This window comes from Stegostoma tigrinum, chromosome 11 (genome assembly GCF_030684315.1).
Source record: "Stegostoma tigrinum isolate sSteTig4 chromosome 11, sSteTig4.hap1, whole genome shotgun sequence".
In the NCBI taxonomy this organism is placed as follows: Eukaryota; Metazoa; Chordata; class Chondrichthyes; order Orectolobiformes; family Stegostomatidae; genus Stegostoma; species Stegostoma tigrinum.
The window spans coordinates 40,283,622-40,355,710 of NC_081364.1; positions in this window are offsets into that span (position 1 = coordinate 40,283,622).

Genomic DNA, 72,089 nt, shown 5'->3' on the forward strand with positions numbered 1-72,089 from the left:
AAATTTTCTGCTGCAGTCGTCACTGGGATGATTTTTGTCGATAAGATTGCATCTAATCTCTTATTTCTTGTTGGGAGGTCGAAGAAAGTGACTAAGTAGGTACTCGAAGAGAGAAGTGTTAAAGTATGAAGGAAAATAAATTTAATCCCACATAGTTGATTTGGAGCAGCTTTGAATAGTTTTAATTAATTATGAATCCTACAGTGAGAAAGATGCAATAATTATTGCCATTGTAGATTTCAAAATTCTGAAAACTAAATAAATAAATTGTGAAAAATCACTTATTTGATGGGGGGCTTCCAGTAAATAAAAATTTAGCCTTCAACTTGTCTATCATCTTTCATACTTTGATATAACAACCACTGTTTTCGTTAGAACAAGACTGACGGGCTCAGGAGGCCACTTTGCAGAGCATCTGCTCTCAGTTTGTGACAAACGACAACACCTTCCAGTCGCGAACCATTTCAACTCCCCCTCCCATTCCCTGGACGACATGTCCATCCTGGGCCTCCTCCAGTGTCACAACAATGCCAACTGGAAACTGGAGGAGCAGCACCTCATATTCCATCTTGGGAGCCTACAACCCAATGGTCTCAATGAGGGCTTTACTAGTTTCAAAATCTCCCCACCCCTGGCCTCATCCCATGACCAACCCTCCCTCTCATCCCCGCGTCCTTGACCTGCCTGTCTTCTTTCCCACCTATCTGCTCCTCCCACCTTACCGACCAATCCCCACATTGCCTACCTGCACTCACCTATCACCAACTCACTTACCTTCCCCAGTCTGACCCCACCTCTCTCTATTTATTTCAGAGCTCCCTTCCCCATTCTCCATTTCTGAAGAAGGGTTCTGATCCAAAATGTCAGCTTTCCTGCTCCTCTGATGCTGCCTGGCCTGCCGTGTTCCTCCAGCTCCATTCTGTGTTATCTCCGACCTCAGCATCAGCAGTTCTTACTATCTCTGAAGGGACACTTACAGCTTCCGTCATGGAACCCACAGTGGAGTTGATTGTTTCAGCATTTTGTGGGTTTAGAGGAATGTTTTAGAGGCAGGAGAAGACTTTTCAAAGCTATTTGTTTAGCTTTTCTAGTTTGGCCTGTATAATTATTTTCATCACATAGACATACCTGTCTTTATGTTTGCCTTTTCTTAGATTTGCATAAGTAAACTGTTGAGATATTTTTCAAACTAAAAATATCAGACAAGATTGTTATGCTTCACAAGTGCAAATATATAAGGGAGAACAGTCAATTGGTGTTTCTTAATTTATTAACTGTTATTGTATTAAGATGTAAATCTCGGAATGGGTGGAGGTGGGGAGGAACGTGAGAATGTGACACTTATTGTTTGGAAACTGAAGAATTGCAAGATAATTAAACATGAATTTACTGTTGACCAGGAAGCCTGTATAGTCACCCTAGCTGTGACCCTCATTTCTATTCTTTAGGAAAACAATAAAAATGAATCACAATCACAATCCCTCACATAGAACTGAAAGGAAATGAGTCCAACAACTCTGAAATTGACACCAGTTTCAGCTGAAATCTTGTCAAATTGTCTCATCTCAATTATGTCTTTAAGCAATGTGTGAGTAGGAATCAGTTACTGATAACGCAGGCCCACTTACTCTTTGGAGTTCAAAAGATTATGTCTTTGAGATGAAAAGAGCAAAAACTGGTTCTTTATGCTCTTTGAATATTACTGTGTGAAATTATTGTATATATCATTTTTGGACTTGTGTATAAATCCAAACTACCCACTGTCCTGTATCAAGTTGATAGTTTACTGAGGACCAAGGAGTCCATTCTTTTTGTTTCACAGAGTTAACTTTTCTCAACTGGGCTCATTACACAATATTGGTTTCAGTGGTCTTAGGCTAGGAAAGAAAAGAAAAATCACCTGGAGTTTCCTTTCCTGTGTTTGAGTTTTGCCTAGTTATCTCTGGTGACAAGTATATACTTGTGAGCATTAGCTAAGGATAGGATCAACTTGGGCTTGATCACTATTTCAATTTTCAGTCGTTAGTTATTTTGTTCATGCCTTATGTTTATTTGGATATATCCTCACTTCTTCCTTGGAAACCATTACATGAACATCTGAATTAAGAGCAGAAGTCAACCATTTCACCCCTTGAGCTTGCCCTACCATTTCATAAGATCATTGGCCAATTAGATTGTAACCTCTACTTTGTGGTCTATTCCGTTACCCTATAATTCCCTTGTCAATAGAGAATCTATCTAACTCAGCCTTAAAATATTCAGTGGCCCGGCCTCCACTCTTCTGTAGCAAAGACAATTGCACAGGCTAACAACTGTCTGAGCAGAAAGAATTCTCCTAATCGTCATCTTAAATGAGAGAGCTCTTTATTTTTAAATAGTGTCGGCTAATCCTAGTTTCTCCCAAAAAGTGAACTTCCTTTCAGCATGCAGCCTACTGAGTTTATCCTGAACTTGTATTTTTCAATAAGATCATGTCTCATTCTTTGAATTTCCAATTGATGCAGACTCAACTTGTCCAACCCTTCCTCGTAAACTGCTTCATCTCAGAAATCAGTCGAGTGAATCTTCTGTGCACTGTTTTCAATGCAATTACATCCTTCCTTTAATAAAGAGGTCAAAACTTCATATTCAGTTCCTCTTGCAATAAAACATTGACATTCTACATGCAGACTCAACAAGTGTTGAGGAAGGCATGCTAAGGGATTGTGATTCATGTACCAGAATATCCAGATCCATCTTTATTGCAGAGGTCTGCAATCTCTCTCTATTTAAATAATAAACTGTGTTTTTATTCTTTCTACCAATGTGGATAAGTTCACAATTTCCCACATTATACTAAATTTGTCACTTTTTTTTACTCATTGACAACTTTCCTGTATCCCTTCCGGTATCCTAATGGCCTGTTTATACCTTACTCTCCTACCTATCTTTATTTCATGAGCAAATTGAGCAACTATTCACCTGGTTCCTTCATCTAAGTTATTGGTATAGATTGCAAATTGTTGAATTCATGGCACTGGTCCCTTTGGTAGTCGGGTCAATTCTATGTTGTCCCTTCATCTATAATCTTTATTCCTTGTCAGCTAACCAACGTCTATCCATGCTATTACATTATCTTTTTCAATATGAGCTCTTATTTTGCATGGTAACTTTTTGATGCGCTACTTCGTCAAAATGCCTTTTTTGAAACCTAGGTCCACCACGTCTGCCAGATTCCCTTCTTTATTACTACTTCAAAGATTTTAACAGTCTGGTCAAACACAATCTCCCTTTCACAAACCATGTTTATTCTGCCTGATTATATGAACATTTTTGTAACACTCTGCTATCAGCTCTTTAATAATGGATCTCGAATTTTGCTGAAGACAAACATTAAGCCAATCAACCTATAGTTTCCTACTAATTGGCTCCACCCCTTCCCAAATAAAAGAATATCATTCATTATTTTTCAACCTGATGTAGCCTTTCCAGAGTCTAAGGCATTTTGGAAAATTAAAACCAATACATCTAATATCCCAGTAACCCTCTCTTTAAAGGCCCTGGTGATTGTAAATATTGTAAATCTCTCCCACCCTTTTAACTCTTGATGCACACGTTTATGTCAGGGCTGTTATTTGTGTCTTCTACAGTGAAGGTAGAGACTAAGGGTAAACTTTTCCCTTTCCTCTTGTGACGTGAGTAATGATAAGAAAAATGAAAACATAGGGAGAGAATGAAAATGTCTGATTTTCAATATTGAGAAAATGTTTCCTGATATCGCCCTCAAGCCTTAAATGGTGACTTCAGAATCTCACCATTAAATAGCAATTGCCCTATTTCTAACTATTTGCATATTATTAATCCAACAACTGTCCTTATTTCTATTCAACTTTCAATTCTCCTCTTCTCCACTGAGAAACTGGATGATACTATTATGAACCACTAGTACAGTACATTGTAAATAAAACCCTGCTACTCCTAGAGTTGTACCAAATGTTAATTTTTTTTAAAGCATACACAGTACCTCAATTTATCTGATGTTCAGCCCAAGGTTGATGAAAAGCACAAATCAGGATTCCGTATTAACTAAGAGTTCTTATTTTGCAAATAATTAGACTATAGCTACAAAGTAGAAAAACAGAAATTGCTGGAGAAACACAGCAGGTCAGGCAGCATCTTTGAGGAGAAAGCAGAGTTAATGTTTTGAGTCAGGTGGAGATGGAGCCCAAAGAGAGAGAGAGAGCTATGAAAGGGCTAGGCAGACAAAGGGCTCATTGATCATAAGCGAGGATAGAAGAGAAGCTGAATAAGTGATAATGATGGCAAAGAATAGGAGAGAATGGGTAGGCGGTGCTGGAAGCAACCTACACTTTGTGATAACAGGACTAAGGATGGGTGAGAATGGGTGAGACTGTCCTGAAATCACCCAAAATCTTGACAGTACCAAACTGGGGGTGGGTAAAAAATTGAAAGGATAAAATCAGTCTCTAAAGTTATTGAATTTGATGTTGAGTCTTAGAGGCGTCAGGATCCCCAAGTGAAAGGTGAGATGCTATTCCTTAGAGATCACCTTCCAAACCTAGGACAAGTACCTTCTCGAACCTTAGTTTCCAACACAGGGATTGCTATTGATTTGTCGATTGCACAGTGTGACAGTGCGTTGTCTTACAGTGCACATCAACCACCATGCTGCTGCAAAGTCTTCCATTTCCAGAAGCTGCGCAGCTAGAGAAAAGTGTATGCTCCGAACAAGATTTCCCAGTTTGCGGTATCATATTTTGATTGGTCTGGATGGACTATCATTGCAGGGTAAACTCAGTAAGGGGACGGATGTGTGAAGCCACTTTATGGCACTAAACACACAAGAGGCTATTCAGCCTTCCATGTCTAAACAGGTTCTCTGCGAGAGCAGCTCAGCTTGACCTATTCCTCTGTTCTCTGTACATGTGCAGTTTTTTTTGTCAGCTGATTATCTAATAGGTTTATGCAAGATAACGGAAAATTATGGGGAATGCTGCCAGAGCCCACATCCTATATTCAAGAAATCCAAGCCAAGCATCAGCTCTGGAAACTAATCACAGGCACGGAAGTGACCTCCTATACTTCTCAGTTGAAAGCAACCAGCAACGTTCTGGATGTTGCAGAGATGCAGATTCAGATGCCTACCTACATCATGACCCATAGCAGAGAAATGTCACAAAGTACAAGTTGAAGCAGTAATGATGAGCGATGAACCTGCACCATCTAAAAAGAAACCAGAAATGTAGAACTTCCACACTGAATGGGAAAATGTACTTCTGTCACAACTGTAAAAGATAAGAGCATTTGGCTCATATGTCATCAAAGTATATTGATCAGGAAAAAGGGAAACTGGAATGACGCTACAATAAATGCGAAATAAATTCCAGGCTAAGCTTTCTCTCGAACAGCATACGACTGGCAGAGAACATTGACAAGCTGAAGGCCATTTCGAAAGCTCAACAGTACTTTTATTGTCTTCTAAACCAGCAATGAAAGGTAAAGCCTGCATTGAAGCATCAATTCACATCTGCCACCTTTTGGCAAAATACAAGAAATAATTCACAGACGGCAAAGCCATCAGTGAAGTGATTATTGTGGCCATTGCCTCTTTATGTAAAACTTTAAGAATAAAGAAGTAATAATGGCAATCAACAGCCTGTCATTTGGTGCTTCCACTGTAGCAATACAAGTGGAACCATTGTCCAAAGAAGTCTTCCCACAACTACGGCTACACCTGAAGAACTGTGAATGCTTCGTCTCTGCATTTCAATGAATGCAGAGACATGACTGACATGGTCCAACTAATTGTTTATATCTACATGGTTTTAAAAGACATAACAACTGAGGAGGATCTTTTTACCTTGTAAAGGGACACAGTGGATGAGAAGGGACTTCAGAGAGTTGATGTGGGAGAGAGATTCACTGAGGTTTTTCCAGAGGGACGAACGGGTCGAGGTCTGAAATGTCAGCCTTCCTGCTCCTCTGATGCTGCTTGGCCTCCTGTGTTAATCCAGCTCGACACCTTGTTATCACAGTGGATGAGAATGTTTGCAAACACTTCAAAAATTACATGCTTGAAGAAAACATTATAATCAATTAACTGGTTTTGATCACAACTGTTGATGCAACAGCTATACTTGGCATAAATACAGGCTTTGTTGCGTTTTGTAAAAATAACCTTGATTTTTCCTTTTTTGTTAAATACCACTATATAGTCCACCAGCAAGTGTTCACAAATAAGGTTATGGCTTTTTTAAATGTTAGGAATGTTGCTATTAAGATTGTAAACTCAATTTGAGCAAAAGGCCCTTTAGTACCGATTATTAATATCATTACTTGATGAATGCTGCCTACAAGGAACCATCCTCCATGCTGATGTGAGGTAGTTAAGGCAAGGGAAGACCCTGCAAAGATTTTTAGATCTAATTCCTGTAATCATCGTTTTTCTTAAATCAAAGAATGAAGTTTGTAGTGGTCAGTGCATGGTCACTCAACTTTGGGTACTTATTAGGCTGAATGGTATTATTGTTAGACTATTAATCCAGGCACTAAGTAAGGTTCTGGGGACCCATGCCCAATTCCTGACATGGCTGATGGTGGAATTTCAATTCAATACAAACCTATATTTTAGAGTCTAAGGATGACCGTGAATCTAATGTCGATTGTCAGGAAAAACCCGTCTGGTTCACTAACGTCCTTTAGAGAAGTCCATCCTTAGTAGCTGCATGGGAAGTTTCACTAATGAATGTCTGTCTATCGAATGTTTGCCTGATAGGCATGTAAATCTGCAATGTATCGCTGTAACAATATATGCTCAGTGTTAACAGCAGGGCGAAAAGTGACAAGGATTTTGACCTCATTCTAGGAACCCCTTTCTCTCAGGGAGTTAGGGTGCAACTGAGCATGTACCTGGTCTCTGGTACTGCTCTGAATGTTGGGGACTGGGGTGTTTCTTCCTGAGCCAGCAATGTAGATTAGTCAGCGATGTGCTCACTGAATGATGCTTTTGAGTTTAAGTTAGAAAACGTATCCCCCGAGGTGAAAGACTGAGAGCCTTTACCAGGTACAAGCAAACACTTGTTAGTATTTCCTTGAGTGTTCATTGGCTTCCTCCTCAGATGTGGAGCTGAGGGTTACTGGCACTGCTCTCTTTGTAGAGGTTTCGATGGTTGCCATTTGTGTCTGTGTAGGAGAAAGAAGAAATTTGTTGGAGGAGATATTTAAAAACTTTTGCCAATTAGAAATGAGTTAGTGTTGATTATTATGAGACAGCAGTACAACACAGCACTTTGAAGCCCTCTGAGTTGGTTGCCCATTGAGTTATTTCAATTTCAACATGAGCAGTCATGTTCTTCTCTAGTCAGTTCCACTATTTCCTCCCTATAGAGAGTGAAGAGCCAAATATGACCATCAACAGTTTTGGCCCGGTTAGGACCAACTTTTTCTGCAAAGAGACAAAGTGATAGATTGAGTATGATAGAAGCAGATGAAAGAACAGTTAGTGGCCTTGCAGGAGCAGGAGAGGCCCTAGGCAAGTAACACAGACTTCTAGACTTGCTTTCTGAGCTGCAAAGAACTTTGTCTATCTCCTTGGCTGTACTGTCTTGCCCTACTGACTGGCCTCATGCCCACAGTTGACTCAACTACACTGCAGCCCTCACTCTCAAGCATACAAGCTGCAAGAATCTCAAGCCTGTTGGAAAATTGAAAGGTTTGAGACTCCTCCATGTCACCCGTCTTGATCTCCATACCTGCCTTACATACAGCCTCACCTAATCTGAAGACCTTACCTTTAAGATGTTTGATTGCTTCCTAAAAAAAATTGTCCAGGTACCTTTCCTCTACCCTAATGCAGCACAGTGCTGAAGGCCAGATCCCAGTTCATTAGCTCTGAGCTAAAGTTCCATAAACTGCAGTCTTGCATGTTTGCTATGGATTACACTGAAAACCAGAAATTCCCACATAACTCAACTGAAACAAATCACCTGCCTGCCACCTTTATTTTTACCAATTACACTTTCTTTTTATTAATGCCTTGGGTCTTGCTTGTGTTTGCATTCTTGTTATTTCAATCAATGTTCCGTTTATCCAAATTGAAATTGAGTTTAGATGAGAGGAAAAGAGAGCAAATATTCAGAAGCTAATTGTCTACCTGCTTCCCTGAGGTGGCATATATTGAAATTTTTTCGTTGGCTATGACTGGCTTCTGGCTACAGCGATGTTACTGAGCCCAATTCTGTCTTGCATTATACCCAAACTCCCTTATGCAGTTTTGTCAATTAGTTGGCCAACTTAACATTTAACTGTGTATATTCTATTTCAGGTAGATATCCCATCATTTATTCTTTCCTACTTTTTCATTGGCATAAATGAAACAGACAGAGTTTTCTGCTGTTTGCCTTTTGACTGAATGGCTTAATAGGCTACATCAGAGGGCAGTTAGGGTGTCAACTATATTGCAATGTTTTCTACATTTTTAAAACCAGACCAGGACGGTGAAATTCCTTCCTTAAAAGACATTAATGCAACATTTTTTTTCAATTACAACTGATGATAGTTTCATGCTCACCATTTGTGGGAATAACTTTCAGTTCCAGATTTACCAGCCAAATTTAAATTCTGTGAACTGCCATGGTGGAATTTGAACCCATGTCTCAGGACATTAGCCTGAGTCCCTGGTCTATTAGTCCAGCGAGGTTATGACTGCAACATCAATGCAATGTCAAAGCTCTAAGTTTAAAAAAAATTCTAATAGTTATAATTGTACTTCTTAACAAAGTTATGCTTGACAGGAATTCATAAGAGCAGGATTAAAGACATAAAGCAATCATTTACACCATTACAGCCTGAAACAGATTCTTTATAATCAGTGAAGTTAATTGCTTTGTGTATTCTCACAATACGGAATTAATGTGCGCTCTGTTTATATATTCTCTTCATTTAAATGGCTGGCAGGATTGAGAAGACAAGACAATTTAACTAAACCATGTGGTTTGGTTCCAAGCAGGACATATTCAAATCCTTTCATGTCACTTGTCTCAGGGCCAATCGCAACCCTGTATTCCACCTCAACTCAGGATTCTGGTTCATTATTCAATTCAAGTCCATATCCATTTGGACATCAAATGTATTTACCAGGAAAGTAATTGTCACTAACTGTGAAGATTTATATTTTCTCATCCCTTTCTTTTTTTCATATGTTCCCTTTTGTATTCATTCTATGGATATTAGGCTACACTTTTCAGTTTGCAGTACAGTCACAGTGCTGCAGTGTCGCTCTGCAGTGAGTGACGAACAGGGGATGCACAGATAATCAACTGTAAACACCGTCACATCACTGCAGCTTGTTTAATCCAATGCTGCTCCAGAGGGAGGCTGCAGTGCTGCTGGTGAATGGTGTACAGCTGACAATTTGAGTTTGCACGCAATTACAGTGGACAGTACTGGATCCTCTTGAACTGAAGTGGGCCCTAAGAAGTTCACTTTTTTTAACTGCATATTTTATTGCATCTTAATTCAACTCCAAAAAACAAAATTGATTGGCATATAATAGGCTCTGTGAAAATCACACAATTGATTTGGTGAATGTTTCTCTGTTGATAGGGCAATCAGATTCCTTAAATGTGAGGCACTGGAGTCTGTGCCTTGATTCTAGAAAAAAATAATTACTTGTGCACTGAATGTTTCACCATAAAAAATATTTAATTTGCTCAAGGCATTTTTCTCTAACTGAGATAGTAAGAACTGTCGATGTTGGATTCAGAGATAACACAGTGTGGAGCTGGAGGAACACAACAGGCCAGGCAGCATCAGAGGAGCAGGAATGCCGATGTTTCGGGTCAGGACCCTTCTTCAGCTTTCCTGCTCCTCTGATGCTGCCTGGCCTGCTGAGTTCCTTCAACTCCACACTGTTATCTTTCTCAGATCTTTGTTTGCTACTTAACTGTATAGTGTAGAAAATCCTTTGATAGTGGAATTGTCATTCATAAGCAGGTATTTGAGAGATAATTTTCTTCATTAACAATAACCAGCATAAGATAACAAACAAAAGCTGTTTTGTTACAACTGTTCCACTCTGTAATTCATCAGACGTTAAGAGAATTCATGTTCTGTGCATCACACTGTCTTATGCTACATTTACACTATACACATTTATGTGAGTGTGAAGAAGTCAAAACTGTTTCACACCGATACTAAAAATAAATACAAATCAGGTGTGGGGCAAGGATTATCAACCCTGCCAGACATATTATTAGCTCTATCATATGCACACCTCTATTCATTGATCCAGCACACAACCTTGTCATATTTGCCTGAGATGTCTATCTTGATGGAGCTCGGAATAGCTGTACCATTGAATAGACGCATTATTTGTCAATTTGATAATATGTAACTATCAGTCATAGAGTCATACTGATGTACAGCACTGAAACGGCTTCAGTCTAACGTGTCCATGCTAACCAGATATCCGCAATGAATCTAGTCCCATTTGTGAGCATTTGGCCCTTGTCCCTTTAAACCCTTTCTATTCATGTACTCATCTTTTAACTCAACTTTTAAATGTTGTCGTTGTACCAGCCTCCGCCATTTCATCTGGCAGCTCATTGCATACACACATCACCCTCCTGCGTGAAAAGGTAACTCCTTTTTCTCTCACCTTAAATCTATGCCCTCTAGTTATGGACTCCTGTGTCCTGAGAAAAAGATCTTGGCTATTTACCCTATCCATACCCCTCATGATTTTATAAACCTCTATAAGGTCACCTCTCAGCCTCCAGTGGTCCATGGAAAATAGCCTCAAGCCTACTCAGCCTCTCCTCATAGCTCAAATCCTTCAACCTGGCAACATTCTCTTAAATCTTTTCTGAACCCTTTCAGTTTTCTCCCACGTCCACCAGTTTTATACTTAGATGGTAGACGTTCTTGTGGCACAGTGGTCGTGTCCAAATTCTTCAGCTTTGAGGCCTGGGTTCATTTCCTACTTGTTCTAGAGGTGTGTCATAACAAGTTGAGTTAGGAAAACATCTACAGCTAATCAGTAAGAATATTAAAGTTAATATTTGGAATGCCTATTTTATTAGTGCTGTGATTTTCCTCCTGGGTTGTTTAAAACAACGTAAAATCATAATGACTTCAGATCAATGCCAAAGAATTTGTAACAAACTCGCCCGTGAAGCAAAGGTAAGTGCTACATTGAAGTCAGGCCCACACCTACAGAATAAGTGCTGTGTGGGTGTGAAGTGAAAGTCTGTCGCACTTACGCTTCAGTTACATTGAATGTGAATTTTAAATGTCACACTGAGTATTGAGCAGGCGAGATGCTGTCTCATAGGCAACACTCCAGTGCACTTTAAAAAAATTTCACTATAATCGGGAGAATTATAGTGCACAATCAAACACTCGGTCCCTGGATCTGAAGCAGTATTCCTCTGATACTGCTTTGGTGGGAAGAGCCTTTGGGGTCAACTCCATAAGTAACAGATTTAAACAGAAACCGTATTGATTATCCTGTGCAGCCCTGACTTCGAAATATCCAGCCTATGATTTGAACAGGCAGCTAAAATCGACAAAGACTGACTGCTGATTATACTCCATGACTCATGCATGAACAAAAACACTTTCTCCCTCAAAAATGCAAAGATATTCAAAGTCTGCAACTTATGGAAAAACTGAGCTACTGGGATCATCTTCCACAAATAATGATGATGTTTTGACTGATCTATATTGGCTTCTTTTTCCGATTCTGTGCCGGAGCACATAGGTTGAATCTAGATTTGAGCAATATCACACGGATTCAAAGAGGCAGTCATGAAAACCAAGTGAGATTCAAACAGATGGTCAGTATGTTCTACTGCTGGCCCTAACATTTGAATAGACAGCAATGGATTTCAAACAGAGAGACCTATTGATCTGAGCAACAGGTGGCTAGTGATTTGAACAGCAGCCTGAAGTTTAACCAGGGAATTTATGGATTACACTACACAGCTCTGACATTTAAACAGGCAGCCTAGGGATTCAAAGAGGTAGCCCTGGGATTCAAAAAGGCTACCAGTGGATCATATTAAGCAGCCTTGAGCAACTCCTAGGATTCAAGCATGCGTTCCTCTCATTTGAACAGGCAACTGATGAAATGCATTAGGCAGCTTACACATTTTAATAGGTAGCCCTGAGATTTGAACATGTCGCTTCAGAAGTACATTTACACAGCGATGGTAACTGGCATAATCAAAATGCAGGACACTGGTCATGGTGCGCATCATTGGTAGCAAGTAAGTCTCACTTGCCAGGTTTAATATTAAACAGATACTTTCTGGGTTACTGAGGGTAAGGCTGAGATTTGACACTAAGATATAAACTGTTTTTCCACTAAATTAAAACAGTTAACCAATGGATCAAATCCTTTAGTCCCTGTACTTTGGAAAGGATAGAGAGTGGAGTCAAATGCAAATGGTCCATGTGGTTTAAAGATCATGAGGGAGTTGTTAGGTGTAATATTAGTGATAACATAATTTATAATGATTTGAAGGAACAAGATGGATTGGAAGCAGATTTTAGATGAAGGATCTACATTTATTTTATTAAAAAGACATAGATTAAAGTAAATCATTTTTTAAAAACAAATGAGTGGCTAGGGAGACTCAGCAATTGTCCTCTCCAAGTGAATGGCTTCTGCTAAGTCTGGAACAGACAGCAATGTGACTGGACAGCTTGCAGATTATAATGTACTACTTAGGGATATGATCACACGGCCCTCAGATTCAGAGAGAACAGCCTCAGACTTTGATCAGACAGCCCGAGATTTCAAGCTGCCTCCCTGGGATTCAAACAGCCTCTGGATTAGACATGACTGTCTTTACAAATAAATCTTCTTTCGAAAAAAGTGATGCTTTGGCTTCTGTTAAGTTGATGGTTTTCACTGTGTTATATTTCCCAGTGAGAAACTCACATATATGGTTATTCTTTCTACAGGATCACAGACAATGAGAGCATTTGATTATTTCAGGGAATTATGTGAGTCTAATTAACATCCTCACAGGTACTTTCCAACAATAGCACTGAACATCAGTTGGGAGTAAGAGCCAACTGTATCAGCACTAAGCAAATTGAAATTAATTAAATGAGTATAAATCATGATGTAGGACTATTGTAGCACTGCAAAATTGTCTCTACCTCTGAGCCAGAAGGTCTAGTTTCAAGTTCCACCTGCCATGGAAATGTGTCATAAGCCAGTATTTAAATGTAAGCTTGTGTTGAATGGGTGGAGGAAGCAGATTTATCAGTTGCTTTTGAAAAGGAATTAATTATCAGGTTGACAAGGAAATAATTGCAAAGCAAGGGGACAGATTGGGTGCCTTGAATGAATTCAATGTCTTTCAAAGATAAAGGTAAAGTGGGCTGAATGGCCTTCAGTGTGGCGAATGATCCTACGATTCCAACTTGAAGAAATTAAACCATCCTCATCTGGAGCAGGCTCCTTTGGAATTTAAACATATGGTTCATGAATCCAATACTGTTACTTATGAATTAGTCACCTTTTTATGGACTCATAAATCAAATATTTTATATTATAGGATAGCCTCTAAAAAGTTCTGAACAGCTCATTTGACAAGGCTAAGACAATTAATATTACCATGAATAGATATATTGTGCCAGATTTTTATTTTGGTGGTGAAAGCGTAATGCTTACCATTTACCAATCTAACGGTTGTTCAGAGATTAATTGTGATCTCATCATAAGAGATTCCCTTCAATTTAGCATATTTTCTATTCCTCCTCAGGGGAGTTTGTAACATCTCTCAACAGACAAGCAACGAGGTTCTTCAAGAAATCAGATTACAGTAAGCTCAGTGAGATGCATAATGTCCAAACTGAGAATTTAAAGCAGGGAATACAAATTAATTTCAACCAAAGTATAGAAACTGTAAATAAAATTGAAATTTTTAAATAGAATTAAGGAAAAACATAAAATGAAGAGTCTGCATTTAAAAATAAGGTGTATATTGTTTAGATCTCCAAAATTAATTTTCTTAAAATTAATTTTGCCCATGTAAAATTGTTTTTCAGGGCCAGAGAGTTTGTTCAACTATAACTGTCATGTAAAATTCACTTACTTCTGAGTGTACCTGTCTTGTTTATTTAAATAGTTTGTGTGCTGCTACTAGTGTGGAGGTATATCAGGTTCATACCATTGCAGACATTAGGCAGCTTACACATTTTAATGGGTAGCCCTGAGATTTGAACATGTCGCCTCAGAAGTACATTTACACAGCGACGATTCTGACCCTATCATTAAGAACTACGGAAAGAATATACCCAATGGAACAGAAGGATATCTGCGGGAGAAACTCCCAGATTTCTGCCTCTGGCTGACCGTGAATTCACTCTAAAGCCGTCTGCCAGACAATTTTTCTATCATAATGGAGAACACTGAGAGTCTTATCATTCTCCTCATCTTGTTATGCAGCTGATGGTTTAAAAGTTAAAATGTGTGTGCTGCAAAAACATCAGCTTTGCCAAAAGATCTGCACATGGCCAGGAATCAACATCATTAATATCAAAAATTACCCACTGATTATTATAGCTAACACATTAGCAATAAGTGTTGAATTTTGCCCAATTTCCTGACAATGTAACCAGTAAATTCTGTCAATCGGAATTGTTTAACTCACAGAGTAAAGCACTGGAAAAAGAAAATCAGATACAACATCTTTCATGCAGTAACCAAATAAATGTTCAGGGGTAGCTAGGGACGTTAAGAGGATCGCTTTGGAATAGTTTTAAATTTGTGTCCAACACAATTATTTCAGGAGTGATGGAAGAGAGGGAAGCAGTGAGAAAGAAAGAAGCCAAAATCTTACATTGTCTGCGCAAGCCTATGCATTGAACTGTCAGAACTTAGTCATTAACATGGCATGGTGGCTCAGTGATTAGCACTGCTGCCTCACAGTGCCAGGGACCTGGGTTCAATTCTATCCTTGGGTGACTGTGTGATGTTTGCACATTCTACTCTCTGGTTTCCTTTCACAGTCCAAAGATGTGCAGGATTAGGCGGATTGGTGACATTAAATTGCCCATAGTGTGCAGGGTAGGATGGGTTAGTCATAGGAAATGCAAGATTACAGGGATGAGTCTGGGTGGGATGCTATTTGGAGGGTCAATGTAGATTCGATGGGCCAAATGGTCTGCTTCCACACAGTAAGGATTCTACAATTAGAACAGCACTTGTCGTAGCATACAGTTTATTTCTTATTTATCTATAATTGATTCGGTCAGAGATAAAGTTCATAGAATTATGTTCAGAGTTTATTCCTAACTCATACACAGATAGGAATAATCTACACATATAGGAGACTGATTGATTAGTTGCATTCAAGCATAACAGTTAAATTTCCACATAATTCACTTCATTTTCTTCCTTGAAGATATAAGGATATAGGCAACAGTCACTGAATTAATCGAATTAGCCTCCTCCTTTTACTTCCAATGGTTCAATCATTCACAATTAGGTGCATGAAGTAAAAGATCATTCAAGTATGGTTAATAGCTTTTTAAAAAGAATAGCTCAACTAAACTCACTGCTTGATTAGTTCATTATAACGTGTGTTATGTGTAATAATATTTGACAATTTTTAATCTGTATCTGTATGAGAATATTTTGAAACATTTCAGTCCAAATGCCAATGCCTTATCCTGAAACTAGGCTCCCTAATTCTAACTCCCCAAACAAGGAAAAAACAACTAAATAAATAGATGACAACCATTCTTGGATCATCTCTCTGTGTAAAATAACTTAACCAATCATTGCCAACTCTTATGAATTTCCTCTCAAACATATAAATGTTGGTTCACATTTACTTTGGTATTTCTTGCAAATTGTCAACATGTTGATACGTTTATATGTAAGAAGTATGTGAAACTAATGGCACTCTCAGCTCATGGAAACTGTTGTAATAGCTGTCATGCAAATATTTACAATAGTTTTCAGGAAAACTATCTGTCTGTCTATGCATTTAAATCATCTACCTTTCAAATATTTGAAAAAAAAAGTCACCAGTCCAAAAAGGGAATCATCTTGCTATTTCACTACTTTTGTTGACAGAAACCTTACAGCTATCTGAGGAGTAGCGCTGTGTAACTTCACAATATTCATTACCACTTGGGAATCTATCAGGTCACAGTTGGATTGACAGCTCCAAGTGTTTATACACTCATTGAAGTCAGGCCATGAATACAAATGCTCATTTTTACAAGGGTTAAAAGGAGTTCAATGGGGTGGCAGTTGTTTGTACTGCTACCTCACATCACCAGAAACCCAGGTTCAATTCCACCCTCGGGCAACTGTGTGGAGTTTGCACGTTCTCCCCGTGACTATGTAGGTTTCCTTTGGGTACTCTGGTTTCTTACCACAGTCCAGAGATATGCAGGTTAGGTGGATTAGCCGTGGGAATTGCAGGGCTTATAGGGATAGGGAAGGGGGGGTTGCTCTTCGAAGGATCAGGGTGACTTGATGGGCTGAATGGCCTGTTTCCACACTGGTGATTGTTTGATTCAATGAAATGTTATGAATGAACTATTATCAATGAGAGTGTTTTAAATGACAAATTGTTTGATATTTACTTGAGAGATTTATTTACACTCAGGATGGGTACCCTCAAAGTGGATCTTCTCATTTTGGATACTGTGTGAGTTGGCATTTTAGTGGCAAGAGTGAAGCATGGTAACTGAGAGGGCATGGGTTGTCACTAAGTTAGCATAAGGGTTATAAAGGAGTGAGGGTGGGTGTGTGTTAAACATAGGTTTGCACAGAAGGTTTGAAGGAACATAAGGAGCAGGTAGATATGCATTAGTTGAGGCAGAGTGTATGAAGGGCTATGGGTTGAGTGGGGAAATGAGGTGGCATAAGGTGGTGCAGAAAGTGAACGGGATATGGGGTGGGATATATGTGGCATGGTGATTGTGTGGGGGTTGCTGAGGGAGCATGAAAGGTGAAATGTAGCTGAAGGGCTGTATTCTGGACTTTTTCATATCTTTGACAAAGTGAGGATGTGTTTCTCCCAGCTCGCCTCTGTCTCTGAATTTTTTCAGGGGTTGACCTTTGCAACTACAAAAAACCCTTGCACCCCCACCCCCACTCAAAATGCCACCAACTCCAATTTAAAGTCTGAATTTCCAGGTACTGTCTCCTGGGTCATGTTTGCAGAGCTGGGAATTGTCCCAATTCTGCAAGCTTGAACCAGGATTGAAAGCTCATGCCCTCATGTCCTCCTTGGCACTTACAGTGTCATTTATGTTTTCATCATCAACAATCCTGGATACCTTTGTGTTAGATGTTATTATGTATTGTAAATAGCTGAAGCCCCAACGCTGATCCTTGTAGTATTCTACAGCCGATCAATCTAAAAATGACCTGCATATCCCTACTTTCTGTTTCTATCATTCAACCCCAATACTCTATTCAAAGATTACCAAACTCTTTGAACACCAATGAATAATTACCCTGCTTTAATTATCACTAAACTCTGTTGACACGGCAACAATTGTGCATTTGAAAACCATGCATTTTTGACACATTTTGACAAGGTAATACATCAATGCAAGTCAAGTCTGCGAGTCGAACTTGTATTCGAACGTTAGGAGTGAGCTTCCAGCAGTTTAACCTTGACACAGCCTATGGATATTTAGTGAAACTCTCCCTTAATCTGTTTTGGCTTTCCCCAAAGTGACAGCTGCTGAGCGAGGTACCAGCTTTCTTTATAGTCAGGACATTATGGTGGAGGCAACATCTCCAATGTTGACACTGAATGTATTTTTTGACAATAGCTTAGTATTTTTCTGTGCACAGCTGACCTTTTCTGGTTGAAGTATTTTCAAAATTAGATAGAGTTAATCTGTCTTAAGTCTCACAGAAAAGAAGCTAATCGACTTAGGAGCTAGTTTCCAGGTGGCAGGTGGCAAGTCTTTTTCTGGAGATTATGGATCAGTTTTGAGGGGAAAAGAATATCTAGCATCCTCCACTGAATCCAGAGCTTAGCAGCATAACATTTCCACCTGAATATCTAATCAGTATTCCATTGTGGTCACTAGCAATTCTAACACTAATTGCTTGAAACTCTCATTGCAACAGATTAGAACTTCAAAGTACTAAGACATTTTTATACGTGTAGTTCCAAAATGTATTTTCTAAAAGAATTCTTTTACAGGCATAAAAAGGCTATGGCTGTATACTCAATCACTGTCTGCCACAATCCTGTATGGGATCCATGGAATGGTGCACATGTAAAATGTTAGGGAAACGTCATTCAGAGTATGAGTCATAATAGGAAGGAGATAGCAAGGGGCTGACTACCCTCCCACTGTCAGCAGGAATCCTCCTGTTACAGTCATATGTTTGTGTTTTGCCCTTCCAGGAATATACGAAAAATAGGTTTAAGAACTTACTGCAGCTTGTTGTGTGTATGCTAATGGGAGAAAGTGGGCTATTAGAACGAGGTGTGCCTGCGAACAGAGACACGTGTGTGCCAGCCTGGATTTGTGCCCTAGTGCTGGAACAGTCATAGTCAAAGAAGCAAAAACCAGTGACCCCTGTATAGCAGGGCTAAAAGGATGGTCTCGCCCTTGAGTGCTAAAATCAGCTTGCTGACAAGCCAATCAAAAAGAAACCGGACAAAACCGGTGATCCTGAAATGTTTGTTCAACAATCAACATCCCTCTATTTACTCTTTGAAAATGACCCAGCGAAACTAATCTGTATATCTTTAACCTGTATTTGTTTTTGGATACACTTCTTATTCCTAATCTGAGTATGTGCGTGTATGTATATGGGTTACACTATAAATTTTTTATCCCATTTTGGAACTGATTAACTCACATTCTTGTTAACTCAAGAAAACTTGTCCACATATAAAAAAAAGTGCAGAGGCACTGGAAATAGGACAAAAAAGAAGCTTTACCGGAATGATCCAGAATTGAGAGAATATACCACATGGAAAAAGTTGAACAGGTTGCATGAGAAAAAAAAGACAAGACTGAGAGGTGACCTGTTATTCAAGGTTATGAATGAATTTGATAGGTGAGGTGTAGAGGAGATGTTTTCATTTATAGGCAAGAGCAGAAATCGGGGGCTGCCAGTATAAGACTTTTCACTATAGTGAATTCGGGAGAAATGTCTTTGTCCAGCAAATGGTTAGAATGTGAAACTCACCGTTATATTGTGCAGTTGGGACAAATCACATGATGCTAGATAATCATATAAGAGAGAAAGGAATAGAAGATTACAATGATGAACCTCCATTAAGATGGGGGGGGGATAAATAGCTGTGTATTGTACAAATACTGTCATTGATCTTTTGGGGTGAATTGCCAGTTTCAGAATTTTAAATAGTTTGTAATATTTCACAAGTCACATCCTTAGTTATTATTGTTGAACATTGTTTAAAATGCACGGCAAAAGTATAGATGGAATTCCTCTTTAACTGTATATAAGTTGTTCATAATCAAATACAGAAGAGTTGTTGCCAATTTGTGGATGATCAAAATTCTTGCAACATCCTATTACTAATACTTTGTGAGTTTATCATCAGCACTTCTTCATTTAATAAAGAAGTTCCTAGGTTCTCCATGCCATTATCAAGCACAATTTCCACACTGGGCTCCATTCTTTCCCAACATATACTCACTTCTCCGACAGCTTATATTTGAATACCATCAGTCCAATTTCAGTCTATTTACAATAGTCTGACAAAATGTAACCAATACTATCTTCTTTATCTGTCGTGATGCTTTATTTCTGCTTGAACATCGTTATCTTTCAGCAACATTTTACACTGTTGATCACGTCACTGTCTTCTGCCATTTCTTCTCAATGGTCTGCTTCATTCAAATAGTTCTGTTGCATTTCTACTTTGATTTAACTTGATACAGTCAGTAAAATCCAGCATTTGCTTTTGTTGTAGTTCAAGTACAAGCACCTTTAGACTTCGTCAATGATCCGTTCCTGGTTTATCCTCTTCTGTACAAAAACAGCTTTTCCAGCAAAGTATGTTTTTGTTTCTGATTTACAGCATCTACATTTCTTTCAGTTTTTATCCTCTTCTTTACCTGGTCTATTCCATGGTGACATCATCTGTAGGTGGTTATCTGTTAACAATTCCTTGGACACTGAAATCGAACATCTAACTTCGAGCTTCATATCTGTATCTACATTTGCCTCATCATAGCTTAATTGTTGAAATGCACATTTAAACCTTTAATGCGTCCAGTCTTAGGTTCTCATGGCTTAGTCTCTGGCCTTTTTAATGAAAGAAACTTTTGTTTCTTATTTCAGTTTATGGCCTGTTAACAAGACTGTGGGAATACACATAAAACTGTTTGACTAGTGCTCTTTCTGAGAATGTACGTAATAAAAATAAGCTGTAGCCAATCGTGACACAGAATTCAGAGTGGACATTCCCAAATATTACAGGGAAGGTGTAATTAATTTGACTGTATATCTTGAAAGGTAATGTTGCTACAATCATACCAGACCATAAGGACTACTCTCTCATTACAGAGGGATGACAGGGGTGGTAAGTTTAACTGAGGGCCACTATACTTCAGGTAAGGGGAAAGGTTGAGAAGGAGAGCTTTTCATGGCCACCTCAGTGATGGAGGAATTGAACCCACGGTGTTAATAGCATTTTATATTTCAAATCAACTGTCAGGCCAACTGAGTTAAACTGATGCCCCAAACATTGGTAACATATAACATGAAATATTAGGTGAACCTTGTGGACTATCCAAGAAACGTTCAACAAACTCAAGAGAAACATAAAAGCAAAACTTCCATATTTAGTTTTGACTTTTCACGCAGATATTTGTCCTTTATTGGATTACAGAATGTTCAGTGGTGGCAATCATACCAGAATTCACTGCCTTTAAAATAGATTCCTTAAGTGCTAATTGAAAGTAGCAGATCAGAATATATTTGTAATTCTGATTAGTTTGAATTTGTAGACCAGTCAAAGGTGACCATGAAAGAAGGATTCGGAGAATTCATCAATAATGATAGCTGTGAATGATGGATGTATAAGGGTCTGGTCAGGCCACATCTGGAATATTGTGAACAGTTTTGGGCCCTGTATCTAAGGAAGGATGTGCTGACCTTGGAGAGAGTCCAAAGAAGGTTGAGAAGAATGATCCTAGGAATGAAGGGCTTGTCATGTGTGGCACTTGTTAATTGAGGACCCTGGGCCTGTACTCTATGGAGTTAAGATAGATTAGAATAGATCTGATTGAAACTTAACTGTTGAAAGACCTGGATAGAGTGAATGTGGAAAAGATATTCTATAATAAGAGGGATTAGGATCTGCAGGCATTGTCTCAGAGTGAAAGGATGACCAGAGGAATTTCTTCAGCCTGAAGGTGGTTAATCTGTGGAACTCACTGCTGCAGAAGGCTATGGAGGCCAAGTCATTGAGTGTATGTAAGACAGAGATAGATAGGTTCTTGATTAGTAAGAGGATCAAATGTTACATAGAGAAGGGAGGTGGATGGTGTTGAGATACATATCAGCCATATTCGAATGGCAGAGCAGACTTGATGGGCTGAATGGCCTAATTCTGTTCTGATTGCCCTCAATGTGCAACATAATTCTACTGGATCTTTGTAAAATTTAGGTAATTGGAAGATATAAAAAACGTGAGGTGACAATCTCTTTCATATGAACAACTTCCTCCACCTGAGAAACATTAGTTGTTTTATATGGTAGGGATGGTCTGGAAGACATTGAGATTAGAGACTGAAAAGGTGCTTGGTACATGTTATATTCATCATAAATTCTGTTTTGTGCAATATGCTACATCTATTTACACGATGCACTATGTCAGAGCAATAGATAAGTGCACTTTTGAACTCATAGGACACCATCTGTTTCCTTTTAAGAAGCAGGGGATCATAGTGATTGATCATAAGCTACTGAAGAATGCTGCATGTGAGCACCAGCTTGACTTGCAATAGCTTTCAACAAAAATGCAAATATGGTAGAAAAATGAATGATAGAACACGGTTAGACATCAAGCACCACTGAAGAAGAAAGGCCTGTTACAGTGCATGAATGATGGCAGTTTAATTCAAAGTAGAGATTCAATATGCCAAATTGCATGGCAATATAGAACATAGCGGGCCTATTATTCGAACACGGGATTCGAATCAAACAATCGGTTGCTCCGTGATGCTGGAAGTTGTGTGGTTAAATCGGACTAACTCATGTCCTTACCATGCAAGAGGCAATACCACTGATAGCTGTAATTGAGATCAATGTCATGCAGGCATGAGTACTGTACACACTTTTCCCATGAATGTTATAGTGCCTTTGGGATTCAGCTTCAGTTTGTGGTTACAGCTGACTTGCATTTGCTTGCAAAACAGGTACTGGTAATTGATGAGGCAAAATTTGTAAGATACATTGTGAGGCTTTCAGTTTGCACAATGAAAACATTTCAAAGAGCTTGACATACCTTGGACTTAGCCAAACAAAGTAGGATGCAGCCCAATGATTGAGATATCAACATAAGGTGTCCAGTAACTTACAAAGAGTCAGTTACTGTAAAGTTTTACGTGTTCTGTTGATCCGTGAAGAATCTCTTTTGGGGCTTATACAAATATAAGCAGTACAGGAAAGGCTCAGTTGCCTGAGAGTCCAACTAAAAAATACATAGTCAAATTAAATAGGTTATATTTGCATGTTGTACTCTGAAATGTAATATTGCTTCATTTAATTTTTCATTTTCAATTAATTCTTACCTAAATTTTCTGAATTAAAAAAAAAGTCTTAATGTTTTATTCAGTCATGGGATGTGAGCATTGCTGACTGAGCCAGCATTTATTGTCCATCCCTAGCTGCCCTTGTTGTGAGATACCTCTTGAAACACTGCAGTCCAGCTGGCATAGATAGGCTCTCAATACCATTAGGGAGAGAGTTTCAGGACTTTTTCCCCAGTGAATTTGAAGGAACAGCAATTTTTCCTAGTCGGGATGGTGAGTGGCTTAGAAAAAGGACCTTGCAGGCAATACTCAGAGATGGCAGATGGTGAGGGATATTGATTATAACAAGGTGTAGAGCTGGATGAACACAGCAGGCCAAGCAGCATCAGAGGAGCAGGAAAGCTGACATTTTGGGTCTAGACCCTTCTTCAGAAATGAGGGAGGGGAAGGGGATTCTGAAGTAAAAAAGGAGAGACGGGGAGGCGGATCGAAGATGGTTAAAGGAGAAGATAGGTGGAGAGGAGACAGAAGGGTCAAAGAGGCAGGGTTGGAGCCAATAAATGTGAATGAAGGTGAGGAGTTAGGGAGGGGATAGGTCATCCATGGAAGACGGACAGGTCAAGGAGGCAGGATGAGGCTAGTGTGTAGGAGATGGGGGTGGGGCTTGCGGTGGGAGGAATGGTTAGGGAGGCGGGGAAGAACTGGGCTGGTTTTGGGATGCAGTAGGGGAAGGGGAGATTTTGAAACTTGTGAAGTCCACATTGATACCTTTGGGCTGCAGGGTTCCCAAGCGGAACATGAGTTGCTGTTCCTGCAGCCTTTGGGTGGCATCATTGTGGCAATTCAGTAGGCCCAGGATGGACATGTCATCCAATGAGTGGGAGGGGGAGTTGAAATGGTTTGCAACTGGGAGGCGCAGTTGTTTGTTGTGAACTGAGCATGGGGGTTCCACAAAGCAGTCTGCAAGCTTCCACTTGGTTTCCCCAATGTAGGGGAGGCCACACCGGGAACAACGGATACAGTATACCACATTAGCAGATGTGCAGGTGAACATCTGTTTGATGTGGGAGGTCTTCCTGGGGTGTGAGGGGGGAGGTGTAGGTGCAGGTGCAGGTGTAGCACTTCTTGCGGTTGCAGGGGAAGGTGTCAGGGGTGGTGGGGCTGGTGGGCTAGTGGGGGGTGTGGAGTGGACAAGGGAGTCATGGAGAGAGTGGTCCCTCTGGGGAAGAAGATAAAGGTGGGAAGGGAAAAACGTCTTTGGTAGTGGGGTCATAATGTAGACGGCGGAAGTGTCGGAAGATGATGCGTTGGATCTGGAGGTTGGGGGGGTGGTACATGAGGATATGGGGGATTCTGTTTTGGTTATTATTGTGGATAGAGGGTGTGAGGGATGGGTTACAGGAAATGTGCGAGACATGATTGAGGGTATTTTCCACCACTGTGGAGGGGAAGTCGTGGTCCTTGAAAAATGAGGACATCTGGGATATCCAGGAGTGGAATGCCTCAACTCAGGAGCAGATGTGGCGGAGGCGAAGGAATTAAGAATAGGGGATGGCCTTTTTGCAGTAAAGCGGGTGAGAGGAGGTATATTCTAGGTAGCTGTGGGAGTTAGTAGGCTTGAAATGGACATCGGTTTCCAGGTGGTTGCCAGAGATGGAAACAGAGAGGTCCTGGAAGGAGAGAGAGGTATCAGAGGTGGTCCAGGTGAACTTAAGATTGGGGTAGAAGTTGTTAGCGAAGTGAATGAACTGTTCGAGCTCCTCGTGGGAGCATGAGACGGCGCCGATACAGTCATCGATGTAATAGAGGAAAAGGTGGGGTTGGTGTCGCTTTGGAAGAGGGATTGTTCCACGTACCCTACAAAGAAGCAGGCATAGCTTGGGCCCATGTGGGTACACATGGCCACCCCTTTTGTCTGTAGGAAGTAGGAGGTATTGAAGGAGAGAGATAATGGGAACTGCAGATGCTGGAGATTCCAAGATAATAAAATGTGAGGCTGGATGAACACAGCAGGCCAAGCAGCATCTCAGGAGCACAAAAGCTGACGTTTCGGGCCTAGACCCTTCATCAGAGAGGGGGATGGGGGGAGGGAACTGGAATAAATAGGGAGAGAGGGGGAGGCGGACCGAAGATGGAGAGTAAAGAAGATAGGTGGAGAGGGTGTAGGTGGGGAGGTAGGGAGGGGATAGGTCAGTCCAGGGAAGACGGACAGGTCAAGGAGGTGGGATGAGGTTAGTAGGTAGCTGGGGGTGCGGCTTGGGGTGGGAGGAAGGGATGGGTGAGAGGAAGAACCGGTTAGGGAGGCAGAGACAGGTTGGACTGGTTTTGGGATGCAGTGGGTGGGGGGGAAGAGCTGGGCTGGTTGTGTGGTGCAGTGGGGGGAGGGGATGAACTGGGCTGGTTGAGGGATGCAGTGGGGGAAGGGGAGATTTTGAAACTGGTGAAGTCCACATTGATACCATATGTATTGAAGGAGATGTTGTTCAGGGTGAGGATAAGTTCAGCTAAGCATATTGCTGTTGATTCTCTGCTTTGCAGGTAAGGACCTTCATGGCCTTTTGACGGGGTGGTACTGACACAGGACTTTGTCCTCCCAATGCCCTTCTAGATGGTAGTAGTAATTATGGGTTTGCTGCTCAATAAAACTTGGTGAATTTCTGTTGCGCATCTTGTACATGGTACACATTGCAGCCACTGAGCATCAGTGGTAGAGGGAATGGATGCTTGTGGCTGGGATGCCAGTCAAGTGGCTGCTTTGTGCTGGATGGTGTCAAGCTTCTTGAGTGTTGTTGGAGATGTGTATATAATGGAACAGGCTTTGGAGAGTTAAAAAGTGAGTCACTTGCTACAGTATTCCTAGCCTCTGTCCTTGCTAGAAACAACAGTATTTATACAACCCAGTTCAGTTTCTGGTCCATTGTAATCTCCTGGATATTGATAGAAATATTAAAAGCTCATGCTACTCTCTTGAAGTGTTTATTCCATTATCATAAGTTCTAAAGTTCAAGGCTTATTGCAATCTTAGATGTTTACTTTCTGCACAACAATGTTCTAGTCCACTGTTACCATGGATTCAGATCATTATCTCATGAAACCAGCACTGGTACCAGAGCTGCCTCAAGCTGCTTTTATGTGGAAATGATTTCCCAACATCCAAACATTAAATGGGGATTTATGAGGCCTCATGCTCACTCCACCTTATTGATATTGATATTTCCAAAGCTGCTACAGCTAATAATTTTCCTCACAGTGCTCAAGTGTGCAGCATCACGAGCAAATATTTTATCATGTGACTGACAGAGACTGTGTGACAGAGGTGGATGGGATTCAGAAAATACTTTAATTTTTTTTCTCTCCCCTCCTGAAGTGGTTATGCACCAGATAAACCAATGGGGAATCAGGAGCTGGTGTCATTGGGAAGGTGGGGGAGTTTATAGGAAGCAGAAAATGATAGCTTCTCCTGACTTGTTGATAGCACAGAATTATAATTATAATCTTGAAACAAGAGCAAAAACTATACATGAACTGGACTTCAATGACTTGTGTTCACCTCTGGAAAGCTTGGATTGAATTGAATCGCATTCATTAAATAGGCAGATATGTAACCATAATGCAGCTTGTTGTTCATGAAGGGTTCTGTTGTTTCCACTGCGGATTTTAAAAAAATATATTTTCTTTAGTTTGTTATTAAATAAAGTCAAAATCTTCAGTATTTCTTTCAAAGTCCATTAGATTTTTTTCTCTCAGTGAGTATACAAAGTCAATTAAATAACGATCAGGTCACACCAGCCATAAAGAAGCAAGCTAGTGCTAAAAGCAATGAGCTTTTACTTCTGACATGACCCAAGGAACATCCGAGGTACTGAATAGTAATAAAGGGAATTTCAAGATGTGCTCATTAATATCTGTGGATGACAGACTGTGTCTTCTGAACTATTTATACATTCGGCCTCACAGGAACCATACAAGGGTCATGGCAGATTGACCCAAGATGAATGTAACTGTCCCCTAGGGTTTGCAATGAGGAATCTGTGTCCCAGGAGGTATTAAATTATGAGGCTCAGCACATGCTGACATTGCTCTTTGGTTGATCCTGTGGTAGATTCACATCAGGGCAAATGTGAAATTTCTACTTTGTGGCTTTAATCTGAATCAAGGTTAGATGGAAGCACTGTAGCTTTTACTCCAGCATGCAGTCAGAGTAAACTGCATGACATTTACAGTTCAGCCTTTGAAATGAATGAAAGAATGATGAAAGTGCAACATTTTACTGCACTTGTACTTGCATTAGAAGTCCAAAATGTATTTTGTTGAAGATTGAATGATGGGTATCTACAGAACCTTTTACCCTTTGCTTACATTACGCTCAAAAATATGATGGATTAGTATAATTCAAGTGATATTGTTGGAAGTTCAAAAGCATCAGCCAGGTTTACTTACAAAATATTTATCACCATTGCAAAGAGGTTTATAAGCAATAATACATAATACAATAAGTTTATAGAAGTCTGTGTCCAGGAATTTTGTTACTAATTTAGTTAGTACGTAAAGTAATGCTTAAAAATGTAGTAATGAAATATTTGAGACAATAAAAGTGAGAAAAATCCTGTGGTCATTTTTAACTGTTCAGAATTTATTTTGCTCACATAACTCATAGCAAAGGATGTCACATCTGTTAGTTTTTGAGTTGAATTAGCAATGTTGATAAATGCTCTGTCTCCAGCCTTCAGGTGCATTTTGTTGGCTTTAATGAGCTAGGACAGTGAAAGATAACTGACAAATTTTAGCAGGTTGTCCTGTAAAAAGAGCTTAACCATCTCCCATTAAAACTGTAAATTTCAGGTCCGCCACCAAGTAGGGTCATATTGAGGTGGCTGACTGGCAGACGGCTCTGTCCATCTAATGTGTCACTTTAGAAGCAAAGGCGTTACTGCAATTTTGAGGCTCCAGTGGATAACTGCAGATAACAAATGGCGGTCAGGAAGCTGTTTGGAAGAATGTTGATTGATTGTGACCGAGGTATGAGGAAGGCAATGGGCGCATATGGGCCAGATGAGGTTGGTCTGGGTAATGATCTACTGGAGCAGATCACTACATATTGTAGAACACATAAGGTTTTCATTCCAATTGACAAGATTGGCAACAAACAGGTGGCTGATGCTTACTGAAGGCTTTAATTTTTATGCTATGTTATTCTTCTGACTTCACACACAGTTTGTGAGTGAAGGCATGGAGTTCTCCTCTAGCTTTTGGTGGGAACAGGTCAATCTGTATCAGCTCTGTAAGGTCCCAGTCATTACACCTGACTAAACTAAGTTGTTCCTACTGCTTTCACAATAAGCCTTCTTGTCTTTTTAGAACAATGCATTTTTTAAAAAAAATACTCTGAGGTAATACATTTTCCTACCACTAATCAATAGTTAGGCCTGAGGCAAAGCAAATACAAAGGAGGATTAACATCTGCAAACTATCTCAGAATATCCTGTGCCAGTACCTGTTAGAGGTGGCAAAGGCCATAAGATCTCAATTGTGGTTATTTGGGAACATACCATAACTCTCTCCTTGGCTCATGGCCCAGGTGAAAAATGACCCCCAATGAAAAGTGGTGTGTGAGAAAATAGCCAGTGATCTGAATGACATATAATAAAATTAAAATCAAAAGTATGCAGCAGTCTATAAACTTTTTTTTTCTAATTGGACTTGGATCTTATGCAGTTATTTAATTAGGCAACAAATTATTTTCAAAATCATTTAGATTAGATTCGATTCCCTACAGTGTGGGGACAGGCCCTTTGGCCCAACAAGTCCACACTGCACCTTGGAGCATCCCACCCAGACCCCACACACTCCTGAACACTACAGGAAATTTAGCATGGCCAATCCACATAGCCTGCACACCTTTGGACTGTGGGAGGAAGCTCATGCAGACGTGGGGAGAATGTGCAAACTCCACACAGGCAGTCGCCTGAGGCTGGAATCAAACCCGGGTCCCTGGTGCTGTGAGGCTGCAGTGCTAACCACTGAGCCACTGTGCAGGCCCTAATTTGAGCTTACCTCAAAGCTTGATATGGTGTCAATTTTAAAATGATTACAGATAACTATCCTCAAAAGTCAGATTGCACTCTTCGAAATTTAAGATTGTTAGTGTAAAAAAAATGTTGTCATTCAAGTCAGAGAAGATATGCTGTTATTTATGTTTACCTGGAGTAATTATTTAAGCTGACTTCATGATAGACTGCACAGATATTGATTTTATTCACATTTCCTTGGCAGTAATAAATGTTTACTATGGTAAAGTTGAAGATTCAATCTTTACAATTTACCATGGTGTATATATATAAAAACTAATGGTACCAGTTACTGATCTGTATTGAATATGAATGAGGTGCTAAGTAATCCACCATGAGTACTGTGATGAAGCCACGTGGCAATAGTCAAGTTTTGAATGTAATGCAGAGGTTTGAGACTATTCCTGAGAGTCAAAGGTCTGGGTTGTGAGGAAAAGCTAGAGAAGCTTTGAATGTTCAGTCCTGATAAACGGAAAAGTGAGCTCATCTAGCTGCAAAATATAACAAATCGTGAAGTAGGGTTGATCTGAAAGTCAAGATCAAACTAAATCCTGACATCACCAAATATAAGACAGATTTAAGAGTGATATCTGCCAAAAAGTAGATAGTAAAATTGTGAAAGATACTAGAACATTCTCACATATGAGCTTTTATGAGCTTTAATAGAGTCATAGCGTCACACAGTACAGAAACAGACGCTTTGGTCTGACCAGTCCATGCCAAACAGAACCCCAAACCAAACTAATCTCACCTGCCTAATCCTGAGCCACATCTCCAAATTTTTCCTATTCATGTACTTATCCAAACATCTTTGAAACATTCTAATTGTACCCACATGCGTCACTTCCTCAGGAAGTTCATTTCACATGCGAATCACTGTGTAAGAAATTTGTCTTTTTTAAATCTCTCTCTCCTCTCACCTTGAGAATGTGCCTTCTAACCTTGAAATCCCCCATCCTAGGAAAAAGACAACTACCATTAACCCTATCTATAATCCTTATTATTTTATAAACTTCTGTAATGTTGCCTCTCAATCTCCTATGCTCCAGTGAAGAAAGACACAGCCTGTCTACCAAACGTCATTGTGTAAGGGCTTCAGGATCCTGAAACAACTTTGCAATGTTGTCACAGATGTGCACATCATTCGCCAAAAAACAGTGTGTTCAGAGTTAGAACATGTACTGCACTAGACCAAACTAGACCCAACTACAGTACATTCTGGAGGACTTGTTTGAGCACATGGGTATAAACACATCAGGAAGGGAGTTTAGTCCTTGATAATAAGTTCGTGCCTACAAGTCAGAGCCTGGTATTTCTAAGAATACTACAAATAATAGTATTTAGTGTTAATGCATAATAAATATTGTTACTTTGAAGTCTATGTTTGAAGACAGTTTTTTACTTTACTTTCTCCTCGACAAGTCCATCTTGAATCTCATAGTGTGGCATCAAACCACATGATAAAAGATTGTAACAGCAACGGGGTTCACTGCCTAAAAAGTCATGACAGCAGTGAAGAGCAATAAACCATTGGCGATCACCTGGAGAAGACAGTAATCCGCAAATCACCTTTTTAAGCAATCAGAAGCAAATAAAGATATTGCTGGAAGAAGTTAACGGGTCTGGCAGCATTTGTGGAGAGAGAACAGATTTAACATTTTGGGTCGAGTGACCACTTCTTCTGAATTTTTCCAGCAATTTCTGTTCTTGTTTCTGATTTTTAGCACCCACTATTCTTTGGTATTTTCTTTTCAGTAAATGATAGGTTTAGCTTTAAGATGAGTTAATAGCCATAAGAACTAAAAAGTGTAGGAAAAACTTCTGAACAGAAAATCTCCCCAGAGAAACTGTCAGAACACTAAGTCTCAAAAATACACTTTACAGCCAGTAAGAAGGCAATGAGAGCAGTAAAACCTCACGTGCAGATTACAGGGGAAATCTGAGTTCAGAACAAGTGCAAAGAGGCCAGTTGCTGGACACTCAAAGTAGATTTATTACCTTAAAACAAGGTACAAAATGGTTTCATTTCCACCCAAAGAAACTAAGTTGAGTTAAGACTTGTAACAGAGAGTTAACAAATTTCATAGAAGTCCTACAATGTGGAAGCAGGCCATGCTGCCCATCGAGTCCACACCAACCCTCAGAAGAGCATCCTACACATGCTCATTCCCTACTCTATGCCTGTAATGCTGCATTCCTCATGTCTAATCCACCTAGCCTACATGCCCCTGAACACTATGGGCAAATTAGCACGGCCAATGCAACTAAACGGCAAATCTTTGGCCTGTGGGAGGAAACCAGAGCAGTTGGAGGAAATCCATGCAGACCCTGGAGGAATGTGCAAACTCAACACAGACTGTCACCCGAAGGTGAAATCAATCTTGGGTACCTGGTCTTGTGAGGCAGCAGTGCTAGCCACTGAGCCACGGTACTGTCCCAAATATATATTCATGTCTGAATATTTAGTTAATTACAATGTCAACATCAGCACATTAACAGATATCTTCAAATAAGAGTTTAAATAGAATCAAATGAAATTGAGTGAAGCCATTTTGAGAAAGCTTGACTCACAGGTTCTTTGGAAATCCTCCAGCTATCTTAGAATTCACTGAACAATTCTTTTCAGATGAAGGCATTATATTGTTAAAGAAAAAATGTACTTTTACATTAAAAGCATCATTTAAACAGCATAAACATTAATAGCTTTTAATTTTTAGTACTTCAATGACAATGTTTACAACAACAAAGATTCAACAGTAGCTTTAGTCAACAAACAACATCACAAGACCACAAAATATGTTTAGTATAAGGAGATCAAAATCCTGACAATATTTTTTGAAACAAAATAAGCATCAACTTCAAGTGCCTATCAACAATCAAACAATGAAACAACATTTTTTCATATCAATCTTTCCACCATGAAAATTCAAGCTGTCTGATTCACATATTTTGGTCGCATATTGACAGATGTCAAAAGCACAATTTCCAAGATTTCAAATGGTTTCTGGATTAGGCACCAAATTGAATGCAAAACAGGTTAGCACTTTTTTCTACTACTTGGGAAGAACATCATATTATGTGTTACACAGACATCAGATCAATGAGAAACAGATTTTGCTTGACAACCTCCTAACAGCTTTTGATCAATATTTCACTTCCGCTAGAAATAGGACTCAGATGAGATCACAGTTCAATAGTAGATGTTAGAAGAGCCTGTAGATAACTTCATGAATAATCGGTATGTACTGTCGAAACAATGTAACTATGGAAACTTACAAGACCTCATTGAGACAGAATTTGTTGTTGGTCCCTTAGATAAATCAGTTATTAGACTTCTTCAATCAAAAGAGAATTTAACTCTACAATGAGCAGTCCAAATAGCAGTGGATACAAGTCTAGAAAATTGTTCTAGAAAAACTTTATACAGCAAAATTTCCATCATTGTAGAACATTCGACAGACTGTTAACTACTTAAAGCTCAATAGACCATCTGAGGAGAGGAAACAGATTTCTCATCTGAACATTATACCACTTCCAACACAAAATTCTAAACAACTAATGCTCCAGTACCTTGTTGCAGATGTGGTTCCAAAACATCACATCAGTGAAGATAAAACTGTCCAGCCTTCTACCAACAATTACTCATTGTATGCTTCTTGAACATGTCCTACAGTCTGAAGAACATATCAATGAACAAACCGAATAATTCCCAACTCAATATGAACATTCATACTGGAATAGATCCTCAAAGAACAATTAATAATGGAAAGGAACAATCTGCATCATATGAAGAGCGGCAATACATGGGTGGACTATTTCTTTCCTTCCTAGGGGAACTAGCAATGTTATCTATTGTTAATAATGGAGCAAAAGAAGCATAAACACCTCATAATTCTGAGACTCTTACATTACATTACTAAAAGTTCCTTCAACTGGATTGATTGAACCTCTGATCTAGTGGAAACAAGCGAGGAAATACAAAATCATAAGTCTTACCTCAAGTGTTTCTATACCTGGCCATAGACTTTCCTAATCTACCTATTGCAATAAATGAAACAAGTTAGACTTAGGAAGAAGCAGGAGAGATAAGGAAAAATAACATAGGGTCACTTCTTTTTACAACATTTACTTTAAGTCATTTCAGTATGCATACAGCTGCTAATAAATATCTATGACAGGAGAAAGAAGTTTAAGGCAGATTCTGTGTAGGGGCTTCAGGACCTTAGAGCAAAATTTGTAAGCAATACTCAAAGCATAAATAGCAGAGTGGGGCAGATTGAGAACAGACATACTACACCGGAACAAATTGGACAGACAACAGTATTTTCTGGAAGACTCGCATGAAAGCCTACAAATGAACACACAAAGATAGTTTGGTCTTTAATAATGTCACAATAAGTCAAAGCCTGGCATGTCTATGCTTACTATATATAGCAGTATTTGGTATTATGTTCAATAAATGGTGTTAGTTTGAAATCTAATCCTGAAGACAGTCCTCGGCTTTGCTTTCTTCTTGACCCATAAGACCGTAAGGTGGAGGAGTTTAAGTAGGCCATTCAGTTTGAGTCCACCCTACGATCCAATGACATCATGGCTGATCTGACAATTGTCAATTTCACTTTCCTGCCTTTAACCTGCAACTTCTGATTTCTTTACTGATTTAAAATATCTATTTCAGCCTTAAATATACTTAACAATCTAACCTATCCAGCCACTTGTAATAAAGAATTTCACAGACACATTACCCTCTGAGAGAAGAAATTTCCCTTCATCTCTGTCATAAGTGTGCAATCCCTTATTTTGAGCTGATGTACTCTAATCTTCGGGTCTCCAGCAAGAGGAAGCAGCCTTTCTACATCAACCCTAGTAAATCTGTTAAGAGTCTTATATGTCTAAAGAAAGTTGCCACTTCTTAAGATGGGATCTTCATACCTGGGAACAGACAAGTGGAACTCCCTTGAACTACCACTAATACCAATACACCTTTTCTTAGTTAAGGGCCCAAAAATGTTTGCAGTGTTCCAGTTGTGGTCTGACTGGCGTCTTGTACAGTTTTATCAAGATTGTCTCTATTTTTATACTCTATTTCCTTTGGAATACAGGCCAACATTCCATGTGCTTTCCCTAATTCCTGCTGAACTTGTATGCTAGTTTTTTTTATGATTTATGCACGAGGACTCCCAAATTCTACTATGCTTACTTTTCTGCAATCATCCTCCATTTAAATAACATTTTGCTCCTCTGTTCCTCATTCCAAAGTGCATAGCTTCATTCTTTCACTTATTATATTTCATCTGCTAAATTACTTTCTCCCCCCTTGGTTAATCTGGTTCCATCCCACAGTGGACTCTTTGTGGCAGCATCGCCACTTGCCTTCACAACTATTTTTTGTGTCATCCACAAACTTAACTGTAATGGTCTGTCTTGAGCCCTAATTCAGATTGTACCTTCAAATAACATGACAGGAGAAAAGATACAATTCATGCCATATACAATCAATGAAGAAGAAAACCTCCTTTTCTTGTTGGAAGCACGGGTGAGATTGCAGCTACTACCACCACTTGAATATTATTAATGGCACATTAATATACAACAAGTTAAGATCAGCGTTTGTAGTAAACAGCAGGAGAGGAAGCAAAGATCCTGGATTTGTTTCAGTGACGAAAGGATGTATGTAGTGATGGGACGGTGTTGGATCCTGCTGGGCAGCTAGACTTCGTCATTTGAAGCAACCTCATAAGTGGACACATAACGTGATAGTGATTTGAGCTAAACATTTGCAGGCAACAACAAACCATTTTCACATCTATTATATACCTTGAAAATATTGTTTAGAGTCAACTTAGCTGCGTCCTGAAGGTCATTGTTAGGTCATTTTTGTGAATCCGCACTGGCCCAGCAATCACACTTAAAAAAATGATTTATAGAACATTTCTACTTTGCCCTTATCTACTTATCTAAATTCACGCATACAAACAAGAATTTAATGTCATGTAAGTTGGAAATATGAATCAAAAGCTATTTTTCTCTACACGAGACAGCCAGGGTTTTCATATAAACTTCATTTAATTGAGAAAAAAATTTGCTGAGAGGTTTTTGCTTTTCGGATGAACAGTATTTTTGATGGTTTGTTGTGTTGTTCAGAATGTCACTTTTAAAAGCACCTGCACAATCAGGGATGAATAATAAATTAATGACTGTCCATGACGAGGGAGAGAAGAAAGTTGGGTACCTTTAGGATCTGGGCTCACATCTGTTGCCAGAGATGAGCATCGTGGTGCTAGATTGGACATCTCTATGAAATTGGATTGCATTGTGCAATTAACTCATGTTGTCGCTTCTGATACGGGACAAAAGCTAACTCTTCTGCCTGTTAATTTGCAGGACAGCAGCATCTAGCCGGCACTAAACATGTTGTAGAATGGTTGAACTAGTCAGATGAGATTAAAGCTTGAATGATGCTAGCATCACTTAAAAATGTACTGTACTACCTAAAGGAACAGTACATTCTGATGCAACAGATCCTGGCAGTATGTATAGATGGGTTTCTGAGCAGACAGAATTAATTATAGTGAAGCAGAAAGAGTGTGAGCTCCCAGGTTGCTGTATTGAACATCCTGGGAGGTGAAAAGGGGGAGAGATGTGATCTATCTACATGGAGACAAGAGGCCATCCAAACAAACTTTATAAAGGCCACAGAAATAGAAATTTGTGACCATTAAGCCTCAGCATGCTAGAAGCGATGCCAAAAACTAATTCAATATCATCACCATTAATGGAGGCAAAGGCCCAGTGGTGTTACCACTAGACTATTAATTAGACAAGGACACAGGAAGACCATCATCAGCAAATTCCCATCCAAGCCGCTCACCATCTTGCCGTTACTTCATTGTTGGTCAGTCAAAATCCTGGAATGTCCTCCTCAATAGCATTGTGGGTCAATCTACAGCACATGGATTTCAGCAGATCAAGAAGGCAGATTACCACCTACTTCTCAAAGGTCACCAGGGATGGGTGATTGATGCTGGTCAGCCGGCGATGCCCTTTCCCTTGCATGAATTAAAAAAAACCAACTGCAACACTGTTCTCAGCTATTGCTCAATGAACCCCATCCCCACCAATCATCTAGCAATTGTCTCTCCCAATCACAACTCATACCTAGAAGTCAAAGCTTTACCTTTGTTTTCGTGGTGGAGGATACTATACTGACCCTATCTCAATAATAACAGCTAATGCAGCGTTTGTAGAAAAGAAGGAATTTAAAACAATCGTTAGAATAAAATTACTCAACAAACTACTGGAATTGAAGATACACAAGTCCAAGGACCTGATGGCTACATTTCAAGGTCTTAAAGGAAGTGACACCAGAGATAGTTGATGCATTGGTTACAATATTCCAAAATTCCTGGGACTCTTGGAAATATGTTAATGTATTTAAAATAGAAGGGAGGCAGAAAGAAGAAACTACAGAGCAGTTAGTTTAACATTTATACTTTAGAAATTGTTGGAACCCATGATTAAGGAAGTGGTAATGGGGCATTTGGAAGTCAAAATGGAATCCATCAGAATCAATATTTTTTAAGAAGGCTAAATCATGTTTGACTAATTTGCTAGAGCTTTTAAAGATGAAACAAACAAAGTAGATAATGGGGGTCCTGTGGATGTAGTATACTTGGACTTATCCCTGCATTCAAGTTATTAATATAGATATAAAATGTACAATTGCCATGTTTGCAGATGACACTATAATAAATGGGAAAATAATTTGCAATGAAAAAATAGGAAATTTATGAATATGGCTAGTTTAGGTGATTGAACCAAAACTTAGCAGATGAAATTTAACATGAAAAAGAGTGAGGTTATCCATTTAGTTTGGAAAAAAATTAAAGGCAGATTATTATCTAAATGAAGAGAAGCTTCAAAATGCTTTGGTCAGATAGATCTGATTGTCCTTGTGCAGGAATTGTAGAAAGTTAGTGTGCAAGCACAGTAGGTGATAAGGAAAGCCTTATTACTCCTGCTCCTTGTTCTTCTGCAAGTATGTGCCTCTTGCAGTATCCTGCACTCCACACCTTATCACAGCCCAGCTCTTGTGTCTTTCCCATTCCAGAAGCCCAGAAATTCTAACCTGATCTGGTAGGAGTAGAAGCTTGGAATATAGTGATAAAGCTGAAACCCTGTCATTCAGTCTCATGTGCACAGCAACTAGTCAGAGTACTGATATCACATATCATTATTTGGAGGACAGCATAGAGGGCTGCTGGTGTATGCCCGAGACTTCCTTGATTTGATGTTTTACTTAAATGGTTAATGAGAACAAGGAATTCAGGAAGTGACTGATAGATCTATTTGGGCAGCTTACTTTGAATTTACTGGCAAATTTACTTGTTTTGCTGTTGGTCATAAATTCCGGACCATGGTTCAGGTTCAAGGAATACAGAGGCTGTATATTCAGTTTGTACTTTTTGTAATTTTACAATACCCTGTGGCCTAATGGAGCCAATATTTTAACAATGTAAATCAGGAACACAGACAGGTCTTTGGGTCTGCAGTTACAGCCACTGGCTCTGAATTAGAATAGTTTAGAAATAGATTTAACATGCATCACCACATAACTTTCCCCAAGGTGCTTACATGCTATATAGTCCGGCGTATGAGAGAGAGAGAGACATAACTGTCCCAAACTCTATATGTTGTGCTAGTTTACGCGTGAACAAAAACTGGATTCCTAATAAATCCCAATAAATTTGTGAAAGCAGTAAAATGTAGGTCTTTGTCCAGATGTTAAGTAATGATGTCAAGATGTTTGTATTCTCTAAAGATTCACGTAATGATTTCAGGCTACAGGCACATTGAATGCAACTCATTGCAAGTAATAGCTGGTCTGAAGAGTCAGGAAATTTGGGATTGTCGAACATTGAGAGTTAGCTGCACCAACATGGTATGAAACATCTGAAATTCTCACAATACGCTCAGATTGTTACACTCTTTCCTTTAACGATTGTATTTTTTGTGAGTGAACTGATTTTATTTGAAACACTAATAATTTGTGATTTACTAGTTCACAAATTTTAATTATTCAGCATTTCGGATAGATATTTTTGAAGTAACCTGCTCAGAGATGTAATTACACACTTCTGGAGCGGGTGAGACTTGAACTCGGGCCTTCTGGTTCAGAGGTAGTACACTGCCACAGTGCTACAGAAGTCCTCAGCTTAAATAAATATTTTACTAATAAAGAAGGTAGAATTGCCACATCCCTCTTCTCTCATTAGAGAGACACAATGGCTGGTGGTTTAACCTGAGAGTCACCAAATCTCAGGCAAGGGGACAGATTGAGAAGGAGAGTCTTTCATGGTAAGTGGTAATGCATACAGGAATTGAACCAATACTGTTGGCATTACATTGCATCAGAAACCAGCCATCCAGCCAACTGAGCTGACGCATGGCTAACAATTACATCCATTATGGATTCACCACCAACTTTCATGCTCAACATAGTGAAGGCAGCCAATAGTCCTTATTGATTCATTGACAGGAGGTGGATAGTGTTGTCAAGGCTAACAGTTACTGCCATCCTTAGTAGCTCAATGGTAGTGGCTGTCTTCCTGGATTGTAGCAGGTTAATGTACTAAAGGTACTATCTGTGCAGTTAGGCATAAAATCCTAAATTTTAGACCAGCAATCATGAAGGAATGGTGGTAAATTTTCAAATCAGGACAATGTTTCATTTGACGGGAACCTGATGGTGACTCTCCCAAGGACTTAACTAACCCTTGTTTTTCTGAGTGGGAAAGATTTTGGGTTTAGATGATCTGATGAAAAAGCCATGTAAAGCTGCTGCTGTACAATTGTAGCTGGTGAATACTGAACCCATGGTGGGATGGAGCGAATGCGTATGCTAGTGAACTACTGGCATGTTGCTTAAGGAGACTGCTTTCCTTTAGATAATGTCAGGTTTCTTTAACATTATCAAACCCATACCAAATGAACACATGAACAAGGTGCAGGGCTAGGCCATTTGGCCCCTGGAATCTGCTACCCCATTTCATAAGACCATGGCTGATCTGTTTTTAAACTGAACTCCACTTTCCAGCCCTCCCCTGATTATCTTTCATCCCCTTCCTTATCAAAATTTGCCCATATCCACCTTTAAAGGAAATGAGACTCTGTTTTCAACATTTTTGAGGAAGTGGGCTCCAAAGACTCACTAGAGAAAACAAAACTCCCAATCTCTGTCTTAAATAGCGACAACTTATTTTTAAATGGTTACTCCTAGTTCTGGAATATCCCACAAAAAGAAGCATCTTCCCTGTCAAGCCTTCTCAGGATGTTATATGTCTCAATCTTTGGCTGTAGTGGATACAAGCCTAGCCAGTCTCACTTTTTCTGATAAGACAACTGGTCCATTCCAATTATTAGTTAAGTCGTAGAATCATAGAGTTATACAACATGGAAACAGACACTTTTTGTCCAACTCGTCCATGCCAACCAGATATCCTAAATTAATCTAGTCCCATTTGGTAGCATTTGGCCCATAGCTCTCTAAATTATTCGTATTCATGTACCCATCCAGATGCCTTCTATTTGTAATTGTACGAGTCTCCACCATTCCTTCTGGCAGTTCATTCCATATACGCACCATCATCGGCATGAAAATGTTGCCTTTAGGTCCCATTTTAAATCTTTACCATCTCACCTTCAACCTATGCCCTCTAACTATGGTCTCTCTTACCCTGAAGACAATATCTTTGCTTTAACCATGCCCCACATGATTTTATAAAATTCTATAACGTCACCCCTCAGCCTCAAAAGCCCCAGGAAAAATAGTCCCATCCTATTCAACCTTTCCCTATAAGCTCAAACCCTCCAACCTTGGCAACAGCCTTGTAAATCTTTTCTGAAGCATTTGAAGTTTAATAATATCTTTCCTATGACAGGGAGACCAGAATTAAATGCAGTATTCCAAAAGTGGCCTAACCAATGTCCTGTACAGCTGCAACATGACCCTCCAACGCCTATACTCAATGCATTGACCGGTAAAAGCCAGCGTACCAAATGCCCTCTTCACTACCCTGACTACCTGTGACTTCATTTTCAAGGAACTATGCACTGGCACTCCAAGGTCTTTTTGTTTGGCAACGCTCCTCAGGTCCTCACTATTAAGCGTATAAGTCCTGCCCTGATTTTCCGTACTGAAATGTAGCACCTCACATTTATCTTGATTAAACTCCATCATAAATCTTCTCTGAACTGCTTCCAATGTATACACAATATGTCCTTATATAAGGAGACCATTGCTGTAAGCAATATCTCAAATGTGCTCTCACCAATGCACTGAAGCACCATTTCCCTAACTTTATATTCTATTTATCTCCTGATACACAATAACATTTTATACCTGTGTCGTAACTTTCTGTGATCATACATTAGGACATTTAGATCACTCTGCATCTTAGCATGTTGAAGTCACTCACCATTCAGCTAATGCATTTGTTTATTCACTTTCCTGCCAAAATGGATAATTTCACTTACACCACATAATACTCTTTTTGCCAGAACGTTAACACACTTACTTAACCTATCTAAGATTTTAACATTTTTTTAAGACTTTAAGATTTTGAATTTTATTGTCACATGTACTCAGGTACAGGAGTACAGTGAAAACTGTGCAATGATGCCACACATGGCACCATCTTAATCACCATGATACCTACATCCGTTTGTTGCCTCTTTGTATCTTATTTTGCATTGTACGTTTCCACTTATCTTTTGTGTCACCAGCAAATCTAGTGAACTGGAGAGGAGTATACTCTGATTTGTGCCTTGTAGATTCTGAAAAGACTCTGGGGAGACAGGAGGTGCATAGGTCCTGTACAGTTTCTGGTCGATACTGTGCTAGTTTAATGCAATTCAATATAACAACTGGTGGATTGGGTTAAAGGAAATGCCATTGTTTCCAGCTAATATCTCTTCAACCCCTTTATAGAAGCTAAAATTATTGAAGAAGTTATAACAGAATTCTGTTAATGAAATAAGCTCCTCATTGTAAAATAATGTGCTGGATTCCTGCCAGTCCTAGCAAGTTATTTTTATTAAAGCCAGGATCTCATTTTCAGAGTTTGCTATACATTATTGGAGAAATATAATTGACACCAGACATTCAGCTGTCCCTCCGTTTCTGCACTCCTAAATATAAATTAATCAACATTATCGCTGAATGACGATAATCTGTATCTGAACATCTGTGCCTTTTGTATAATGGGGACCACAGTGCCTGTGTCAAATACCTGTGTTCCTTGCAATCAGGACTATGTAAGATAAAATGGAGCTCAGTGGCCATCTGGGACTATGCACTGTGTACAAATGTAAATAAGTCTCCAGGCTTTGAAGCAAAGACAACCTCTTTTAGCCACCAGCATGATTGTGTGTGATTGTGCATGTTTGAGATGAGTAGCTGTCCCTAGAGTCCTAGTCAATAGTTATCCCTCAAACAACATTGATCGCTAAAACAAGATTATCTGATCATTATCACATTGCTGTTTGTAGGAATTGGCTGTGTGTTTCCCATATTGCAGCAGTGATACTCTTCAAGCCTTCCTAATTGGCTGCAAAAGTGCATGGGAAAAAATTTGAGGTTATGAAAATTGCCATACAAATGCAAGCCATATTTTCTTTAGTGTTAATTAAACAAAATACTTAGGTTGGATTTTGTGTTGTTTTGCCTCAGTAAGAGCTGCATGGAGATTCTTGGATAGCTTCTTACCACAAGGAAGTGTGAGATTTCTCATCCTGTTTTACCAAACCTTTCTTGTTTACCACCTACCCTTCCATATGGCACCCATTATGTCCTACTCCAATCATATCTTAACAGATCCTGTTCCTGGATAAAACACACCACATATGTGATACCTGCTGAAAGACTGGCATCTCTGCCACCAAAACCATCTTTAAAAGGCCCTGTGCACCCAGACAAAGTGACCAAAGTGGCCAATCAGGCCCTATCTGGCTTGTAGTGCCTGAGATAGCTGAGCTCTGTCATGGACAATATCAGTGTGTTCCACAATGTTCTCATCTTTCTCCTCGGAAGACCATTCTCATACCCCAGTTCCTCAGCATCCAACATCATTGCCTCATTGCTTGCTCCAGTTGTGCAGAGCACAGCAGGCTGTGGTCATGTGCATCGCTTTGTCCAGTCGATACTGGAGGTACTGCCCCTCATGAAAGTTGCCAAGCAGCAAAGCGGCATCTTCAATCTGATTGGCACCTCCATCGTGGCCCTGGTTAAAAATAAACTGCTTTAAACCTGTGCTCCACATCAGTCAGAGAATTGTCTAATAGCCATGAGCCATGGTTATAGTGGGTAGCCCTTGTGCCCAGTAACCAGCCTTGTAAGGCACGTGGGCCCTCAAATGTACCAGGTATGTGAAGACACTCCAGGATCTGGGAGACAGGGTGGTGAGCACACAGCTCCAGTCAGTGGTAACAGATCAGCTGCATGTTAACAGAATGACCCATTCCTATTGTTGGATTTCACAGCATTGTGATAAGGCACTCTGAGTGGCAGATTTATGCAGTCAATGCCATTATATAATTGGGGGAAGCCAGCTCTGTTCCTGAATCCTGTTGCCTGGGCTGCATGGGGAAACAGACAAATTGGTTTGATCTTGCACAGTTCATATTGGATTTTATCCTCATGAATTTGTGGGTGCGTGACTGAGAGATCCCATGCAGGTCATCTGTCATTTCCTGGAAGATGCCAGTTGCATGGATTTCAAAGCAGCTGTCACCTTCATAGACAAAGGAAGTGTATAACCTCCCATTCCTACAGAATTCGTGTCCAGCTCTAGCATCCAGCATAGTTGTATCACTGTGTCCTGGGACATACAGCCCATACTGCGCCTTGCTCATCCCCAGGAAATGGAGTTGGTTCTGAGAAGTTCTGACCACCTGGTGGAGTCCAAGCATCTGGAAGGACCCTGTTGCCGTAACCCCTTCCAGAGTTGGGATTTTCTCATCCACCACAAGGCCTCTTATTTAGTGACAGCCCTGGTCCTTCTGTGTCTGCCTTCATCTTCTTAGGAATTGAGCTACAACGACCAACATCCCACCAGCATTGAGGTGCAAGACTCTCAGTGGAAGTTACCAATGTTGGGGACATCAGAGGTGAAAGAGATCCCTAAATCTCTGAATCGTCAGTGGTGGCCTACCCGGCAGATGAGGGCTGCACACAATCCTCCAGACCCTGACACATACTGCATTCTGGTAATGAGATCAATGTCTCCATCATTCATTCAATTTCAGCCTCAGGGTGTGCACTGACAGACTTGGTGAAACATGTAACGCATTGCATCAAAAAGGGCATGACAGCTATGCTCCGACTCCCTTCCCGATCCAGGCCTGTGGTCAACCAATCAACTTATAGGGTACAGTGGAAACCATGATTAATCTTACACGCAGATGATGAAATAATGGCCTCCACCTCTCTCAGTGCCATTTGATATTGTGCAAGTTTGTGTTGTCTTTGACCAGCATTTCCTAGTTTTTAAACAAGTGCTGCTAACTTCAATTTGAAATGATCAATAACATGATGTAAATCAGTTTTTGAACCGTCAACATGCTCACGTTACATGAAGAGCAAATAAGTGATGTAGTGATTGTAAATTAAACCTGGATGTAGATTGCAAATGCTTCCTTCATAGATATTGAAGGGGAAAATTTTACTGTTGAGCAGAAATGGATCCGCATCAAACTGACACTTACTCCAATACAAAACAAAACCTGATTCCAAACACCCTTGATATTGTCCCAGCCATTTTCAGTTACATTTTGCATGTACAGAACAACAAGTGATGACAGGGAATGCAGATTTAAGTGAATACCATCAACACTGGCGTCTGCCGGGCCACTAGGCATTGCCCTAGATCTTCCATACTCATCCTGCTCCTTTACAGCTTCCCTTTGGAGGCTGCAGTGGTGGTCACTACTAATGACCACCTCTCCCTTAGCCTACATGCCCTGCAATGCTATTCTGCCTCCCACTATACACTTTGAGTTTCTCTCCATCACTGTCCTTATCCCCAACTTTACATCTACTTTTGCTTCCTCCCCTTAGCCTTTTGGTAGTGATCCCACTGTAGTCCCTATGGACCTCCAAACAGCTTCCTCAAAGGCCAACAGATGGGCCCCTAGGAAAACATTCACCTAGACTTCTGACCAACTTTGAAGAGCAGCTCCTAGACATGGCTAGTGAGGAACTGAATTCATCACACTCACTCTCACTTCCATGTCAAGAATGCTCGATGTCACATTCATTTGGTGCATTTGACAAAACAGGAGAGATATTAATGAGATGAGCTCTGATGTCGATGAGATGTGCAAACATCTATAATTCCACCTTAACTGACATCTTGTTGCTGCCCAGTGAGAACCTTGCTTGGCCACTCAGCAAAAATCATAAAAGATGCTCTCAACATCAAGATAGGATTCACTAAACTTCTCTCCCAATTCTGCCTTAAGTCTCTCAGGCTCCTGTAAGCTTCTGTCCTTTATTTCACCATGTAAATCATACACCTAGGTGTATCATGATTATTTTTTCCTCTGTTTTTTCTCTGCTCAGTCCTTTACTGTGAAGGCTGCAACTCAAACTAGGGTGACTATTTGAAGGTGGGTCACCACAAATTATCCAAATGATCAATTGTCCTGTGTGAATCTCTGCACTCAGTGTCTGGATAAATAGAATATTTGGAAGGGACTGATGGTAACCATTTATGTTCCCACTCAGCGGAAACTGTTGAATATGGCCTTGGCTAGGGGCCTTAGCTAACTCTTCCGCTCACTGATTTGAAGGTACTGAGTCCAGTGATAGAACCTCACCTCTGCTCTGGGTAAGGATTGCTAAATCACTGCAGAACAAGCCAGGAATTTGACTCAGTATTTCAAAATGTGGTATTTCTTCTCACAAAGCTGTGGTAGTGAGAGGTGTGTACCAAATTGACAACATTTAAAAACAATTTCTTAATTAAAAATTCGAAGTAAGATCTGTTTGATGTTTGAGCACAGAATGAGATCATTTGGTCCCAGGTATTTGTGCCAGTTTTTTGAAAGAAGTTATCCAATTACTCCTGTGCCATAGCTCTTCTCCATAACCATGCAACCTTTGTTTTCTCCTTTTTAGGTACATGTCACTTCTGTATTGAAAGTTACTGTTGAATTTGTTGCCAGCACCCTTTCAAGCAAATAGTTAATACTTAATTCCAGCAACACCTGCTAAACAATGTTTTTGAAACAACGAAAGCTTTGAATCACTAGAGCCAGCACTCTGTCTACAATAAATTGTCTGAGTGAGTACAGATATCCATAAATAAACATTGCTGTTACTTCTTTGATCTTTTAACTTGTCGCCAAAGAGGCCATGTTTTTGACCCTATTGAGAAAAAGAATTCCACAGCACAACTGAAGTAAAAAGCAAAAAGGTGAAATCTGGGTTTGTTTGGCTGCGAGCCTGAGGCTTTGGGTATCACTGCAGCAATAAATCCTAAGGTGTTCCTGGAGAAACCCACAAAGAAGCTTTTGAAATTCCATTATTCCCAGAGGGATTTTACAGCAATTGGGCTGCTTTAGACTGGAATGAGTTAAGAGGCTTTAATTAGCTAAATGCTGGTAAATCCCCAGCTACACTCGCAATCTGTGCTTTCCTGGCCAGGCTACCTTATATGTTCTTCAAGTCATTTAATAGCTCTCCCTTGAGGCTCTTACCTATTTTTCAGACTGTCTGCTTTCTGCTACATTTAGAGATATATGAGTGAAGAGAGAAACAATATGCTCTACATTGTTTAGCAATACACTGCATTTTTCTTGGCCTAGAGAGTATTGTATCTTCTTGTACAGTTTGCCACTGCTTATCTCCATCCTCAAGGCTGTGTTGCACCTCCATGCCATCAGTGCTGATTTTGGCTGTCTTCCAGGAAGTCAATGTCATTAACTTCACACAGATTTGCCATTGAATTTCACTTCCCTTGTGGAAAAATGCAAAGCTTTGCTTGACATCTCTTAGGAATGTCACAACTCCTTGGAGTGGGAAATTCAACTTGAAATAAAGGTAAATATTGCAGATTCTTGAGAACTGGAATAAACTCAAAAAAGGCTCAAAAACTCAACAGGTCTGGCAGCATCTATGGAGAGTGAAACAAAATTAAATATTTTGAGTGCAAGCTAGATTCATAGAGACATAGAATTGTACAGCATGGAAACAGACCATCCGGCCCAACTCGTCCATGCTGACGGATATCCTAAATTAAAATTGTCCCGTTTGCCAGTATTTAGCCTGTATCTTTCTAAACCCTTCCTATTTATATACCCATTCAGATGTTTTTTAAAATGTTGCAAATGTACCAGCCTCCATCACTTCCATTGGCATCACCCTCTAGGTGAAAAAGTTGCCCTTTAGATCCCTTTAAGTCTTTCCCCTCTCATTTTAAACCTATGCCCTTTAGTTTTAGACTCCCCTACCCTGGCGAGAAGACCTTGGTTTTTCACCTTATCCATGCCTCATGATTTTAAAAAGCACTATAAGGTCACGCCTCAGCCTCTGACATTATAGGGAAAATAGCCCCAGACTATTAAGCCTCTCCAAACAATTCAAAATCGTCCAACCTTGGCAACATCCTTGCAAGTCTTTTCTGAACTCTTTCAAATTTAATAACATCTTTACTATAGTAGGGAAATCAGAATTGCACAGAGTATTCTAAAATTCCTGCATTGCTGCAACCAGACATCCCAATTCCTATAGTGAATGCACTGGCCAATACAGACAAGCATAGCAAACACCTTCTTCACTACCCTGTCTACCTACAACCCCACTCTCAAGGAACAATGAACCTGTATCCCAAGGCCTCTTTGTTTGGCAATATACCCCTGGGCCTTACCATTAAGTATATATATCCTGCCCTGATTTGCCTTACCAAAATGCAACACCTACAGTTATGTAAATTAAACTCTATCAACCATTCCTTGTCCCACTGGTCCAATTAAGATAACCTTCTTCACTGCCCACTACACCATCACTTTTGGTGTCATCTGCAAACTGACTAACCATACCTCATATGTTCACATCCAAACTATTTATATAAATGACAAAAAGCAGTGGAACCAGCCCTGATCCTTGCAGCACACTTCTGGTCACAGATCTTCAGTCCAAAAAGTAATGTTCCATCACCACCCTCAGTTTCCTACCTTCAAGCTAAATTTTTATCCAAATGGTTAGCACTCCCTGGATTCCAGGTGACCTGACCTTGCTAACCAGGTTTCCATGTGCACTCTTGTTGGATGCCTTGCCGAAATCCATTTAGATAACATCCACCACTCTGCCTTATTCAATCTTCTTTGTCACTTCTTCAAAAATCTCAATCAAGTTAGCAAGACATGTTCCAGTGCACAAAGCCATGTGGACTATCCCTAATCAGTTCTTGCCTTTCAAAAATACATGTAAATCCTGTCCCTCAGAATCCCTTCCACCAATTTACCCACTATTGATGTCAGACTCAATGGCCTATAGGTCCCTGGCTTTTCCTTACCACATTTCTTAAATAATGGCTCTACATTAGCCAACTTCCGGTCTTGCAGCACCTAATCCTTGGCTATTGGTGATACAAATATTTCAGCTGGGGCCCAGCAATCACTTCCCTAGCTTCCCACAAAGTTCTGGGATCTGATCAGTTCCTGGGCATTTATCCACCCATATGCATTTTAAGACATCAAACATCTCCTCCTCTGTAATATGATACTTTTCAAGATAGCACTATTTATTTCTCCACGTTCTCTAGTTTCCATATTCCTCTCCACAGAGTGTACTGACGTGAAATACTGATTTCGTGTCTCACCCATCTCCTACAGAGACATAGACGGCCTTGTTGATCTTTAAGGGTCCTATTCTGTCCCTAGTTACTCTTTTGTCCTCAGTGTATTTGTAGAATCCCTTTGGATTCTCCTTTACCCTATTTGCCAAAAGTATCTCATGTCCCATTTTGCCCTCCTGATTTCTCTTGAGTATACTTCTGTTGTCTTTATTTTCTTCTAGGGATCACTTGGCCCCTGCTCTCTACACCTGACATATGCCTCTTTCTTTTCCTTGCCCAGAGCCTCAATTTCTTTCGTCATCCAGCATTTCCTACACCTACCAGCCTTGCCCTTCAACGAACAGGAACATACTATCTCCAAACTCTCGTTACATCAATTTTAAAGGCCCCCAACTTTCTAACAGTTTCTTATCCTGTGAATAGCCTCTCCCAATCAACTTTTGAAAGTTCTTGCCTAATACTGTCAAAATTGGCCTTACTCCAATTTAGAACTTTAACTTTTAGGTCAGGTTTATATTTCCCCATAACTATTTTAACATTAATAGAATTATGATCACTGGCCCCAAAGTGTTCCATCACTGACACCTCTGTGACTTGCCCTGCCTTATTTTCTAAGAGAAGGTCAAGTTTTTCTCCTTCTCCAGTAGGTATATCCACATACTGAATGAAGAAATCTTCTTGTAGGGACTTAACAAATTCCTCTCCACTCAAGTCCTTAACACTACAGAAGTCCCAGTCTATGTTTGGAAAGTTAAAATCTTCTGCCATTACAACGCTATTATTCTTACAGATATCGGAGATCTCCTCACAAGTTTGCTTCTCAATTTTCTACTAATTATTGGAGATCCTATAGTACAGTCCCAGTAGGGTGATCATCCCTTTCTTATTTCTCAGTTCCACCCAAAAACTTCATGGTATGTACTCCCAGGGTAAGTCACAGCGGTGTCAGAGTGGGAACACTTTCGGGCCAGTGATCATAATTCTATTAGTTTTAAAATAGTTATGGAAAAATGTAAAGTCCCCAGGAATGTCTTTACTCAGTATAGCCAAGATGATTTTTCTTCAGAGAGAATTCCATTCCAGTTATGACTTGTGCGTTATAGACAATGGGTAGTCTTTTGGAGTCAGTAGATGAGCCAATTATTGTAGAATATCTAATCCCCGACCTGCTGTCATAGCCCAGGCCAGTTAAGTTCTGAGCCAACTGTACCAAATTCACTTAAAGGGAAGACTTTTAACTCTTACGATGTTGGTGCTATCAATTAACTTTGGGCTATCATTTCAATACCAATGGGCAATGAAGTCATCATTTTTTAAAAAATATGCTAGTGTAGACAGTAAGCAGTGTACTTATTCCAAAGCTGTTTATATTTTCATATAAACGTAAAGAAACAATAGACAAAGGGAGAAGCAGGAGTGGACATGATTTAATTTCATTCAAATGGTACTCATCCTGGGAGTTATCCCTAAGGCCCGAACAATATTGGCTTCAGTTACAACAGCGGCAAAGCAGAAACTGGGAAGCAATGTTTCCTCTCAACTTTAGTTTCTCTGAACCTTCTTTTCAATCCAGGTCTGGGAAGCGAATAAAGCTGGGTAGGTACACCCCAGACAGCCAAAGTTAGTTGAAAGTTTAGACAGTTGCTTTTATGACTTGCTTCAACGCCTGGCTGACCTGACCTGGCCCTTTATACTCAATCTTTTCTTTCTCCCTTGAATTAAGGCTACCTCACCCTCAGGCTCAACACCCCAGTATGATATAAACTGACGGAGCAGTGATGAGCATATGTGCATCCAACCACAGCGCAACCATTCTGGACGAGACCTTGTGTTTTTCTTCCTGACCGAGCTGCTGGCGTCCTTTTTCCAGCAGTCTTGTGGTGGCAGTGGCGGTGTTATTACTTTTGGACCACAAGGCCTGTGTTCAAGTCCCACATGCCCTGATTGAGTGTGGTAACGTGTCCGGGCAGGTTGATGAAAGATATTTCGAATGTTGTCATGTAGTGTCTGCGTGTAAATACAGTTATTTTTCAGTTAACTTTATTAAGATCTTCCAAATCATTTATGTTAGCCATTGGGTGATTACATATTCTCTCAAATGTTTCAGAAGGTTGGGCAACCCAAAGTGGTCATAAACCTGTTGAATGTCAGGTGAGGTAGTCACTTTCTCTCTTTGGAGATGTTTGTCATCTAATACTCCTGTGCCACACAGGTAACTGAAGCCCGAGTGTTGCCTGAGCTTGTAACTTGCAGACACTATTCAAGTTCTGAATGGATCTGAACACTTTGCAAACCTAAAATCACGAACGATTATGGTGAAGAAAGAGGGCACACAAGCAACTGTGTTTGCGTTCCAATCATCACAACTGATGTTTCCAGCATTTTTGTCATAACCCTGCACACCATTCCCCTTTGTTGCGAACCAAGCGGAGGTGTTCTGCAAAGTGGTCCCCAAGCCTCTGCTTGGTTTCTTCAATGTAGAGCGGGTCAGGAGTGAGGGGGCAAGTCGCTGTGAGCGGGTCAGGACAGAGGGGGGAGGTCGCTGTGAGGGGGTCAGGACAGAGGGGGGAGGTCACAGTGAGCAGGTCAAGACTGAGGGGGCAAGTCGCTGTGAGCGGGACAGGACTGCAGGGGCAAGTCGCTGAGAGTGGGTCAGGACTGAGGGGGCAAGTCGCTGTGAGCGGGTGAGGACTGAGGGGGCAAGTCGCTGTGAGCGGGTGAGGACTGAGGGGGCAAGTCGCTGTGAGCGGGTGAGGACTGAGGGGGCTATTGGGTGTGAGCGCGTCTGGACTGGAGGGGCAATTCGCTGTGAGCATTTCCCTCCGTCACTGCATCCCATTTCCCTCCGTCACTGCATCCCATTTCCTCAGACAAAAAAAAACTTGCCTGCAACGGTAGTAGATTTGCCAACTTTTGGTACATTTAAGTTGTCATTGGATAAGCAGATGGACATACATGGAATAGTGTAGGTTAGATGGGCTTCACATCGGTATGACAGGTCGGCACAACATTGAGGGCCGAAGGGCCTGTACTGTGCTGTAATGTTCTAATTGCTTAATGTCCTCTTGAATACCACAGTTGACCTCACCTCGCCACTTCCAGGCAATGAACGAACTGTGTGGAAAAAAATTTCCTCACATCATATTACTACTTGTGCAACTAACTTTCCTCAAGTTCTTGGTTTTTGTGAATAAGAAAAGATTCTTCTGACGGCTTTGTCCGAACCCCTCATGATTTTGAAAACTTACATCAAGTCTCCTCTTAGCTTCACCTAATTCTCAAATCCACCTTCATAACAAAAGCTTCTCATTTCCGAAATAAGTTGTACAGACATCTTCTAAAAACCCTTCAAAGAATTTGCATTCTTTCTAAAATATGGCACCTAGAATGGTACGCAGAACTCCAGTTGAGGTCTCTACAATGTCTGAATCTCTTTGTTTTTGAACTCCATGCCCCTATTAATAAAGCTGAGGATACTGCAGGCTTAATTAATTGTGCTCTCCACTTATCCCACAATCTTTAATTACTTTTTGCACATATTCACCTTGGGTCTTTCTGCTCCTGATCAGCCTTTAGAGTAATATCATGTATTTTCACTATCCCTCCCTTCTCATTCCACTGTATCAACTCATAATTCTCCACCTGAACATTATCTGTCACCTATCCTCCAACTCCACCCATTGTTAATCTCTTTTCAAACTATCCTCCTCACAGCGGACAACCTTTCAAGCTTTGTATTATGAGCAAACTTTGAAATTGTCCCCAGCAGACCAAGATCCAAGTCATCAATATAAATGTGGAAAAAGGAACGATTCCAATACCAATACACAAGCAAACTTCCTCCAGTCTGAAGGATACAATTAAATCATCAGTCTTTGTTTTCTATATCTCAACCAACGTTGTACCCATATTGCAGCCATCCCATTTATTCAATAAGTTATAAGTTTTCTCACAAGTCTGTTTTATGGTACAGTGGCAAATACCATTAGGGAAGCCAAGAACACCACGTCAATAACATTATCCTCATCAGTTCTCTCCCTAGTAACGTTTCAAAGAACTTTTGAGAGCTAACGTGGTGGCTCAGTGGTTAGCACTACTGCCTCACAGCACCAGGGACCAGTGTTTGATTCCACCCTTGGGTGACTGTCTGTGTGGAGTTTGCACATTTTTCCCATGTCTGCGTGGGTTTCCTCTAGATGGTCTTGTTTCCTTCTGTATCCTAAGATGTGCAGAGTAGGTAAATTTCCCATAGTGTTCAGGGATGTATGGATTAGGTGGGTGTGATACTCTGAGGGTCAGTGTAGACTTGTTGGGCCAAAAGGTCCTGTTTGTACTCTGTGGGGATGCTATGATGATTTTCCCTTAAGAACTCCAAGTCATCCCTTCCTAATTAACCCACATTTTTTTCATGTGACTAAAATTTTATCACAAATTGTTTCTAGGAGTCCTCACTACTGACTTGTAATGGCTGATAATGTCTATTATCAAGGGGAAATTAAAGTCCCTCATTATGATTAATCCAAAATTGTTGAATCTCTTTGTAGTTTGCATGCTGATTTATTTCCTTACATCCATTCTAATACTTGGTGGTCCGCAGATAACACTGAGAAAAGTAATTACATCCTTTTTGTTACTTAACTTCAGCCAAACCATTCCATTCTTAAACCTGCTGAGAAATACTCTTTTACCAGTGCTGCAGTGCATTGCTTCACAAGGCTTCCACATCTCCTCCTCTTCCTTTTCCAATCTTTCCTAAATATACTGCAACCAGGAATATTTAAAACCCAGAGACAATGAGGTGTAGAGCTGGATGACCGCTGCAGTTGAAGCAGCATCAGAGGAGCAGGAAAGCTGGCGTTTTGGGCCTAGATACTTCTTCAGAATTTATCTGAAGAAGGGTCCAGACCTGAAACGTCAGCTTTCCTGCTCCTCTGCTGCTGCTTGGCCTGCTCTGTTCATCCAGTTCTACACCTTGTTATCTCAGATTCTCCAGCATTGGCAGTTCATACTATCTCTGAAGTATCTTTAACACCCAGTCCTGCTCTTTCTTCAGTCAGGTCTCTGTTATTGTCACAGCATTGTAATATGCAACTCATCAATCTTATCTATTATACTCTGCAATTTTAAGCAAATATTCCCAAGTCTAGCCTTGTAATGATGGGAAGATCAGTGATAAAGCAACTGGAGGTGGTGAGGATGCTATTCTGAGGAATTAGTGCATCAATATCCCGGGCCTGGGATGTTCATCCAAGAACAAACGCAATGTTTGTCATACAATGCTTGGTATGACTCCAACCAGTTGAAGGGTTTCCTCTGATTTCCATCAACTTTAATCTTACTAGGGGGTTCTTAATTTTGTGGGTAGTCACTCTCAACCGGAATTCAACTCTGTTGTCCATGTATGGGCTGTAACGCCAAGTGGAGAATCGACTATAAAGTACTCTGCAGCTATGACGTAGTAGGCACAAAAAGTGGTTGCAATTTCTGCACCAATATTTTCTGTGCTCCATTTTATCAAGGCAGTTTTTACCCTTTGTGTCAAAAGAAGTCTTAAATTGACTGTTTAGTTGGCTACCATTCATGCTCTGTGTTTCTGAGCTGCCACGCACTTTTCTTAGTGATGCGAGTTGGCCCTCTCTAAATTCTTCACTGTCAGGTGCTAATTTCTCTCCTGTCTTGAATTCCTTGGGTTCTGTGTTTTGTGCAAGTATTCCCTCGTACTACTGGTGGTGATTTGCTTGTGAATCAACACAGGTTTGGGTTGAAATTTGCAGTAATTAGGGGGAGGCAATGGTATGATGGTATTATCAATGGACTGTTAATCCAGAGGCTCAGGTGAAGTTTTGGGAGCCCAGGTTTGAATCCTGCAATGGCAAATGGTGGAATTCGAATTCAATAAAAATCTTGAATTAAGATCTGATGATGACCATGAAACCATTGCCATCTGGTTCACTAATGTCCTTTAGGGAAGGAAACTGCTATCCTTACCTGGTCTGGCTTACATATGACCCCAGACACACAGCAATGTGGTTGACTTTTAATTGCCCTCTGGGTAATTAGGTATGGGCAATAAATGCCGGCCTAGCCAATGATGCCCACATCTCATGAACGAATAATAAAGAAAGATATTGTTCAAGGCACAATGGTGTCTAGCAATGCAGAAACTGTGAATTACTCCTTATGATGGTCATCAAATTGGACCTAAATCTCTCCCAGTGGCTTGGTATGTAAAAGCACAGCATTGTGTTTGATTAAATCATTAGAGGCCAGAATAACACAGGCTCAGTCATTGCTTTCACTTATTATTTTGCAAATGTCTAAATTGCAATTATTTTTGCTCCATTTATCACACACACTCTTCTGAAGGTGCTGGCACTGGGAATGCTCAGTACAAGCTGAAAGAACAGAACCTCATTTTCCATTTGGGAACTCTGTGGCTTTCTGGACTCAATATTGAGTTCAACAATTTTAGGATTTGAGCATTTCCTTCCATGTCCTTATCCCCACTCCCACACACCAGACCTTGTCGTCACATGGGCTGCTATCACGCACAACCCATTGCAGCTACTAATAGACCCCATCAGCAGCTATTCATTCTCCCATGCTGACCTTTGCGAAGTCCCTTGTCTGTCCAAATGCTTTTCTCTCTCTTTGGGCTCTATCTCTACTGATCATTTACTCCTCCCTCTCCCCCCACCCCAACTTATCGTCTACATAAATACCAAACTTTTCTAGATACCGTAGTTCTGAAGAAGGATCACAGGATCCAAAACGTTAATTTTGCTTTCTCTGCGCAGATGTTGCCAGACCTGCTGCATTTTTCCTGTAATTTCTGTTTTTGTTTCTGCTCTTTTTTTTGTTTCAATCAATGCAGAGCACACTGTAGGACAGCCTCTAAATGAATGGATTATTAATAGAATAGCTTGTGTCAATCACACTTGTGACCGACTTTCTTATGTGATAAACATTCTTCAATTGACAATTTGTCATAGCATTCAGGTGAAATTCACAGCAAATGAAAACATCAAGATATTTCTGTTAATCACTGTGTGAACAGGGATGTTGTGTAAGTATGAATGAGGTGAGACAGTGACAGAACTAGAAAGAGAGGATTAGGTGAAAATATGTCAGACAAGTTGATATTCCCACTTAGTTAAGTAGTTTACTGAAATTAACTTAGTAGGCTGACATCTAAGAAATATCTACTCTCTCAAAGTACAGCATCAGCCACTTACTGTGACCTTAGCCTTACATGAACAAACACCTTCAGGGGAGGAAAGGAGATAGGGATGAACATTAAAGGAAGGACCTGAAATGTTGTTGGTATTGGAGTTTGTAAATGTGTAGAGTTATCATGTTAGACATTTCATCTTATTAAAACAGTTGATTAATTTATCAGAACCATAGAAGATATGAAATGACAAATGATTGATCTATTTTGTTTTCTCCTCATTAATGATTAGCAAAGAGAAAGGAAACCACAGCTGTTTTAAAGAACATAGTAACAATTTACAATAATTAGAAACAGATTATTTCAAACAGCCTGCAGTCATTATACTTGAAGTTCATTCTGCTGTGCCTTTAAAATTGCTTCCATCTCCTAGTGTTGACTTACATGACATTCCTCTGGGTCTGGTTTCATTCCATTTCTCAGCTCAAGGTCTACAGACACTCCATATTCATTTACTTTCCTCCAAGAGTTATTGCTCAAAAGGCTTTTAAATTATCAGACAGCCTGGCAATGCAACAAAGCTGTTTAGTTCATATCCTGTGGTTGCATGTTTAATTCACAGCGGTAGCTGACATTAGAATCCACCTCAATTTGGAGGTGAATTGCCTTAGTTCTCAATCAGCAGGGTTCCACATCAAGGGAAAAATTGCTTTTCTTCCCCTCACCGTATGACTCTGTTGGCTGAACAATGGGACACCAATGAAATTAAGATTCCCAGCAGTCCTCTTACACTCTTAATTTAACGACAACAACTTGTGCTTATAAAATGCCTTAAACCTACAAGGATTTCCCAAGGCACTTAAAGCAGCATAATCAGAATAAAACAGATGCCAAACCAAAGAAGGAGACACTAAAAGGCTTCAACACAAAAATAAATTTTATGGAGTATTTTAAAGAGTGACAGATTTAGAAAAGAATCACCAGAAAGTGAGCCCCAAATAGTTGCAGACCTGGAATAGTAATCTGGAAACATGTGTTTAATCCAGCCATGGCAGTCGAGGAATTTAAATTCACTTAAATAAATCTGTAATAAATAACTAGCATTAGTAAGAGTGACAATGGAATTACCATTTTGTAAAAATCCCATCCAGTTCATCAAGTCTCGGAAGTGCAGTGTTGCTCATCACTGTCTGCTCTGTAGAGATTCTATGATTCGATGATCTGTCATTGGAGAAAAGCTAGAGTTTTTTTATTAAAGAGGTGATAGGTGGACACTTAGAAGACCACAATACAATCCAACAGAATCAACAGGGTTTTGAGAAAGGGAAGTCACGTTTGTCTGATTTATTAAAGTTTTTTGGGACGCTGCACGTCTGATAGATAAAGACGGAACTTTGGGTGTATTGCCATTCCCAAAAGGCATTTGATAAAGTATCACTTAAAACCAAATGCACAAGACAAGAGTTCATGTTGTTTGGGTGCGATAGATCAGCATGGATAGAGTGTTAGTTAACTAGCAAACAGAAAGTAAGGATAGATGAGTCAATTACAGATTGGCAAACTGTAACTAGTGGAGCACTGCAAGGATCAATGCCGCTGCATCGGTTATTTACAATCTATATTAATGTTTTGAAAGAAGAGATAGGCTATTTTATAACTAAATTTGTCGGTGATACTAACAGCACATGACCACAAGGCAGAAAAGCAGAGGTAGGCCTTTTAAGCCATTAAGTCTACTCCACTATTTGATGAGTTCATGACTGATTTGATCATCCTGAAATCCACTTTGCTGTCTTTTCGTCATAACCCTTGATTCTCTTATTGATTAAATATTTGTCTGCCTCAGCCTTGAAGGTATTTGATGAATCAGCCTCTACAGCACCACCTCACTACCCGCCTCCCCTAAATAATTCCACAGATTCACGATCTGAGAGAAGATATTTCTCATCTCTGTCTTAAATGGACAATCCCTTACTGTGAGAATAGGCCATCTTTTTCCTCGACATTCCTGCAAGGGCAAACAACCTATAAGGCCGTAAGATGTATCAACGGAAGTCGGTCATTTGATCCAGCCATTCCATCCATCAAGATGGCTCTTCTATTCAATGAGATCATTGGAGATCTGATTAATCCTCATCCACTTTCCAGCCTTTCCCCCACAACCCCAAATTCCCTTACTGCTTAAAAATCTCTTTACCTCAGCCTTGAATATACTTGACAACCCAGACTCGACTGCCATCTGTGGTAAAGAATTGCCCAGATTCCTGGCCCTTTGAGAGTGAGAAGTAGGAAAGAAAATTGTGAGAACAATTCAAAGACTCTGCAAAGGAATAAACGTAGGTTAAAAGAATGGGCAAGAAATTAACAGATGGAATATATGAGGAAGATCAGAGGAAGAATAGAAGAATACAATATTATTTAAATGGAGAGAAATTCAGAATGTTACATTACACAGGCATCTGATCATTCTTATATACAAACCACAAGAGGTTAGCATGAAGATAATTAACTAAGTAAGCAAAAAGGGACATTGGCCTTTAGTGCAAATGGAATGAAATATCAAAGCAGCAAGGTTCTGCCACAGTTATGTAAGGCATTGGTGAGACTAATGTTATGTAAACTGTGTTTTATATATCTTTTTAACGTCATTTATTGCAAGTTTGGGTTCTTGGATCCTAGATTAGTAAGAAACTTTCTATATTAGAGAGAGAGGTTTTCTGTATGTCTGAAGTTGATATTTAATAGTATCTCTGTAGCTATGATTATTACTTCTGAATGGTTTTGAGGGCTCAGCTCAGAATTAATGGGTTTTAAGTACATTGGTAGAATTTATGACCAAATAAGACATGCAAGCTTCAGCTTAAAATGTCAAGAAGAGTTTAAGATTAAGAGTTGCCGTCCGTTGCTACTGGCTTAGAGTAAATATTTAGTGTTAGCCCCAGTCCAGGAGTGTTAGGATAAAATCTTGAAGAGGTTACTTAAAATGGAGTCAGTTTAAGCTAAGGTGCCCCTAAGGCCTGAGGGCGAAGCTACCTGCAGTTTCAGAGGAGTGGAATGGAGCCTGGGTCATTGGCCATATGCCGGATTCAGATTTTGATTAGCAATTATATTGGTGATTCTGGGAACAAGCATAAAATTGGCTTTAAAGGTCACAATCAGATCAGCCATGATCTTAGCAAGTGGTAGAGAAAGATGGATGGGCTGAATGGCCTACTCCCATTCTTGCCCTTATGAATGTAAGATAATAATTTAATTTAAGTAGGATATCCATGATTACTAAATTGTTTTCAAAGGGTTCCTTGAAAGAACGGCTTTTGAGAATATCTGTGTCAGAGGGGGAAATCTGCCAGCTTTATCCAGTCTGGCATACATGTGGCTTCAGATCTGCAAAAATGTCATTGAATCTTATTTGCCTTCAGAATTAGCCTAGAAAGCCAATCACTTTGACCAAATCATTACAGTTTGGAAAAGACAGGAAAGTGGATTTCAGGATTATCAAATCAGTCATGAACTCATTAAACGGTTACCCACTACTTGGCATTAATCTCGGTACCAGCTATAACAAAGGCATTGTCAATCCTGCAAAGACTTCCACACTATTACTAAAGGACTTGTGCTAAAGTGGGGAGAGCTGACCCAAAGATTAGTCAATTAATCTTTGTCATAGAGACAACCACTGAATCAAAACTTACAGAAAATGTCCCAGACTCATTCATTACCTTCTGAGTATGACTTGTTCTGCAGTAGGACAGACACAGCAGAGAATTTGTGTGTTTCTAGCTGAATTAGATGGGTTTCCTGTTTGTTCAACCAACACAAATGGACGCTTGGCCCAAAGATACTGTTTTGAGATTATTGATGGAATCAGAAGGAATTGTAGATTATGACTCCAAGCCATTTGATTAATGTGTGACAAATTCAGAATCACACTTTTTCAATTACTGGAGAGCAGTGACCCCATTCCTCCAATGCTAACAATCCAGTTGTCATTTTCTCTACTTTTATTTTCTGAGTTGTTACAGTCTTATTGAGGGCTAATCAGAACAGGGAGAAGTTCTTGTGATCATGGCACTGCAAAGATAAACCCCAAATAATCATTTTCTCTTATCATCACCAGACTTACACAATTTCTATTGTGTACTCTTGGGGAAAATCTGCATTGATCAAATGATTTGTTTAGCCATACAAAGCCAATGGTGAAAACATTTCTATTTCACTGAGCTAAACATTCACTTAACCATTCAGGCATGTTTTATCAGCTAGGCCTCATGAAAACAATTTGCACTAACATAGAAGAAATACGAGTGACAATTGAAAGCTATCTGGCCAGTTGCTCACCTCTCACACTTATAGGATGAGAAGGTTTGACCATATTAAAAAGTTTATTGCACCTCTGATCAATTGTGTTTCTAATATTTTTCTTTACTTTATTCCCTGTGTAAGTTGAAGAAAAATGAATTCACTTGGATGTGACTTTGTTTGAAGGAGAAGCCATCTTGTCTGGAGACAGAGTATCATACCCAGGTTACAGGCCAGACATCAAATCCTGTTTATAATAATAATTAAACCTCAGTCAATTTGATGCATTACCCTGTGTTCTGGGCCAGGAGAGTGGAATATAATCTTCTCCTCTTAAGGAAATTGCATGTGATTAGAACTACATCTGCCAATTTATCCAATGGATTCTCTTTACGAGTGGAAGGCTTCTTCAAGGTAAGGAGGTTTAAACAGGAATTAGAAAACAGCATCATCTTCTACTGCTTACAGTAAACACTTCCCAATTGCAAAGTAACAGCTATATCTTGTATCTATATGCTGGCTTTAACACAAAACGTTTTGAAACTGTTAGCACTGTTGTGCTATTGAAGCAGATTTGACACTGGGTTGCTTGAGGAGAAATGCCCAATTATTCAGTCTAAAGATTCAGGTTTAAGGAGCATGTTGTAGATAGGAAGAGAGGTAGAGGTTTAGGGAGTGAATGCCAGAGCTCAGAACTTTGTTAATTGAAGGCACAGCTGCCAAGATGGAATGATTAATATTAGAGCTGCTGGGAATGAGACCATGAATAAGTTTGAAAATGAGGATGAGAATTTTAAGTTTGAATATATTGTTGAACTGGAAGCTGAAATAGATCACTGGGCTCAGGGTTTGGGATTTGATACAACTATCAATCCATGAAACAAAGTTTAGAATGACTTCAAATTAATGGATAGTAAATAATGGAAGTTTGGCTAATTAGGTTCAGCGAAGGAGGTGGAAATAAGGGCTCTTGCTCACATTATAGATATGTAGGAGGAGCCTCATCCCATGATCAAACACAACTCCAAATTTGCAAAAAGTCTTCAGCAGCAACAGGCACTTGTCAGAGAGGGGAACGGATATAGACATTGTGAGATGGATCAAAAAATATTGCTTGTCTTCCCAAGATTTATTTGGAGGAAATGTGTTTTTATCTAATACTCTCTGACATATAAGTAGTCTTGACAATTTAGGGATAGCGAATGTATTGAAATAGGTAGTGCTGAGTCAAGCTGGACATTGTTCATGAAACCTGATATTGTGTTTTAGAGAGTGATACCACTGAGATGCTGCTCTAAAATGAAAAGTATGACATCAAGGATAGATCCTTGGGGGTTGTCAGATGTAATCGTGTGGGATTAGGAACAGAGGCCAATGCAAATGAAACTCTGGCTAAGACTAGATGGATAAGAATTGAACTGGCCAAGTGCAATCCACCCAGCTGGATGACAATTGAAGGAGAAAGGATTAATTGTGTCAAATGCAGACATGTTGAGAAGAATGAGGATGGCTAGTTTAACATAGTTGCAGCTCCATGGGATGTCATGTGTCACTTTGATTAGAAAGCTCAAACATGGAGTCTTGGGAAAATTGGGGTGGATTTGGAAGGCTACAACATAATCTGGGGTTTAGAATGTGGAAGTATTGTTAAGAATGGCCGACAATTACATAGCGGAAGGGGTCAAGTGCTTATTTTTGTTGGGAGGTCTGACAACCGAAGAATTTTATGAAAAAGGCCAAAACGTGATAAAAATAAATTGTTAACAATGTCAGCTGTTAGGGGAACTTTGGTATTTTCTCAGATGACCATTCCTGGTACCTTGTTGTATTTGTTATCTTTACTAGTATGTACTTAATGGGTCAGGGTTGTTTGAGTTAGTTTGCTTCCAGCGACTCTTATTAACCTTTGGTTTGCTTTTGACTTATCTGGTGATTTTTGTAGAGGATACACCATTGTAGAGTATCTATAGAAGAGGCACTGTTTTAGATAACAAACAACAGGATTATTGATGTTAGCAGTAAGTACAATTACATCTGGTCAAGCACAATGACTAGAACCTCAGGGAGCTGTTATTCATAGATTGCTCCCTCCAAAAGCTAGAGTAACATTCCATACCTCCACCCACAAACTGAGTGTGATTTTAATAAGATGGGTGAAAGCTTCGGTTTACATGCAGAAGATCAGCAAGATAATTGGGTAGGGAGTATACGATAGGATAAAGGATAGTTGCCGAAGAGAGAGAGAAGCAGCTGGATAGACAAAGGAGTTGGTAATGATCTGGCTAGGAGGGTGAATAGCTGTTAATGGGGACTGTTAGTGACTAACAATAGGTAGTGTGTAATGGAAGGCTTTGTGATAACAAGGTCTGGTGTGTGGGTAGGGGGCTAGGACATGGGAGAGTTTAGACCCTAAAACTTTTGAACTCGATATTCCCCAAGCAGAAAATGTGGTGTTGTTCTTCCAGTTTGCGCTGGAAGAGACAAGAGATATCTACGTCCTGCTCACAAAAAAGACCTGTTGCCTGCCACTTTAACACACCACCCTGTTCCCTGGCCTACATCTGTCTCAGGCTTGCTGCAGTGTTTCAGCAAAGCTCAATGCAAGCTGGAAAAACACCACTTCATTTTCTGCTTGAGAGCCCTGCAGTCCTCTGGACTCAATATCAAGTTCAATAATTTTAGGGTTTAAACTCTCCCATGTCCAGCCCCCTACTCCAGACACCAGGCATTGTTACCATATAGCCCGCCATTACACATTACCTATTGTAAGTCACTAATGGTCCCCAATAAGAGCTATTCACCATCCTGGTCAGATCGTTATCAACTCCTTTTATCTATCCAACAACTCTTCTCTCTCTTTAGCCTCTATCCTTTATCCCATTGTTTACTCCCTACCCCACCCCCCTCCCCAACTTCTGCATATAAACCAACGTTTTCCTACCTACCATCAGTTCTGAGGAAGGGTTGCCAGACCCAAAACATTAATTCTGATGTTTTACTCACAGATGCTGCCAGACCTGCTGAGGTTTTCCAGCAACTTCTGCTTTTGTTCCGGATTTACAGCATCCACAGTTGTTTCTGCTTTAAATTAGAAAGCAAAAGTGAGGTGGACGACATTTTTGTGGAGATAAGGTCAAGAGAGCAACGAATGGACCTCATGAACACATTGATCTCAAAAAATGGCACAAGGGAGAGATAGGAGGGAAACTTAAGAAAAGCACAAGTTCATGGCTAAGGCATATGGCCCTTTACAGGAAGCTTGGCTCAGTAGATAAGGGGAAAGGAGAAAGGCAGAAAGGTAACAGAGGCAAGTGATCAGATGTTCCTAATCTTTGTGACAAAGAAATTCTAAAGTTCCTCACATGAGAATTCACATGGCAGAGCTGCTTCAGGATGTCAGTCTGATGGGACGATCTTGTAATATTGTTTGGTTAAAATACATTTATGGAAGGTTATGCTAATTTGCCAGTAATTTAAATGAACTTCCATTTTGTAGCCTGCATCTGATAACATAGTTTGATCACTAGTGTATGTGTGCCGTGGACCAGTGGTTAAGCGGCTCTAACTGATGGGTCTAAAATTCATCAAGCAAGAAATTTATTTTCTGCAACAAATGTCTGCTGAAGGCTGTGGCAGGAAACTGTGATATATTGGGAATGGTTGTGTATGCACATCCTTGCCAGAGTTCCACCTGGAGAGGAAAAGATAGACCATGTGTATGATATTTTAAAGCAGGTGTTAAAACATGCTTATTTTAAGCAGATCTACACTTCTACTAAGTAAGGTGAATATGTTAGGAGGCCATCAACGAAAATCAACCGCAATAAATTCTAGACTGTGGTTTCAGAATGAGTCACAGACCACATTGAAAGTAGTAACTGCTAAGTTCATTATAATTACTGTCACGGAGCTTTATGACCTTTCTCAGAAATTAGCTTCCCACGTTGCAATGGCCTTATAGCATTTGCTATTTTCTGCCTTTGGAATATGGATCTGGTGCGTAGCCACAAATGGAGTGAATGGTCTTGTGTGTTGCAAATTTCTGTGCCTTCACTCCAAGGTATTACAGGAAGTAGGTGTGGAAATTGTTGATGTGTTAGCCCAAACTTTTCTGGAAGACTCTTGTTTTCTGTTTAAATTTGGAAAATGCTAGCTATTTAAAATGTGTAGTAGAAATTATTAAGAAATCACAAGCCCATTAATGTAAAGGATGTTATGGGAAGCCACAAAAAAATTGCCAACAGGGGAGTATTTGAACAAGTATTAGCTGAACTGTCGAAGCTAGTATTTATTTTTAAAGGCATACAGTGTCTAATTAATTTAGTAAATTGTTTTGAAGAAGAAGGGATTGGTTCTATGAACTTCTCTTGTTTGTCATTTATATAAATGATTTAGATGACAATGTAGAAGGCATGGATAGTTAGTTTGTGGACGACACCAAAATTAGTGACACAAAAGACAGTGAAGAAGAGATAGCAAGAACTGCAGATGCTGGTGTCAGAGACAACACAGTGTGGAGCTGGAGGAACACAGCAGGCCAGGCAGCATCAGTAAGTTTTTTTTCAGCAATGCTGCCTGGCCTGCTGTGTTCCTCCAGCTCCACACTGCAGCAGGTTTCCTAAGATTATAAAAGGATCTTAATTAAATGGTCAACGGGCTGAAAACTGGCAAATGGGGTCAATGTGTGGAAAATTAGCAGATGGAGTTCAGTTTGGATAAGTGAGAGAAATTGCATTTTGGTTAAAACTAATCAGAATGGGACTTATACAATTAATGATGGGGCCTTGGCTAGTATTGTAGAACAAAAACCGAAAGTTTTTGGTACACAATTCGTTGAAGTTTACAATGCGTATGGATGGGCTGGTTAAAAAGGCATTTCGCAGGGTTACCTTCATTGCTCAATCTTTTGAGAATAGGAATTGGGAAGTCATGTTGAGGTTGTACCGAACATTGGTGAGACCTCTACTGGAGTACTGTGTCTAGTTCTGATTGCCCTGTTGTTGGAAGGATACTATTAAATTAGACATGGCTCAGAAGAGATTTAATAGGATGTGCTGCGTCTAGTGGGTTTGAGTTATACAGAAAGAATGGATAGACTGGGACCTTTCTCACTGGAGTTTAGGAGGTTAGTGGTGACCTTATAGAGGTTTATAAAATCATGAGGGATATAGATAAGGTGGCTGATAGGTGTTTTTCTCCAGAATGGTGGATTACAACGCAAGGGGACACATTTTTAAGGTGAGAGGAGACTGATTTAAAAAAGACATAAAAGAGACAAATTTTTTTGTTAATAAATGTGGAGCTGGAGAAGCACAGCCATTGAAACAACATTCAAGGAGCAGGAAAGTCAATATTTTGGGCCGAAACCCTTAGTTCGGCCCGAAACATTGACTTTCCTCCTCCTTGGAAGCGGTCTGACCGGTTATGCTTTTCCAGCTCCAATTTATTGAATCTAGCTTCCAACATGTGCTGTCCTTACTGTCTCCAGGCAAATTTTTTACAAAGCGGGTGGTTTGTGTATGGAATGAACTTCCCAAGGAAGTGGTGGATGTGGGCACAGTTACAACATTCAAAAGGCTTTTAGATAACTACATGAACAGGAAGGGTTGGGATGGATATGGGCCAGGAGCAGGCTGGTGGGATTAGTTTAGTTTGGGAGTATGTTCAGCATGGACTTGTTGGATCAAAGAATCTGTTTCCATTTTGTCTGACTCTATAACTAAGTAGGCTTACTATCTCTGCAGTCTCTGAAAGTTATCCATGTTGATTTTCAGAAGGCTTTTGACAGGCTTCCATGTAAAGGATTTTTAGCAAGGATGAGAACATTTGAATTTGGATTGGATAGAGAATTGGTTATGAGAGAAGAGGAATAATAGGGTATACGCTCAAATTGACAAGTTGTGACTAGGAATGCCTATCAGGGATCTGTGCTGGAGCCACAACTGTTCGCTGTATTTATAAATGACTTAGAATGTAGATATACTCATTTAAACTTGCTGTTAACACTAGACTGGGACAGTAATGAGTGCAGATCAGCTCAGAAGAGTTGCAATATGAAAATGATAGGTTCGTTGTGTGGAATTGGCTACAGCATATTTTAGCATGGGAAATTGTAAGTCGTCCACTTTGGATTAAAGAATCACAGAATCACCAGGCATAATGCAGAGAGCTGCCATTTGGTCTATCGTATGTGCAGTGTCTCCTTGAGCATCATGACTTTCTGTCGCTCTCTTTCTTCCAACCTTTCCCGTAACCATTTAAATTTTATTTAAATAATCAGCTCGTGGCTTCTTGAATGCCTGGATTGAGATCGCTTCTACCACACTTCTAGGCAGTGCAGTCCAGACCCAAACTACTTGCTATAGGGAAAATATTTTTCCTCACATCACATTTGTTTCTTTGGCAAATTGCTTTAAATCTGTACCCTCCTTATTCTTGATCCCTGTATAATTGGGAACAGTTTCTCCCTGTCCACTCTGGTTAGTTCTCTCATGATTTAAATAAAAGCTTCTATCAGATCTGTTAGTAGGGCAAGGGGATGACAAACAGCCAGAGCTCGTGGTCCATATTGGCACCGATGATATAGGTAAAAAGATGGATGGGACCGTGCAAGCAGAATATAGGAAGACAGAAAATAGATTAAAATGCAGGACCACAAAGGTGTAAATCTATATGATATATCGAGGCATGTGCTGGCAAGATCAGGAACAGAAGAATAGACTGAATGAGTGTCTTGCTGGAGGGATGGTGCAGGTGGGAGGGATTAGATTCTTCAGATGTTGGGGTCTACTCTGGGGTAGATGGGACCTGTTCAAGGTTGATGGGTTTCCAGAATGCCGCCTGTTCACTAACTGCTCCCCCAATCCCCAGCATGACCAGGACCAGGACCAATATCCTTACCGGTATAGTAGAGGATGAATTCATGGAGTCTGAACGAGATGGGTTTTAGACCAGTATGTCAAAGACCAGTCTTAGGGACAAATAGACTATGAGAGTAAACTTGACAGAAATAAGAAAAGCCAACTGTAAGATCTTCTGTAATTACGTGAAAATAAAAAAGATTTGTTTTCACTAATGTAGACCCTTACAGCCTGAAACAGGAGAATGCTAATGGGGAATAACAATGGCCTGCAAGGTCTGCCACCACTTGAATCTCACTTTCCAATAGCAGCTACTACAATCGAAGGCAAATTATTATTGAGTCACTGCTCGTTTTGATTAAAGATGGGAGTAGATTGATTTACTAAGCATGCATTTTTCTGATCAGTCATTTGGTAGTACTTGAGGATCTTTATTGGCATACGTTTATAGTGCTGTGCTAAGCCAGTAAAAAGATAAAACTTTATCATGTAAATTTGGAGCTTTATGTATGAGCATGGTGGAGGAATTATAACAAAGAAAACATTGGTTCCACTGTCACTATCCTCCCACTGCATTTTGAATTATTGAAGTAGTCTTGGATGGAAGTGGAGAAGTAGGTTTAAAGCACAGCAGGTGAAATCTGATCGGTGGAAAGGATAGCAAAAGTGTGGATCGAACTGTAAATGAATTATACAGTCTATCATATTACATGAAGATCTTACTAAATGACTGTCATATGTTGGCAATAGATTCTGATGCCAACATATGACAGTCATTTCTGAAGAAGGGTCCCGACCAGAAACGTCAGCTTTCCTGCTCCTCTGATTCTGCCTAGCCTGACGTGTTCCTCCAGCTCCAATCTTATCTCAGACTAAAGCATCAGCAGTTCTTACTATCTCTGAATAGATTCTGTTCCATGTTCTTCTCAGCCTCTTCCTGAATTCCATGGTGTGGCTGATGGTTCTCATTCTCCAGGGTCTGCTGCATTCAGAAACTGAGTAAAATTGCTTGTTGAAATTATAATATTCAACCAAGATTGTAGAAGATGGTGTAGATCATACAAGAGGTATGGTGTTACCTGTTTTTTTGTGTCTGATATTGATTAATGGCAGACTCTGTAAATTTAAGAGAATGTGACCACCGCCAGAGAAGTGAGCATTTACATTTATTATCGTATGTGCATAGCAGTAAAAATATTTGACTGGTCAATGTCACATTAGGCTATCCATCATCCCCTGTTGGTGATTCTTGCAATGTCAGAGTCTGAAAGGGCTTTGAGAAGGTTAATACCTGCAACAGTGTGAATAACACCACCCACTGTGATGATGTCAGAGACCACATAGGAAGGAAACTTTTGTATGAACTTCAATGGTGGTAGATATGTTATTGTGGTGTGATGTGGTTTACAAAATTAAAAAAGGTACGTAGAAAGGAAATAAAATGTGAGGCTGGATGAACACAGCAGGCCAAGCAGCATCTCAGGAGCACAAAAGCTGACGTTTCGGGCCTAGACCCTTCATCAGCTCTCTGATGAAGGGTCTAGGCCCGAAACGTCAGCTTTTGTGCTCCTGAGATGCTGCTTGGCCTGCTGTGTTCATCCAGCCTCACATTTTATTATCTTGGAATTCTCCAGCATCTGCAGTTCCCATTATCTCACGTAGAAAGGAAATGTTTGGCTCAACTAAGTGTGGGTTTATTAAAGGTAGCATCAAGGTGAAATTAAAAATTGAGAATAGAGAAATGGTAGTAAGGCTAAATGATGACATTGCGTCTGTTTTCACTGAAGGAAATATCAGAAAACTTCCAGACTTTTGGGGTCAAAGTGGTTAGAGAGAATGAGTTAAAGGAAATTATCATTAATACGAAGATTGGACTAGAGAACTTAACAGGGTTGAAAGTCAATAAATCTCTAGATTCTGATGGGCTACATTCAAGAGTGTGAGGGAGGCAACTATAGAGCTAATGGCTATGTTGGTGATTATTTTATTCTACTGATTCTGTAATGGTTCCTGATGGTTGTAAGGTTGCAAATGTCATCCCAAATTTTACAAAGGGAGGGCATAAGAAAACAGAGCAACATGCCTGACATTAGCAGTAGGAAAAATGCTAGAATTATTATAAAGGATGTGATAAATAGACGCCAGGTTGATAATGGTCTGATTGGGCATAGTCAACATGGATTAGGGAGTAAAAAAATCATGTTGGATAAACTTATTGGAGTTTTTTTTGAAGATGATGCCAATAAAATTTATAATGGAAAGCCAATGGGCATAGTTCACTTAGATTTTCAGTGTGCTTTTGATAAACCTTCCCACATGAGGCTGATAGAACAATGGGATCAGAGGTAATGTACTGGCATGAATAAAGGATTGACTAATGGACAGAAAACTGAATAGGAATACATGGGTCTTTCCCAAATTGGTGGGCTGTGACTAGAATGGTACCGCAAAGATCAGTACTTGGGCCGCAGCTGTCAACAATGTCCATCAATGATTTGTACATGGGGGCTAAATGTAATATTCCAAGTTTGTGAATGATACACAGCAAAGTGAGAATGTAAGATAAAGTGTTGGGGCTGGATGAACACAGGCCAAGCAGCATCTTAGGACTTGAAACTTAGGTTGGAACTTGTAACTTGTTCACACTTGCAATTTGGACATGAAATGCTTGTACCAACCGGAAATATTTTATCAACCTGTACAGAGATGTTTTTACACAGATCTGGAGCTGGTGGGACTTGAAACTTAGGTAGGGACACCATCGCCGCGCCATAAGATTCCCTGATGCTTTTACACAGCAAAGTGAGAATGTAAGATAACAAAGTGTAGAGCTGGATGAACACAGCAGGCCAAGCAGCATCTTAGGAGCACAAAAGCTGACGTTTCAGGCCTAGATCCTTCATCAGAAAAAGAATGTATATTGTCAGTGAAAAACAAAGCAGTTTCACAAGGATCTGGACAGACTTAGTGGGTGGACAAGAATATGGCAGATGGAATATAGTATAGAAAAATGAGAGGTTATCCACTTTTGATGGCGAAGGAAATGTGCAAAGTATTTCTTAATAGTGCAAGGTTGGAAAGTGTAGATGTACACGGTGGCCAAGGTGTACTTTCTGATAAGTCACTGAAGGTTAACATACAGCTGCAACAAGGGAGGTTAGTAGAATGTTAACCTTTAATGCAAAAAAAAAGTACAGAAGTAGTGAAATATTGTTTCAATTGTGTAAGCTTAATTAAACCTTACCTAGAGTACTGTGTGCTGCTTTGGTCTCAGGAAGGATATTACCACCAGGGCAGGAATGCAATGAATGTTCACCAGAATGGTTCTTGGGATAGTGGGACTGTTTTCTGAGTAGAGATTGGGCAAACTATGTCTGTATCTTTTAGAGTTTTGAAGAATGAGAAGTGACCCCATTGAAACTTACAACATACTTAAAGGGATAGAGAGGAGAAATGCAGGTAAAATGTTTTCCCTCATTCAAAGGGCACAATTTAAAAATAGGGGATCCACTTAGGTCTGAGATTTTCTTTTACTCAGTTTTGGATCTTTGGATTTCTCTATCGTGGAGGGCTATGAAAGCACCATTTTGAGTATGTCTAATGTACAACTTAATATGTTTCTGATTACCATTGGTGTCCAAATCATGGAACTCCTTTCCAGATAACAGGATGGGTGTTCCTGCATCCTCAGTGGCTCAAGACGACCATCATCATCTTCTCCAGGGCAATTCAGATGGCATTAAATGCTAGCCAGCAACTCCCACATCCCATGGATGAATGAAAAGAGTTAAAATCAGTCATCAAAGTGGGAAAATTAACTGCTAAAGGTGTGCCAGCAATGACAGGGTTATAATACTGTAGTGTAAGGTTGTCTATGTTCATTTTAAGTGCCTGGTTCATGTTATTAAATAGTCCATTGGAACTTTGTGTGAAGCTGCTGTTTTAATAACTAAATGTAACTATCATAGGACAGGAAATGTATATTAAACCAAAAAAGGAAATGATGCAGTTCTCTGGACATTCAATTAAGGTAATGATTTTTGGTATTCTTTAAAAGCTTGTAGGGTAGGAAACTGTTCTGTGTCCTGGTATGCATTAGGAATAATTGGTATAATTGTGTAAAGATTGTGTGTAGTAACACTAAAATGTAACAGCTTGGACTATACCCTTGAAAAGAACAAGATAGAAAATTCGATGGTCTGTACGGCTGCATCAAATATATGTGTGTTATTTTTAACCTACAAAACTAAAAATGAGAACCCATACCTATTCAAATATGTTGGAGGTCGGTCTATTAACATAAAATAAATGCAGCTTTCAATAGTGAGTGGGGAAAGGATGAGCTCATGCGATCACAGGGTAATATTTATCTCAAGGGATCCTGATTGATTTTTCTTTCTTTTAGTCAAAAATAGTGGGTTACACCTGGGTCTAAGGAGACATCTGTGAAACACAGCATAATAACTTCACATTAGGAGTAAATCAAACCAGTTTCTTTCTCTGCTCCCCTACCACCAAAGGCATTAACTATCATCTTTGCAGTGTTCCTTTAAACACTGCAGTTGAACTGAGTACATCTGACGCAAATGCAGTGACTGGGCTAAAATGTCACTGACAGACACACTGCACTTATTCCAGCTTTCCCTGCATACTGGGCACCCTCCCTCACTATGCTTTGCAAAATTCCACCCTTTGAATGGAACTTGTAACTTGTTCACACTTGCAATTTGGACATGAAATGCTTGTACCAACCGGAAATATTTTTCATCAACCTGTACAGAGATGTTTTTACACAGATCTGGAGCTGGTGGGACTTGAAACTTAGGTAGGGACACCATCGCCGCACCATAAGATTCCCTGATGCTTTTACCAGACATGTTATGGAACACATCTGGGACAAGTGATACCTGAGAACCTGAACCTTCTGGCCCAGTGGTAAGGACTTAACATGTCACAGAAACCCTCAAATCCTATATCAGATTGTATGAAGCTCTATTAACTTCAGTTGGAACCAGAATCTTTGGCTGCAAAATCTCCCTCCCTTACAACTGGATGCTTTATCTGTCAATTGGCATCATTGACATATCTGGCATGAGCCATTGTAGAGATAGTTTTTGAGAGGATGTTAGCACTTGCAGAAAGAATGTCTGCTGGAAGTGTGACAATTAACTATATTGTGGTGCCAATTAGTGTGCAATGCTGCTTTGGCTTCAGAACTGCTATTTTGGAGCTCAGTGCATCAGGTAACAGCCTCTGTTAAATACACATTTAATAGCAGGAAGGACTCTAGTGCTATTTAAGGGGATATCAATTATCCAGAGATTAGTGGCTGATGAATTTCTACTGGCTATGCTGTGCTTTTAGAAATGTTTTGTGGTTATTAACATCTGCAGGATATGGGGTGGCGGGAGAACTTTGACAAGGTATCAAGAATTTTGCACAGGCATTTTACTTCCAGACATGAAATTTGTGTGACACAGCGTGGAGAATGAACATGAGGCGCATTGGAATTCAGGACAAGCTGCAGGAGGACAGGGAAGCTGTGTGTAGCTTTCAGCAGGATGCTTTATCCATGTAGGGTGTTCAGGGAGTAATTCTTCCCCCTGAATCTCGGTGACGAGCAGTGTGTCAGGTATCCATGTTGTGTGAGGAGATGTCACCGAAAACTGTAAGCTATTCCAGCCCTGACTGCAACCTCAGTACCCAGAGATTATGTCATTTCCTGGTGACTGTGAAGATCAACATGATCACCATGAACTTTTGTGGGTTGGACTTCGTCCAAGCTGGAGCAGGTGATGTTTGCAACATGTACTGTTCACTGTTGCATAAGGGAGGTCACTGATTCTTTATAATCCAAGAAAGCTGAATACATTCCATTCTCCCTTGCTAGAGACACATGTGACAATACAACTTCAGCAGAATTCCCTGTGACATGGGATACTTTCCACTGTCACTTTGCAGACACCTCAGGTTAACCAAAATCTATCGCAGCCAAGATTACACTCACTGAACATTCAGCTGGTTTGCAATAAAATGCAGCAGAATGAGCAGGCCATGGGTCCAGACACTAACAGTGATCTTGGTGACTTAATTC